General features: G+C 29.5%; 8 protein-coding genes across 8 annotated transcripts; 3 read left to right on the top strand and 5 right to left on the bottom strand.

Moving 5' to 3' along the window:
- Positions 1-4694: 4694 nt before the first annotated feature.
- LOC116774813 (uncharacterized) lies at positions 4695-14175 on the top strand. The gene is made up of 3 exons (XM_032667577.2): positions 4695-4986; positions 9107-9219; positions 13937-14175. The coding sequence occupies exons 1-3, from the start codon at positions 4701-4703 to the stop codon at positions 14117-14119; spliced, it is 582 nt and encodes a 193-aa protein (XP_032523468.2). The 5' UTR covers positions 4695-4700; the 3' UTR covers positions 14120-14175.
- An 11699-nt stretch (positions 14176-25874) lies between these two features.
- Positions 25875-27121, top strand: LOC116774749 (uncharacterized). Its single transcript, XM_032667494.2, has one exon. It carries the CDS (start codon positions 25926-25928, stop codon positions 26718-26720), a length of 795 nt encoding a protein of 264 aa, XP_032523385.1. The 5' UTR covers positions 25875-25925; the 3' UTR covers positions 26721-27121.
- A 4123-nt stretch (positions 27122-31244) lies between these two features.
- Positions 31245-34211, bottom strand: LOC116774755 (uncharacterized). Its single transcript, XM_032667501.2, has 3 exons — positions 34050-34211; positions 33399-33654; positions 31245-31880 (listed from the first exon to the last, which is right to left on the bottom strand). Exons 1-3 carry the CDS (start codon positions 34179-34181, stop codon positions 31561-31563), a joined length of 708 nt encoding a protein of 235 aa, XP_032523392.2. The 5' UTR covers positions 34182-34211; the 3' UTR covers positions 31245-31560.
- Positions 34212-43469: 9258 nt separating this feature from the next.
- Positions 43470-44646, top strand: LOC116774800 (uncharacterized). Its single transcript, XM_032667560.2, has 3 exons — positions 43470-43671; positions 43891-44146; positions 44236-44646. Exons 1-3 carry the CDS (start codon positions 43543-43545, stop codon positions 44592-44594), a joined length of 744 nt encoding a protein of 247 aa, XP_032523451.1. The 5' UTR covers positions 43470-43542; the 3' UTR covers positions 44595-44646.
- A 3734-nt stretch (positions 44647-48380) lies between these two features.
- Positions 48381-50183, bottom strand: LOC116774925 (uncharacterized). Its single transcript, XM_032667712.2, has 3 exons — positions 49983-50183; positions 49490-49748; positions 48381-48930 (listed from the first exon to the last, which is right to left on the bottom strand). The coding sequence occupies exons 1-3, from the start codon at positions 50115-50117 to the stop codon at positions 48590-48592; spliced, it is 735 nt and encodes a 244-aa protein (XP_032523603.1). The 5' UTR covers positions 50118-50183; the 3' UTR covers positions 48381-48589.
- Positions 50184-50468: 285 nt separating this feature from the next.
- On the bottom strand, positions 50469-52221 carry LOC116774926 (uncharacterized). Its single transcript, XM_032667713.2, has 3 exons — positions 52008-52221; positions 51417-51669; positions 50469-50918 (listed from the first exon to the last, which is right to left on the bottom strand). Exons 1-3 carry the CDS (start codon positions 52137-52139, stop codon positions 50584-50586), a joined length of 720 nt encoding a protein of 239 aa, XP_032523604.1. The 5' UTR covers positions 52140-52221; the 3' UTR covers positions 50469-50583.
- A 6135-nt stretch (positions 52222-58356) lies between these two features.
- Positions 58357-60103, bottom strand: LOC116774924 (uncharacterized). The gene is made up of 3 exons (XM_032667711.2): positions 59938-60103; positions 59363-59615; positions 58357-59227 (listed from the first exon to the last, which is right to left on the bottom strand). The coding sequence occupies exons 1-3, from the start codon at positions 60070-60072 to the stop codon at positions 58902-58904; spliced, it is 714 nt and encodes a 237-aa protein (XP_032523602.1). The 5' UTR covers positions 60073-60103; the 3' UTR covers positions 58357-58901.
- A 4539-nt stretch (positions 60104-64642) lies between these two features.
- On the bottom strand, positions 64643-67923 carry LOC116774751 (uncharacterized). Its single transcript, XM_032667497.2, has 3 exons — positions 67777-67923; positions 67379-67634; positions 64643-65512 (listed from the first exon to the last, which is right to left on the bottom strand). Exons 1-3 carry the CDS (start codon positions 67921-67923, stop codon positions 65190-65192), a joined length of 726 nt encoding a protein of 241 aa, XP_032523388.1. The 3' UTR covers positions 64643-65189.
- Positions 67924-72089: the final 4166 nt, after the last annotated feature.

Raw genomic sequence — 72089 nt, 5'->3', positions numbered from 1 at the left:
ATCTACACGATCCCAACGTTTCAGTCCCTTTAGAGCAGACGAAATGAAACAGACACACTGACATAGTTTTTATAATTTCATACATGGAGGTATAAAATTATAACAAACACAGTTCATTTAAAAGTGCACTCATGGAAATCTCCGATGCCATCATTTGGATAATGTAAATTGCTAATTTAATCTTTCAAATCGATCTTTTCATCCTCACCCGTTACTTTCTAGACCAAACTGTTTTTGCTCAAATCATATTTTTAGCAATTTGCACAAAATCGTTTTATTTTTTTAAATTTTCATCAAAATTTGTTAGATACTTTTCAGTTTAAGTGCAGTATTTAATATAATACAAGTATGTATAAGTATAGTATAGAATTATAATTTATACATAGATATATGTATTTATGTGTTTATGTCCATAAAACTTATTTTTCAACATTTCCTATTTAAATTTTAATTCATACTAGTTCACTTCTATTTTATACGCCTTTACTTGTTAAATATTATAAAGATTTTTTTTTTTCGATTATTTTTCCAATATCATATTAAGACCATACTGTATATGAGGACATAATAAAAATGTTTTAAATTAATAGTCGAGCTTCTTGATCACCTGTCTTCTTTTCTTTTATTAAAAAACTGAAAACCTTTAGGAATCCGAATCATCAGTCAAAAAACTTATAAACTGTATCAAAATCAGTTCAACTACAACTTCTGTAAACACATATATATTATATATACATATATATTTAGGACCAAAAACATTGATTTAATATACTTTAACAACTTTCCATTTTTTTTAATGCTGTGGCTTCATTCACACTGGAGTCGTGGAACATTGCCTACTTTGACGAATCTTGACTACCGTATGGAGGGAACACGAAGGAGTTTGTCGAATGAAAAGTTTGCATTTTATAACTTTAAATTTTCTTTTACGTGTAAAAATTCGGCAGATATTTTAAATGTCATAATTTTATTAAATTTATTATAAAGAAAAATTTAAGGAGAGCGTTTATCATTTAAAGAGTTATTATATTGAGAAAGTTTTGTAATCCAAATACAAATATATAAATGGCTGAATAAAACTATTTAAATTATTTTATTCCACTTAAATTGAAATCTTTTCGACTTTTAACATAATTAGTCTCAAATGTATAACAAGAAGCCTTACATTTCCTCCTTGTAATGTAATATGTTATGACAATTTCATAAAATGCTGAAACATAATTCTTATATTTAGTTGGACTCATATACTTATATGATCTATAAACACAATAAAAGAGATAAAAAGATTAGAAATGTGCAAGTAAAAAAGAGACAGCTATGTTTTCTCGTTGCAGTGAAAGTATAGAAAGTCGTTGATTATTTTTACTTTTTGAGTTATTTTATTTTGTAACCATTTTCAATCTATTCGTAATGATTTTTTTCATCATTCGAAAGTTATATAAACTATGATAATACATATCGAGACATCGATCGTTATACAATTTTATTATTAATAAAACTATACTTAAGTCAATATTAACGTTTTACTATGAGTGTTTATATTCAGTCATGTTATCCGTAATTATCTATTACAATCGCAAATTTAAACAATGTATTGTTTCAATACAAATAGTTTTATTTCGTCTGTATTCTCGTCTCTATGTAAGTGTCTATGTTAGTTTATGAATATAAACTTCCCTGTCAGGTCTTTTTTAAATGATTTATAGCAATTGTTTTATCTCAGTGTTGGGTATATTATCTTTCTAAATTTTCTTCATCTCTGAGTCTTAAAGGCTTATTTTTAATATTTGTCAATACTAGGTGGTAGTACTAGTAGTACTATGTTTTCATAGGTGTTAGAGCCTACCTTTGGTCAAATAACTACAGCTCAGACCGGGGAAGTACCACACTCTCCCAGAAGATCGCCGTGAAGCAGCCTTTAGTGGCTGCGTTTCGTCCGATGAGTGAGAGAGCCGGTTGCTCTTTCCCCGTTCCCACTCTTGCCTGCCATTTCCTTATTCCCGTCCGTCTCTTTTCCCCAACAATCAAGGTTGGCAAATCATCCGCAACATCTATGTTGCAGATTTCCATGGGCGACGGTCAGTACTGGCCATCAGGTAGGCCGTCTGCTCGATTACCACATCTCACATAAAAAAAATAATAAAGAAATACATAACAAGATATTAATCTTGAAGTATCCATATCACTAAACTTCAAGAAAGAGAACATCTGTTTCGAGGTCGTATCTAGTTGTCCTCGAGTATTTTGTCAAACCTTGAAACTTTATGAATACCGAGATTATGTCCAGTAATAAATGTGTATTTGAAAATTGCTGATATAATTTGGAGGCTACAAGAATATTAACAACAAATTTCTTTGTCTAAAATATAATGACAATATTCACATTCTTTCGCAGGAATTTAGTTCTTTTAAATCAATGTTAGTACTTAAAAATTAGCTACAAAAAGTGTTTGAAATTGAAACTTGTTGTCGACTTTCAGATCTTGTGATGATAGACAAACATTTTGTGATGAAAGTTTGTTTAAAGACAAACTGCAACATTAACTTACTCGCATAAGCACTATTCTTTTGACAAGAAACGCTTATTCTTTAATTTGGCAAGAAAACTTTAAGCATTATATAATTAACGATGATTCTTAAATCAACAAGGCTATTGGTTGAGACTTTAATAGACTAAATTAGATAGGTTTATTGTTGTATGCATGTGTTATTAATAAAGCCTTTTAATAAATTTATTCTAAGCATTCTCAGAGAATATATCATAAGGTTTTTCTTGACAACTTGAAATCTCCGATGCATATTTTCTAAAGTGAAATATATAGGTGTCTCTCAGAATATGACTATCAAAGCCGCTTAATTCTCCCAATTTAATATATGTTCAAGGTCGGCTACCCATCCGCAACAGACCTTATGTTGCAGATGTCTCTGGGCGACGGTGACTACCTTCCATTAGGTAGGAAGATTGCTCCCTTGCGACCTCTGTAATAATAAATAATATACATCCATCTACGACTGTACTTACTTAAATGTATGTAGTTCGGCTGGTACATTTCCATTTATTGCAGCATAAAAAACTGAGTTAAGTTAAATGTTTTTAGATTTAGACATAGGAAAACGCCTCTTATCACTTGATGACGCTTACTTACTCCTTAGCGTACTAGTTTTTGAAGCTTGTATTTATTGAGACACTTATCTAGTTGTCAACCACAATATTTAATTAGTTGTTAAGGAGTTTCCGTCACTTAAAAATGTATCTGGTGTTTGTATATAAAGGCTCGGCTAATGTGCCAATGTTTTCTCATAGTAAGAATTCTTTTTGGTGTCACATCTCTTAATTTCATCAAAAGAAATGGTTATTAACTATCAACCCAGTCGATCGGAGACTACTTGATCAATACCTGGGGAACCAGATTGATTTGGATCTATTTAATGCCTTATTTGAAGTATGTGGCATGGTAGACGAAAGCTCCCCCCGTATATAGTATAGGGGGAGCTGTATAAAAGCAAAATAGTTTAATTAACAAATGTACTGGGATACGCAATGTTGTAAATCGTAGCTTCAAATCCTGTTCCAATCGGGACGATTGATTAAATCTTTCACATCCGTTTAAATTGAAATTAAATAGAATCTAAAAATTTATTATTTAATAAAAACATAGTAATGAAACGGTGACTTTAAACTATTTTATGAAAACAATTAATTTTCGATAAAAATTTAACTTTCTATTAACGAGCCCTTCATTTCTAAGGTCTCACCTTGTCTCACTCTCACCTGATTATAAGTAAAAAGATAAATACGTGGTGTAGCCGGTGGAAACGTAACGAAGCTTCAACTATTCTAGATATGACGAATATTTTTATAAATAATTGTGTATAATTAATTAATTAAATAATAATAACGATTCAAATATTTCTTACGAATCTAATTTGAATCATTAACTGTATGTGATTTACATTTGTACCATCACAACTCCTTTTTGATAATTATAAAAATACGTTTTTGTTATTTCTTGCTTAAATTTATGTATTTTTCACAATTGTTATTTTTTGATTTTGTTATTATAAAATTTATATTAAGTAATCATATTTATTATAAAACTTATTTAAAAACCAGTACTGTTAATGAAAGTAATTTAAAAGGACAATCGAATACTTAAATGTAAGATAGGTGGCTATTTTCTAGTGTCATTCTTTTTCGTCACATCCAGAAGCTTTATATCAAAATCTGGAATAAACTATCGTTTTGGTTTTATTTGTACCGCTTTTTATTCTTTGTATTTGAGTGAGAATCATTCTGCAACAATTTCACGAATTAAAATTATAATAAAATAATTTATTTATATACATATTAATTTATACAATGACTTACACACGCACACACACACACACACACACGCGGATATTCACAGTTATAATTTTTTTTCTTTCTTTAAAATTGCAAGTGTAATTATAGGAAAGTTTAACAATGTATGGAGAAAACACTACTGACACTTAGTCTACAATGTACTTGTTGATGACATTTAATTATAATATGAATCAGACTGTAAAATCTACCTATCGTTGAATCGCGCCACAATATTTTTTTTTTATATCATTTGTCGTTTCGCGCCGAGCACTTGTTCATTTTTTTGAAAGCTATCACTATAAAAGAGTTTCATTATTCATTTTTAAACTTAATTCTCGAACGTTGATCAAGCAAAATGTATCGGTTATTCGTAGCGTTATCTTTAGTATCTGTGGTGTTTGGTTCCTTCCTAGACGGGGACATTCAATTGACAGAAGGTGTGAAGTTAGTCGGTGTTCCAGTAACAAATAGTTTAGATGAAGGACGATCTTTGGGTGATTCACCGTTTTACAGAATGGCAAAGTTTCTGCAAGGTCACGAGCTTTACGTTAAGCTGCCAAGTTTGATAGAAAAAGATAAATTGACCAGAATTATGTCAGAATCATTAAAAGCTATTGATGAATCATCCAAGAATACAACTGGTAAGTTCGGTAACAGGTCATTGACCTAGATCATAGTTTTGTTTTCAATTTCAAAACATTTCATTCACATTGCATTTAAGATATTTATAATAAATTATCATAAATAATTAATAACTCGCTTACCCAATATGGAAATGTGTGTTTAAAATAAGCGAAAAATATTTGTGACGGTAACAGAAAAAAAATATTCTAAGCATAAATGCTTTTCGATACTCACAATAACAACGAAATATTGCAATCAAATGACGTACCAGAATTTTATAATAAAGTAATTATCTATAACAATACATTTTAGACGGTTTTTTTCCTAAATACTATAATATTATAAATGATGTAGATTTATATATTTCAGTAATAAATTTGTAATGACATTAGACATTGGATATATTATTGCATAAAAATCTTAGACGTAACCACAGTATTAAGATAGCTTCAGATTGTATATAGCGAGTACGTCTTAAGTTTAGCGTCAATGATCTTTGGTCAAAGCAAATTATAAATTCTGGTTATAGACCTATACAATTCAAGGATAAAGGATAAAAAATGAAAGAAAGAGATAAAAGATGAAGATGAGATGATTTGGATATATTAAAAAAAACTGTCATGGCTCGTCATACCTGTTCTCAGATTGTTTATATTATTGATAGTAATGACATGACCCTGGTATATATTGATATTTATCCGAGTACAATAAAGTAAAAAATGTGTCATAATTTAAAAAGAACTTTAGATCTAAACCTTAGTATAGGCCAGCATCTATGTACCGTACTGGCCTATCGGCGAGAATCTATGTCCTGCACTGTACTGTACTGTACAGTACTGTACTGTACTATACTGTACTGTACTGTACTGTACTGTACTATACTGTACTGTACTGTACTGTACTGTACTATACTGTACTGTACTGTATTGGAGCAAGATAATCAACAATGTATATATTAAATTCAAAAAGTCTTTTGCAAGGCGTTAGCTAAAGCTCTTAAAACTAAATTACTTTTGCTACATTTAACGTCAATAAAAACGTTAATATCTCTTATTTAAATAAAAGGCAATTATCTCAAAGGTTGAATGATCAGTTAAAGTAATTTTAGCGGTCTCAGACGATGTAGATTCTTCCAGAAACTTCTAAATTTTTCTTCCTCTTCTCATCCTTTTTTTCTCTTATTCGCCATTTTATTATTTAAACTTTTTGTATAATGTTATGTTCGCTAGTGATTGTTCATTGTTCATTTTTATGTCGATCGCACAAATCTTTTTATGTTCAAATAAACAATGAAACAAGCAATTAATTGGGATGGTAAAATATATTTTGCATCGAGTGCTGCGTAAATTTATCTCTAAATTTTTGCCCACTTAAGTATTAAAACAAAACGGATTATCCCTAACTTTTATGTAAATAAAATCAGATTTTCCATATATTTCTCCGGATATATTTGACGCTATGACATTTTGCAAACAAAAAATACAATTAACGAACATGATTAAAACTAGATAAGTTTATTTCCATACATTTAGATCTTAATCTATAGCCTATTAGGTTAGGTGAAATAACCATTTTCAAAAAAAAAAATCTGTTTAAATTACCTTGGAATACTAGAAATTTTCAACCAAGACTTTTTTAAAGGCTGCCTTTAAGGTGGGATAATTTTATATTATCATACAAAAACCAGGTACTTATGTATATTTAATAGTGAATCTAGAAAAATCTTGTTACTCATAGTTTTCATTACCAAAAAGTAAAAAAAATGATTTAACCATGGCTTAAAGTTTAACTAGATAATTATTAACTTAAAATCTTACCTGAAACTATTATTATTGTTAAACTAAAACTACTGATTGCATTCATAAAATAATATTGAAAACATATAATGAAATAAAACTCTTTATGAATTTAATATGATGAAGTAATATACTATATACCTTTTTAATATGACGCTATCTAAATTCCAATGTGTCCGTAGATACAACCTGATAACATAGTAATATATATATATACATATAAATTCACTATGCCAAATAATTATTACTTCTTCATTTAATAGAGTGTATTTTCACTACTTTTCATTTTATTTTAGCAATGTAGACACAAAACTACCGTATTGAAGTAACACTATTAATAAGGCATCTTAATATTTAAATTGTATTTTTACTTTTGATATTAAATCGGTTACATATTTTTTACAGTATATTTTTTATAAACAACAAATAAGGATTAGTCCAATATTTCTAAAAAAGTAGGCCGTAATAAAAAAAATGTCCAACATCCTTTATCTATTTGCCACAATTAATTTAAATAAAAATTATTATACTAAGGACATTCATATTATTCCATTCAATAGGAATAATTCAAGAAATAAATAAATATATTACAATCTTCGCTTTTCAACTCACAACAATTTTATCCTATATATTATATAATGTTACATATAATATAATGTTATATACGACTTATATTGCAATGAATATTTTTTTTTAAATTAAACACAATTTGCCAGATATTAACCGCATATTCAACCCGTATTATTCCTAACTTGTTATAAGATCCTTGGTCCAGAGAGCCCCAGGAGCTTGAACACAATAAGACATTAAAAAGACTACATAGGAAATCCATTTGCTGAAAGGCGTCTAGTGTCTGCAATATTGCTGTTTCCATTACAAAGTTGGCAGATGCTTTGATTTTATTTCAACCTCAATATAAAAGTCCATATCGGTTAACAGAACCTAATGACAGTACATATATGTCAGATTCAGTTGAGATACATCAAATATGGAATTAATATTCTGGTGATCTTTTTTTACGACGTATAAAAAATATTTATAACTCATTGAAAGTTTAAATCAATTGCGATTGTTTTTTTTTTAACAGATAAGGTATTAAAAGATAACCCAGCTAAAAAACAGATGTAAAATTATTTAAGCGCAAAAATGAAATCTACAAACATGTTCCATCCTTTTATATAATGTACCTTTTTTTTTTTTTTTCGGGGAGAAATCCTCTTACAGACTGCTCACTGCCCTGGCTCGACAGTGAGTTTTGTGTGGGGATCGCCCAGCGCCTGGTGGTATTGGCACTGGGAATACCCACTAAAACTCCCCGGCTTCCCTTCCTGCCCGTATTTAGGGTGATTTGGGACCTTTATGCAATAACAATTAAACATTTAACTACTGGACTAATAAACTGATTTCTCCTCCATGGTTTCTTTAAGCATGGCATTGAAGCTATCTAGATATTTTAAACATGTTTCTGAAAAATATTTACATTCAGAAAAAAAACGATTAACTAATAATTTTAATTACACAGCATGATATATTTTTTTCTTAACGTGGAAGTAAATGTATCAGAAAATTTTTGACCGTTTTAAAAACTTAAAAACAGTTTAAATAAATATTGTTAAAACTACGAAGAAAACTTCGATATAATTTCTACCAGCTTTTTATATTTATATAAGTGTTATATTCCCAAAATTAAAGCAAGCAATTAATTACATACAAGAAGTTCGTCTACTTCATAAAAAAACCGATTTCCTGAACTGCACCAGAATGGTTCATTAACTGTCCACAGATCATCGAGCCTGAGTCTATTTATCAAATAAAACCTTGTTTACAATAATGTGTCTTTCGAAATTAGAATTATCTCTTGAGTTAAGCTCGTGTAAATTAACCTTTATTTGTTTGTACTACTGAAGGAATTTTATTGTCTTAGGTAACGGCTAAAATCAACAGTGTCATAAATTTTTATGTTATTCACGTAAAATATTATCAAAATCGGACCGCAAAAGAAAATTACACTCCAATTTTTCTTCTATAGAAAAATAACATTGTAATCGGAATAGCAACAGAGTAAATTTCACCTAACCAAAATAGAGGAGCGTGGTTTTTTGTTCAGTTCGACAACGACACAAACAAGAGTTTTCACGAGAGGAAAAGTTTGTGAAACGTCTCATTTAACGTATTTGTTTGATTTGATTAATGTCGTTGTTTTACATAAAAGGAAATTAAGAATGTTTTTTACGGCTGGGACTATTGCATAGTTGTGATTTATAATTTAATTAATAATAAATAACGGACTTCATTATATAGTAAAAATATTTGTATTGAGTTTTTAAATGATTTATTTTAGTAACTGGTCGAGGCAAAGGTGATGGAGGGGGTTCGTTGGCCCTACTTGGCATGATGTTCGCAAAGACCATGGGAGCAGCTGGTATAGGAGGGTTGGCGTTACTTACCATGAAGGTATTCATTATCAATATATACATATTATAAAACAAAGTTCCTCGCCGCATCTGTCGGTCTGTCTGTTCGCGATAAACGGAAAAACTACTGCACCGATTTTCAAACAGTTATCACCACTCGATAGCCTGATTATCGAGGAAGGTTTTAGTATATAATTTGTTAAGTTTTTGTATTTACTTGTGTGTAAATTACGAAATTTGTTGAAGGTGTGGGGAAAACATGAGCCGTCTGAGAGCTTTTAACGAAAACGCTGCCTAAAGTGTTTGAAATGTAACAAAATAATATATTGTGGAAGTATATAGGTCTACAGAAAAGTCCGCGGTGGCATATATCTATACCTTAAGGATAACATACTATATCCATTTTACAACTTGTAAAAATTAAAGCGATAATTTGAAAGCTATTTACAAAATCTTATCAAAATAAATTACTTTGTTTTCAATCCTACATCAGTATCTGTAAATTACTTTTTAAATCGTTTAAATCAGACGTATCATTTGAAAGTTATCATAATATAAGTTTAATAATTCTCTAAATTAAATAGGCTTTTTATATTTTTTGTTAAGAACCCCCGCGAAGCCAGGGCTGGTACCTAGTATATGGATAAACTGTTCTATAATATTCAGTAAGACTTTGAAAATAGAACTTGGAACATGCGTCGAAGGCAGCCCTAGTAGTTTCGTTTCAAATTTAGGCAGGTAGAGGAAGAGCTTGGACAGAGGAGGTGAGCGTTTTACGCTCGTTAGATAGGGGCTCTTTAAACCTACACCTGCGTCGCAAGACCCAGGCACTGATGAAGCTCCTCTCCCTGCAACGCAATGGATCCGGCACCCGCACGGTGAATCCATGGAATGCTGAGAGGTTTCGTCTCTTTTCCCATATAAACTCCATATATTTTGTAAACATATAACCTCTTATACATAACATCTTCATGATTCGCGTACAATTTAAAGTATTATCTTTTATAAATCATGATTATTAATTTTAATAAATAGTAATTTGAGTCTGAATTTACCTAAATTGTTAAAATTGCCATACTTATATAAATGTTTAATGCACGGATGTCAGTTGGATTTACTTTTATTTCAATAATCGAGTAATGACTAACTAACTAATGCATAGTTATATTACAAACATTTATAATCAATTTAATAATATCACAAATTCAAATGAGCAATTCCTTCATTTGGCTCTTAATCTGACCTTACAACGTTCTAATGAACGTCGGCTTTGTTATTTTTAAACACACCGATTATTACAAGAGTTTAAAATAAAATTATTACCAACTTATGTTCACTAAACCGCAGAATTACTTTCCGTGCCACAGATGAAAAGAACCCGCCGGTATTATACATTATTTAACATTTGACGTGTCTGACACAAAAAGCAGTAAGTAAAAGTCTACAATATGAGACCATAGCTTAAAAATAGATACAACTAGCATAAAACAAATAACGCGAGCATGTTTTACGACAAATAGAAAGCCCCTAATTATTCAATTAATACAATGTAATCTAAATTCAATAATTAGATATCGGATTCGTAATTGGAAAGAGTGAATGCTTGTTGAAACCTCCTTGCTCGTTCTCCGTGACGGAATAGCTGATGGTAATTCAAACGATTTCAAATGTAAATTTTTGTTGGACTCTATTTTATTTCCTGCGGGGAAACGTGGAGATAACACTGGTAGTTTCAATACGTAACTAGAGTTTTTTTTTTTAATTTTAAGATTTTTTTTTTTTTAATTTTGGATTTTGTATTCAAATTTACATATAGTGCCAACCTTAGAAAATGTAGATTGTATTAAGAATAACGATGAAATTTTACTAAAATCTACATTCATTTTTTTATTATTGTACTATGGTACATTTATTTTATTGATTACTAGTGAAGATATCTTTGGTATGTCATCAACGTCTGTAGAAGGTTCTCAATGACTACCATTGTATTGTATTAAAGGTCCCTGATTGAGACAAATACTAGTTAAACAACGCAAATAAATTATGTACAAACTTATTTTAGAAATTTGCATTCCTTATTAACTAACTTTAACTTGTGCAGTCCGTCTCAACAACTGACAGACGGCTGCCAAACTACTGACAGTTATTTGAAACGTGCTCCAAAAAGGTACATTAACTAGAGTCTTCTTTAAAAAAAAAAAATTAACAAAACGCATTTACACAATTCAAAAAAACTCCTTCGTGTTTCCTCCACACGGTACTCAATATTATGATTCGCGAAACGATTAAAAATATTGACATAAGCAAAATATTCCGTGATTCCAAAGCAAATGAAGCCGTAGCTAAAGAAAAAAATACCTACATTAAAACCGTTAAAATAGTTGGTCGTTAAGTCTTCTTAAATTTTCAAAGTATTCCAGCAATTTCATAACCTCTAATTGAAATCTAAGACTTTCGCGGGTATTCATTTAAACAAAACTAATATTTTTCGGATTACACTACGCGTTTTTTGTTATTTTAAAAATGTAGTTTCTTAAAATGATAAAAACGTGTAGATTTAAAATAAAAAAAATAAATAAAGTACGCGTAGTATAATTCGTAAAATATTATTTATAACTATTGTTATATAAGAACCTTCTAGAAAATATAAGACAAAATTTAAGAAAGATCAATTAACTGGGCGTTCTGCGATGTATTTCAGACTTTTCCCTTGTTATCTTTTGGTATTGAAAACTAAATGATTGTCAACACAGAATCGCAGACATAATTATAGAAGAATTATAAAAAGATAGCATTTAAATTATATAAATATTCCTTATACAAAATAAGTTTATTTGGCGAAACAAGATGGATGCAAAAATGTAAATAAGTCAGGTGCGAGTTTAAAATAAAAACCATAGGTTCCGTACTGAATAGCAAGTGGCCGTTTGGTAGCATTTCTAATATCATAATTGGACAATTATATTAACACTATATAGCTTAAACAAAAGCCAAATATGTTTTTAAAATTAAATCTATGTTCATGTAATATATGAATTAAAATTTAAATAAATAATATTAAATTTTAATGAAACTAGTATTTTTCGGATGAACTACGCGTGATTTATTTTTGTAAAAAACTACATACTCCCGACGTTTCGGTTACTTTTCAGCAACCGTGATCACGGGCAGACGAAATGTGAATGTCTGTCAGTTGGTCCTTGTTATTTATCACCTACCGCCATCGATTTCTTAATTTTCTGGCGTACCGCTCACGCGTAGTTTAGCCGAAAAATACTAGTTTCATTTAAATGAATAAAACTCGCGAAAATATTAAATTGATGTTCTTCAATACCTTCAATACCAAAAGCTTACATTCTCGTAATATGTACGAAGAATTATTGATTGAGAAACGAAAAGGTTCCGTATGTAGCGTTAGGGCAGTTTCAAATTTGTTTTTCAATGTTCAGCGTTACTTCCACTAATGTCCTACAAAATGTCTGCAGCTAATATTTATAGTTTTCAAAAACAAGTCGATACTTAAATGTTGTTAACAATGTTACAATGGTTCAATATTACAATTAATTATAATCAGTCATAAAAATTCAAACTTTTATAGTACATTATTGTAATTAGTACAGAACGGATCGCGCCACTTGTAACAGTAACTTCCAGTTGTGTAAATCCTGCTCGGGTATATGAAATTTTCATTGTAATTTCTATTCCAATTTCAACTCAAGGTATTTTTTTGTAAATCAAACGACTACCATTTTTTTCGATTTTACAAAATATCATCATCATGATATGATATATATATTAATTTTCCATATTTTTTTTCTCCTTTATCACCTTTTTTGTGTTTTTATAGACGCTGGATTCAATGAAGCGTAAACAATAATAAAAGTATTACAAACGCTGAACATTATTATGTCCTAAACATGACAACATATACCTAGATAAATATTGTCAACTTTTTCCTTAAAGTTATGGCATAAACATATTCTTTATAAAACACAACAAAGCATAACATTAAGGACCACAAAGATAAATAAAACTAATATCTTTCGGATTACTACGCGTATTTTATTATTTTAAAAACTACGTACTCTCTACGTTTAGGTTACTTTGCAGCAACCGTGATAATAGGCAGACGAGATGTGGATTCACATGTGTAATCACACAAGTAATCCGAAAAAAGTTAGTTTTATTTGAATGAATACCCGCTAAGGTCCTAGATCTCATTAGCGCAAAGGTAAAAATAGTTACCCAGTTTCCCATATAATTTCAAAAACAAGACATCAGCAATGAAGGAGTACGTTTTGAAGCACTTAAACATTTCAAATTTAGTTTTTTGTATCGTGAAGTCGTTACTGGTTCGGAACTTTTCCAGGAGAAGTTTAACCAAAGCTAAACTTCTTGAACATGGCTCTTCTACAACTTCCATTAGTTCTATCGCTACCATAACTGGTTTACAAAGAATCTCTCCTTTCTTACTAAGACAAACTTTCGGTTTAAGATGCAATCTATACAAGGTATAAGTAATCTGGAACTTACTAGAAACAATAAGAAATCGACTTTAAGAAGGTTAAGCGAAATCCAATTTCATTGAATGAACTTTAATCTAGAAATATAACATTATATATCTATATTTATAACATTGAATAACATATTTACGTTATAAAAATTGCAGTTTATATGTAGTCAATATATTTATACACCGCCTTAGAAATTGGAAATCAACTACCTCAGTTAACAACTATGCTATTTTCTTTTCACAGGCGCTAGCTGCGTCCGCGCTCGCCCTTATGCTGTCAGCAATTGTAGGAGTTAAGAAACTGACATCACACGACGATCACGATGATCACCAAGTGATATACGCTGGTCATCACGGTCATCATCGACGGAGACGGGATCTCATCACACCGCTGCCGTACCAAGGCTGGAGGGATTACCGACATTAGAAGTCTAGAAATTAATTTATTATGTAAATAAATATTTATTCATCCTATATATTAATAATTTTTAAATATTTCCAATTCTGGAAAATAGCATCAATAAATGGTTTAAAAATAAATATTTTTTATTGTTCCAGTTCATTTTTATTTTTCTATGTTCATAAAGAACCACAACTCTATAGAAATTATATAATCACCTATTCATCTTTTCTGGAGACATGATAAATAGATATTTATCAAAAAGTAGTAGTCAAGAATTAAAAAATATATTGAAATGATAAGAAAATAAATAAAACTCAACACTTGAACACTATTCCTTTATACTACAAATACGAAACACACCCACTGTCTCTATTCTATTGTATTCTGTCTGTCTGATTCTATTTTATCAACTAAAATGCTGAACCGTTTTTGATTCAATAAATTATAAGAAACTAGACAGCATAATCAATAAGGGCAAGTTGTTTAGCATTAAGGATATCAAGAGTTGAGCAAATTTCTTTCGACCGAAAATACAGAAAATAAAGTTTTTTCAAATTTCATCTTTTAATTGATTCAAAGAAATTAATATTTATGTAACCTTTTGATAATAAAATTTTATCTTCGCTTTAATATGAATTCAATATATGTAGGTTGTTTTTAAATTCACCGTTCTCTATTTCTTTTTCTCCAGCAAAAGCAGTTATTCCACGAAATTATTATAGCGGTAAATTATAATGTGAAAGCAAATCATCAAATAACAACTATACGTAGAGTAAAATTAACCACCGTGTTTTAAAACAGTATTATCTGTCCAGTAAAGAATATGAATACTATATTTTTCTAATATAATCTGTGGATGAAAATATTAGAGCTTGTTCAGAATAGAAAACGTCTGGAAAAAAATGACGTTTAGAAATTATACACTTAAATTTTTTTATGTGAATGGCGTCTAACGAGCAGACGGCCTACTTGATTGGCAGTCAGCGACGCCCATGGACATCCGCAACATCTATGTTGCGGATGCGTTGCCAACCTTAGCTGTTGAGGAAAAGGGAGGGTTGGGATAAGGAAATTGCAAGAACGGCTGGGAATAGGAAAAGGGCAACCGGCTCTCCCACTCATCGGATGAAACGCAGTCATTAATGACTACTTCACGCCGATCTTCTGTGAGAAGGTGGTACTTCCCCGGCCGAGCCAGCCCGTGTTCGAGCTGTAATTATTATTGACCACAGATAGGCTCTACCACCTACTTAAAAGTACTGTTAATTAATAGTTTAAAAAAATCAATTACAATATCTGAGTTTATTTTAAAGTAGGAACTCAAAAAAAAGTATTGAGAAAATACCTCAATTACGTATTTCAAAGTGACTTGTAAAATTTTGCATCTAATTAACAGTCGTAATATGTCATTACTAAGTTCTGACAATATTTTGACGGTTTGAACAAACAGGTTATATTTGTTAAATAGAATCGTCATGTCCTCAGACAGATTCATTTTAATCCGCCTGAATACACAGAACCTGTAAATAAATGAAAATATAAAATATTTTTTCAGCTAACAACATGACAAAAGGATGTTAATATACTGAAAAACAAATGGATTTACTTAAAAAAAAAACTGTCGGAATGAATAAACAATTCCGTCTAAATAACAATAAAGGACTGTAGCTCTGTGATATTTAAAAAAAATACTCTTTGTGTTTTGTTTTGTATTGAATTAAATAAAATACTTCTATTTTCCAAATGATATATTCAAAATACAAAGAATCATAACTACTCATGACCAGGCAAGTATGTGTAAGCAAGAAAACAAAAGAAATTAGTTGCTGATGGATTTTTCTCTATTGAGAACAACTGTTTTTGTAAGTTTCTAACTAGCGCTCTCTGTGAAAGACTACCGAAAACACAAAGATCGTGATTTCAAATATGTCGTAAGCTACCTATATGAATAAACTACAAAATATTTTCTACAGATGGCGCTGTTTTCAATTCGTGAGAATTTAAAATACATTAAATATTTTTTACTTCAAAATCAAGTAAATGCCATAATTAGTTTAACTTATATCTTAATTTCAGTGGTTATGTTGACTTCAAGCACTCTTTACTTGTCACAATAAATAATTTTTGTTTAAGTGGACGAAAAACTTCAAAGCTGACGTTTTTTAGTATGACACTAAAAAATTATAAAGCGCATGTGTGTTTCTTATTATTTATTTATGACTATGTGAACGAACGAACGAAAAATGATGTGAAGTATTAAAAATAGGTCAAACAAGACGGCATACATCCAAACAACATTAGGAATAGATTTAAAACCTCTTTAGATTACTTTTTTTTTATTCTAAGTTCAAAAATTATTACTAAAAGCCGAAAAGGCAGAACATCTGTTACTGGAATAAGGAATATATTCTTCTGTCCTCGAAGTTCCTCATATATATATAAATATCAAAGAAAAATATAGATTTGGAGTCGTAGTTTTATACCTAACATATTATTGTAAGGATTGTAATATATTTTATAGAATTGTGTTTAAAAAATCCACTCCAAATATAAAAATCATTAAAATGACGATAAAAATTACTACTTAATTTAAAAACTGATATATAAACTAAACTTTAAAAGACGTTTTCTATTAAACGATTTCATTCATTTTCACAATAAAAAATGCATTTGCATTGTAGACTTTGTAAAGACAGGAATTAAATAAAAACTAGCGAATACTTCGCTAGAGTTTCCAACAAGACCAATTGCGAGTAAAGTAGGGTTTGAAAAAAAATATGCTGAATTCATAAAATATATATTTTTAATTCTTTACGTCTTTACGATTAACATATCGACTCATTATAAATATGTGAAACCATAATAAAACTTTTATTTTTGGATTGTTTTATCTTAGTTTATTCTCACCTAAATTATAAAGAGGCTTGCCTTTTATAAAACGAATTTTTTGCACCAATGATCGAAGATTTTTCTCAACAATGTTTTAGATATCATTGCTTTTATTATTTTTCTGATGTCGGTAGTAAATCCGGTTAGAAACTGAGCACGTACCATAATCTGAGGATATCCAAGTTCTGCCTTGTAAGTGTCCCTACTTTTCTTTAATTTTTTTTCAGGCTTTTCTTGAGCTTGCCAATAAATAGCTTAGGACCGTATTTCTAAATATATATTATTTTGCTTTAAACACTTTCACTGTGGTTGAATAGTTTTGTTAAGGTCTATTATAGGACAAATGTGATCAAATTCAGAATAAATTGATACAGTTGTAAATTTTCTATTTGTTAAAGATCCAATAAATTGGCAAACTTTAATAGAAGTCATGTTTCTTGAGAGTCCATTTAAATCCTTAGGACGTAGGATGTGCTTAAAACTTGTGAGCATCAGACCTCGAATATATCAGAGACACGAGATCAACAGTCGCTTTTGAATTTCTATTTTGTATCCAGATTTATATTCATTATATTCCTTTTTTATTTAAAACATCTTCTGTTCCGAGAACATACCTAATTAATTACGTATGATAATTAAATTCTAATAGTTTTCTTATAAAATTGCTATGTCACCTTGTTTTCTACCTATCTATTCAATTTGTATAAAAAATGTTTATAATGCTGGTGTTCATATTTAGTAAAAGGTTATCCATTATCGAAATCGTTGCCTGCTTCCATTTTTTCTGACTTATCACCTATACGAATTATTTGATTGAAATTCAACAGAAAGCGCATTGCCTTGTTATAAAACGTAATTCCATAAATATTTCTGTGATCCCTAACTTACGCAAAAAGAGATAATTCGTTACTAAAATCACTCAAGTTTTTCGTATGTCTTCAAGTAATTTTTTTTTTATATCAATAGGTAATTTTAAATGATTGATTTCTCATAAATCTCTAGAAATCAAAGATGTGACTCGTGATTATATTATTATTAAAGATCCAATCCAACTCATTATATGCTATAAAAGTCTACCTGGTATTGAATTTTACGTTATTCATGTAAAGCTGTGATATTTTAACATCAACTTTTTACGAACTAATGTAATGATAGTAAATTCAAACGGAATATTAATTTGAAAAAGTATTATCTTTCTGTATTACTATTTAAAACTAATGGCGACATCGAATAAATAATATATAAGGAGAATTTGAAAGTATATCCATTTTTATGAAGGTATTTATTGTGATATAAAAAAATTAATGATCCGGCCAAGAGCAGACAAAGTCGCAGACGGGAACTTTAACAATATCATATCACAATAACAAAGTGTACACACATAAGATCTGTGTTTCGAGGTAAACTGTCCTCCCACCGTACTTTCTACTGTGCTATCAAATGTGTTATGAAATACAATTGCACTTGCAAGGTGAAAGTCAGAAGTTTATTACTTTAATTAAACAAGTAATTATGTACGTATGAATTATTTATAATAAAATAACGAGGCGTCTTTTACACAAACATTAATATGATTTACATAATATTAATATTGTCGTAAATTAAAGAAATATTGTATATTTTGTAGATATATTATGAGATGTATAAATTCTGTAATTCTGTTCCGTTGGTATGGAATCCATCGCGTATTAATTAATTATGAAATTTTTCATATATTTAAAGTAAATATTAACTTCAAACAAAATATAATGAGAATATTTTTAGGACATTCTACTATCGACGGACTTTAAGGATTTATTGGAACGAATTGTTTAACTCGAGTGTAATGGCAAAGTGAATTTACTTATAAGAGAGACTGTATAGGAAAAAAATTAAAAAAATATCTTTGATAGGTGCTAATAGGTATCTTTTAATTGAAATAAGCGAATGAAATACATCTCAAAGGTTACTGAGATCCAAAACAACAGTAAAAAGACAATTTTATTGTGAATTTATCGCCGAAATCTTCCAAATGTTGTGAGACATTACTTTCTAACATAGTTATACTTAGGTTCTGGTGATGCTGTTTGGCTTATTGACGATAAGCTATAGAAAAGATAAGGTTTCTCTTACATTTGTTTATATAAAACCTTCAATAACAGCTTGATTAAAACAGTTAAACAGTTTAGCTCCAATCAAGATATTTTTTATTTAATTTAAATTATTTTACTGTTATTATATCTTATATTTAGCTATTTCTTTATTCAAATTTAAAATATCAAACTTTCTTATAAGAATTATTTTGAAAAAATTATAATTAGATACTATTAATAGTTCCTTTATAGAACGAATATTGAGATCTGACGATTATTCTTATTTATCCACAGTTTGTTATATAACCTGGAAAAGTTCAGTGAAATATATAATTGAATATATTGCAAGAAACGAAAATAACATATTAAAGTAATAATATAATAAATAAATATTTTATACTATTAATATAAATGATAATAAAGAATAATTAAAATCAATTATCAAAATAATTAAAATCAATTATCCAAAATAACATATGATTGTTTGACAAATCGTTCTCAAATATGTATACAATTTTATTAGACACGTATGTATTTTTAATATACTTTCGTTTTATAATTAAGAAGTTAGTAACAAAAAGATATATTTGTATTTTTCACAACTAATTTCTTTCACTAATAAGCAGATCACTAATAAGCTCCAAAGTAATCCAAAAGTCGAGAGTGTGTGGTTCAACATAAAAATAATAGATAATATAGTACAGATATCTTTTATAATATAGATATCTTTTAATAGTGTTATCGTCATTTTTAAAATGTGAACATAACTTTCATAGTGACTAAATACATAAGCTTTACGTTGTATAAATGCTAATCATGCATTATACAGACGTTAGTTTGATATCAGTAATAAAAAAACTAAAAAACACGCTTTTTATAGAAAACCGAACTAAAAAATAGAAAATAAATTTTAATAAATTTAAATTAAGAAAACAGTGTTAAAAATTTCAATAAATATAAATTAATAAAAGTGTGAATAAAAAAAAAAGTATTTTATTTTCAAAAAACCGTGGGGTGCATGGTGTCAATAGTTATAAATATTTTATTGACAGATATGAGTAGAGTGATTATCATTTCGATAATATCTTAAAAAGCACCCCACGCTTTTTTTAAAATAAAATATATATTCTTTTTATTCACACTATTAAAATTTATTTTCTATTTTTTAGTTCGGTTTTTTATAGAAAGCGTGTTTTTTAGTTTTTTTTAACTATTTTTTATTTATATACTATTATTTTTTTATTAAGTTTCTTACCTTATCGACTATGATGAAAATTATATAAATTAATATAACAGAAATCATATTTTGGAAATTGAAAAATAGAATAATATTATCAAATTAGTGTATTGTCATCGGTCCTCGATAAATCTACAAAGTTTGAACGAAATCTGGCCGTTTAAAGTGGGTCAAAATAGCGCCCAAAGAAGTCGGTTACAAACAAACATACAAACATACATGTGAAGCTAATAAAAAGAGGTTTAGCTGAACATGAGTAAGTTATGAAAAATACTCTCCAGCCTAATTTGAGTTATAAAAAAACATGAAAACAATCAACTAATCTTCGTGTTTAACTTAAGAAAATGTGTTGTATGTAAGAGTATATAAAAGATTATTCATCAAGATAATCAAGTTATACTAGCTAGTGTTACGAGGTTTTTTTATTGAGAATTTTAATTCATTCATGTTTTAATCGAGAAGAAAAATCGTGTATAATACAAATTTCCATTCCGCAAAAAAGCTCGTGAATACAATACGAAAGCACTTCCGTGCTTTATATGGAGGAGTACACAAATTGAGAGCCTTCTTGTTTGAATTCACATAGTTACTATTATATAGAGTAAATCGATGCCGGGCTGGCGTTGTCAGGTTATTGTGTCAATTACTATTGTTCAGTGAGAATCACGGTTAGAGGAAAAATAAGTCATGTGAGTAAAGGTCGCTGTGAACTCTTTGAATAATCACATAAGCAGCAAACATTTAAATAGGTTCAGTGAACTACCATCATAATATTATGAATAAAATGAATATACTATCAACAACGACAACTTGAAGGCACTATTATAATATAGCTAATCAAGATCCAACGTATTAAAAAAACAATGTACAAACAGGTTAGAAAATATATACAGGCGAATATGAAACATTAAATTATTTTGGAGCATTCATAAAATATGTATTTTCTTTTACTTTTTTATCTTAAAAAATGTTAATATTTCGCTAACTCATTATTCACACTTCATGAACACTCAGACCAAGCAAAATAATCCTTAATCTTAGTTACACATTTGACGGAAACTCGATAGTTTTAAGACCTTACTGAATAGAATGTATCCCAAGACTCAAGCTCAAGACAAATACAACGAAGTTATGAGAAAACATAAATAAAACTTTTACGTAAACTAATGAACATTTAACAAGACTAAATTTAGTTATAATACAAACGTCGACTGGCAGATGCGTGTCTGATTTAACAAGCCACATTTGATCCATCGAATAGCGTACCACTATTCGACCGGTAGTTAAAATTTACCAATTTCCAAAGTTGTTTCATACGGAAACTGTTATACTGTTCGTTAATCATAAAACGTGTAGTACGGATCACTGTACACATGGTTACAGGTTAATTTAAAGAGAGTCATCACAAACTTAGCAGTGCGTTGGAATCCACCGACCCGAGACTAAACGAAAGTAAGCGAAAGTCGGACCTCTCACTATGAACTTAAGCCCTTGGAATGTATTAATATCTAAGACACATAATATAATAGCATTAGATATGTAAAATAATATAATTTTTATAACAGAATCATCAAATATACGGATTTATTAATGTTTCCAAAACAAATTAATGGCGCTTTTGAACCGCGACGCATTTAAAACAGCCAATGTCATTAATAATTCATTCGCAAAATGGTATTTGAATAAGCAGACAGACGCTAGACGTTGTAAATATAAATTAATCTATTGATATATTTACCATTATAATAAATTAAATCAATAATAATTTATGCCTTTAAGTTGGATATGCTTATTGTTTATTATTATTTTTTGTTACAAAAACAACAGGACGTACTTTCATGAATCTATATGTAATTATACATTTGAATGACACGGATTAAGTGATAGGCTTATACTTTTTACGTATTTTGAGTTAGTTAATTTAACTGAAGCTATAGATTTAATATAAACAAGTACTTAATGAGATCTAAGATTTTCGCGAGTTTTATCCATTTAAATGAAACTAATATATACTACGCGAATTTTATTATTTTAAAAGTAGTATATCCGAAATATATTAGTTTCATTTATATGAACAAGTACTTACATCATAACTACAACTTTTTTTTTACTATTTATAATTTTTATACATTAATTCTAATGAATAGCGTTATTTTCAGCAGTTTTTTATTTTTATTTTAAATTGCTATATCACACATAATCACTTATATTGTATAAACGTGGACTTTCTCTTTTAAGTGCGAGGCACGTTTTGATTTCGTCGATTATTACATGACCCCCGTTACAAAGTCGTTAGATATTATTAAAATATACCTCAGTCATACACAAAATATTACTTTCTAGAAACTTCGAGAGCAATACCGTTCAGAGTTCCGTAAATAATGAAACTGGAATTGTTTATTATAAATAAAATAAAGGATTGTGAACATAATATTCACAAATAATATATCAACGAAATAATTTTTTATATATTTTTTGTTTATGAAAATCAGTGAAGCAAAAGAAAGGGAGTAATATGTTGAGAGAAAAACGCTATTTTATATATTTCACTGCGCTCTTACTATAAAACTACATATAATAAGTTTGCTAGTCGTTTGAGATATTCTTTCAATTAATATCCTATTTTATAGAAACTTGAATATCCTCACGAAATCGTATACAGCACTACAAAACACACTCCAGGATAAGTTCTAATGAACTGTTAAAAAAGCCTCCGTCTTATTTATTTCCCTAAATCTTCCTACGATCAGAACATTTAAATGGCAAGTCTTTGTGAATCAAAGTTGCACTTACATATGACATATTGACCCAAAGTTTCTTGTCATTATCGAGTCATCAAGACATATGTAATCATTAAACTGGGATTTACACACATCACACAAATGCACACGTTATATATGTACATAAACTCCTATAAACTTAATGTCATACTTATACCATATATGTTGAATTTTATACAATAATATCCTTGCTTTAAGCAACATATTTAACTAAAAAATTATTGATGGCTAAGACTCTGGGGATAAGTCATTAAAATAAAAACTAAGATTATCAGACATAGTCCGCCCGTGATGACGGTTGCTGCAAAGTAACCGAAACGTCGGGAGTATGTAGTTTTAAATTAATAAAGAAAAGCTAAAATATTTCCAGTCACAATGCATTTAGTACTTTTCGTTTGTATGTTTGTACCCAATCCGACGGTTATAGCCAAATTCAAAATTAATAACGCTATAGTATAAATCTATAGAGTTTGCTTACAAACCATTTTATTAACAGGATAAAGTATTTTAAACGATAGTCTTTAACCAAATCATTATTAATTGCATTAACAAGATAAAACTAAATATTTTTTTGGTTTCAATTTAAAGGGATCTGGAAATAATTTCAGTTGTGTGGAAGTAAGATTTAGGAAACTATTTGTTGGACGCTTGCTGAAACTTTACAATGTAAAGAGTGGTGCTTGTCACTTCCAACAATTCTCACAATGTTCACTGCAGTACATTATTAAACATTTTAGAGTGCTAATGAAGCAAGTATTATCTATCAGAAATTTTTCGCATATGAATCTTAACACCAACAAATTTTAGTTTAAACACGATAAGCATGAAATATATTTTTAATTTTCATAGTTTTATATTCTGAAGTGAAATAAATGAAAAAAAATAATCACTGAATCTTCAAGTCATCTTTAACGATGTGGCCATTGACCCTACACTTGAAAAGTGAAAGGCATTTCAAAGCTGTGGTTACATCTCAACTGTTTTGAAGCACTCGAAGATTTTTTGTATACAGCTAATTTAAGAATTATAATTTATTAAATTTAAAATATTTGTTTCACTTATGCATATTATCTTTAACATAATATTTACAAAAATAGTATAGTATAATATTCATTTAAAATATATGTATATATAATCTTACTCCGTTTGTGTATCCGTTGTAAGTATAGTATGTATGGGAACCATGACAAAAACGGCTATTCTATGTAGATTAATCACATAGCCAACTAGAGCCAACTAGAGCCAACTAGAGCAGAATCTAGGACGGTTTTACTAGTGGATGTTACACACAATATCATAAAAATATCATATCATATCATCACAAAGTTTATATATATATTATCAATATATTTTGACATTGAAATAGATAAATAAACTATTAACAAAATAATGAAACTTGTAAAGTATTATATGTTTTATAAAAATATATGTTTTTTTTTTATTTTAAAATAGATTTATTTATTAGAAAGTCGACGATCTAAAGATGGTTCACGTCCATTGAAGGTTATAATAAAGTATGTGCCGTGGGTAAAGCCTAGTTTCACATAGAACCCACTTTAATGACAAGGTAGATAATGCTCTTATATTAATATAATAAAAAAGACGCACAGTTTGTTTGCTTGTCTGTTGGTTGTTGATTCAGCTTAACATGACCGTATTATATTTGAGTCATAATAGGTTTTGCGGTTTCAAAACTTATCTAACCCAAAATCATTTGATGCGAAAATAATACTTAATGGAAACAATTATATCATACTTTTAAAAAATAATAATCTATAGATAATCCTATTTTTCATGTATATATTATTTCATGATGTGAACAGATAATCATAACTAATTTTGATGTAAATTTTTCTAAAATAGACTACGTGTACTGTCAAGATATGTACAATGGCGCGAGCAGATCGAGGGCCGATGCAGATTCTAAACCTTAAAAGTCATCTGGACAACAAAAGAAAATGATGCTATATTGGAAAGTAACCATCATAAAGCTTTGTACTCGCGTGTATCGAATTTAAAGTAACAAAGTCCAACATTTTTTAACGTTCTCAAGGAGAGGTTAAGACCGTGGTCTGAATTAAAGAGATGCATGTTTTAGAACACTTCAAAATTACTCTTACTTTCCTAAATTCAATCAATTCTACGAATCAATTATATTATACTTTCTACACATCAAAATATCTAAGAATTGCAGTAATAAAATTTTACTCGGATTAATTAAAAATGAACAATCGATGTCGTACAGTTAATAATAATTATTTTATATACTATACGTAATTAAAACTTTCTGTGTTATATTTAAATATTTATTACTGTTTAATTTTAATAAAAAAGTCAAACATTTTGTTCATTAACAATAGACTGTGTAAATTGTAGTGTAAATAAAACAGAACAAGTTTTGTTGCTTTGTTTTGTTTGCGCGTCGGTTAGACTTTTGTTTGTTTTACGCCTGTCATAACGAATACATAATGGCAATGTAATGTTGGTAACAATTTGTTAAAATAAAGAAGCAGCCAAGATTTTGCTCCACTTTTGATAATCACGTCGGTTTTGTTTCTTTTATAGTGTAAGCTGTTACAGTGTTCATATAATTTCATACAGCGCTTTCAGTAGTCGAATTACGTACTAAATTACACCACAGAAAATAACAATCTAAATTCAAGTTCGCGACCTTTACGGTGACCGCAGTAAGGCTTTCGCCGACGCAACATTATGAAACCTGGACGTTACTTTTACTCCTAGACTGAGAAAGTCCAACTATTTCGGTATTTAACGGGGCTCGAGGCGAGGGTGTGGATACTATTTAAACATAGCCGCATTGCGCCGGCGCACAGTCAGTTTCTAACGCTACAATGTTAAGGACGGTCGCCATCTTAGCCTTCGCAGCCTCATGCTTTGCTCTTCCCGCCCAAGACTCGGGACACTCAGACAACGAAATAGACGGATTGGGCGACTGTCTTAAAAAAGATTCGACATTATGTCTGAAATACAAATTCTTTTCATTCGTAGACAAAATGATCGGACAAAAAGAATCGTTCTCATTAACGGATGGAGTCACAGTGGTGAGAGCTAGTGATGTGCCGCCAGAGACCGGAGCCCCAAGAGCTTTAGATCCCGTTTCGAAAATGAAGAAATACTTAGAAACCCATTCATTGAGGGTTGAAGTTAAGGGTTCAGATGTGATAGATACGGTATCAAGTGTGGGTCGTGCCTTGGAAGACACAGTGTCATCATTCACCGAAGATGATAATGAATTATCAGAAGAAAGCAGAGGAAAAAAGAAAAAAGCCGCCAAAATTCTGGGACCTATTATAGCTGCGGTCATGTTAAAAATGATGGCTCTACTACCCTTAGCCATCGGCGCTATAGCTTTAATAGCAGGAAAGGCGTTACTAATCGGTAAACTAGCGTTAGTACTGTCAGCGATAATAGGTTTGAAGAAACTTCTATCACAACAGAAGCATGTCACATATGAAGTGGTGGCGCATCCGCATCACTCGACCAGTCATACGTCAAGTCATGATTATGCAGGTGCTAGCGGATACGGTGGAGACAGTGGAGGCTACAGCGGCGGAAGCGGACATAGCGGTGGTTGGGGACGATCAGTAGACGCTCAGAGCTTAGCCTACTCAGCGCAAAAGCAATAACTTTCCGCGACCCAGTTAGCTGGCCTCTTTTGCGGAATTTCTCCGTCCAACTATTTATTCACTTTGTGTACGAATGTGATGTGTCCGTCTGAAGTCTGACTGAAGAATAGATTATTTATTTTGAGTAAACCTTATAGGTGTTTTGTAACTATTTATATATAGTATGTATTTTATTTGCAAAGATATAAATAAGATAGATATAGCTCAATATATATGGTTTAATGTACCTGGCTTTAATATTATATAAGTAGTTGTATTCCTATTTAAGTTTTGTTGCCGTCGGTTATTCTATGGATACATTTCTCTGCTCAATTTCAGTATTCTTCCTTAAGTTATATTCCTTGTAAGGTTATTATATTTTTATTTATCATAAGTTATTCTGCTTTATAATTTTATGAAAACAAAGAGATTTATTTCATTAAATTATTAATATTTGATGAGTTTTTTTATTTTCCTTATTTTATTTATTTGTTAGATTTTCTATAATAAAAAAACTGTATTAAAGGTCTCGTCTAGAAGATAAAGTAAAATGATTATTTTCATAACAACGAATATTTCAAACAGATAAATTAAGTCCTATATAGTAATTATATAACATAAATCATTTATACAGAAAAAAAAAATAACAATAAAAAGATCTAAATATAAATAATAATAAAAAAGTCTTAATGAAACTCGCAAATAGCTTTAGTTCTCTGACCTCAAGGACCAAACCGAGACGGAAGATAATTTGCATTGAAGCAAACATCCACTGTTTTAAATTACCACAGATCTTTGGACTATTAGAGCGTAATTAAATGCTATTGTTCAGAACATAACATAATGGAACTTAGTCGTTAAAACTGAGAGGTCAAAATTCTTTAAATTAATCCGAAAGTCTAAATAAGAGGCTCGCATAAATTATTTGAGCCGTGAAGATTCTTATTACGACGAGATAATATCAGTAAAAGTACTTAAAATGGATTTACGTAGAGCATGCTTTATGTTGCAAAGCTTAGGTGCATTTTCTAGATTTATTAACAATGATAACTTAACGCTAAGTTGATTATATAAATATATATTAAAGTTATAATTGTATTTAACTAAAGTTTTTATTGCTCTTAATGATAATGATTTGTTTAATTTCTTTTCATTAAACTGTCGTAGAAATCATTCAGCGATGATATTTATCTGTCGGCTAGAACCTCTCTGGACCATCCGTACTTTCAAACACACATCTATGTTAGTGGGATACTTGAACCTTAATCAGTTGAAGATAGCTGCATCATAAACACTTGGAAATCGCAATCGCATACATGTATATGAAATCGGGGCCAGTTAAAAACGGATGTATCTAATCTCACCGGTCAAGAGAAAATTTATAAGGAAACTTTTCTTTTAAATTGTACGTGTATCAAGTTTTCCAATGAATAAAATATTTAAAAAAACAGCTGCTGATGTAATTTTTTTTTGGTACTGATTCAACACCATCCGAAATACGGATACAATAACTTATCAAATGCAGATAAAGCTTTGGTGGGAATTATTAACAACAGTAATTCTAAATCGTCAAAATCTAAATGGGACAAAGATTATGATAGAAAAGACTGAATACTTATAAACTTATTTATCATAATAACGAAACAAAACAATTTTGTTTAACATTAGAGAAAGAACGTTAAATGATCGCTAACTAAAATAAAACCAAGACACAGTTACGCCATCTCTTACCGTAACAAATAAAACTATGTCAACCACGGACGTAGTAACCTTGGCAAAGAAATGGAATAAGCTAACGACTGCCTCGTAGTCTTTTTATTATTCACCCAGCTGTACAAGACTGGCGTTATTATGCAAGTTTACTTTTGACTTTTTTGTTTGTTTTATTTTGCGTTTTGTAGTAAGTCATAAATATTAAAATGTAATTCCTATTTACCGTCAAATGTTTTGGATTATTCAAAATAAAACGTTGCACATGAACCAAATGTTTTAGCACTTCAGTACCTTTTTATATTTAAGTTTTTTTTTTAAATAATATGACTTGTAGGTAAGTTTTTTGTATTAAGATAAAAGCTTCCATTTTATTATCATAGATGGCTCTGACATTAAAATGTGTTTGTGTTTTAAGTTTTATTTCAATTAAAGTATAATATTATAAGTCTATTTACAAATTAAATACCATATTAATAAATAATATGTGTAATGTAATTTTAAATTCTGTAGTCGTATCTTATCTAAATAAACCACGTTTTATTTCAAAAATCTTTTCACTATAGATTGGGGACTTAAATAACAATATGAATATATAAAGGGAATTAAATGATGAACTTTACAACCTATTGCAAGTGGTTGCTCTTTAAATAAACAGGTTCATTGGGCGAATGAACGCGACATTTACTCGAACGATTACACCTTGAACTTCCAGATATGCATTCATTTATAAGCGCTAAAGACGTAAACAAACATGACCATGAACGTAGTTCAACATATCGCTATGAGATGGCGCTGTAGATAACAACTGTAAGGAGCTTTTTTCCCTAAAGGCTGTTTGAAGATAATAAATTAAGAAATTAAAATATATTTTTCTTAAATATTCTGTACATATATATTTATAATATCTTGTTGTATTTTTGATCAATGTTATAGTTCAATTCTACTTTGACGAAATGCAAATAATAATTAAACAAGTGCGAGTCGAACTCACCCATGAAGGGTTCCGTAGAAACAAGTAGATGACATAATATAAAAGTTATTGTAGTGCGTTGTAACTTTGATCGATGTGTTATAAAAAAATAACTTAGTTTTACACAGTATTTTTATGAATGACAAAGTTGTATATGTGTTTTTTGAAAATGAATTAGTTCTTAAAAACCATTAATGATATCTCGTTAAAACCAACTCTCGTTGAAAGTTTTCATTAAAATCTACAGCATATATTTTTTTTAGTTTTCTCACTCTCTTATTTTAAAAGTTAGAGGGGCGGGGGAACCTCATTTTTCCACTTTTGAAGCGCCTATCTTTCGAACAATTGATTTTGACGAAAAATGGTTTTAGGAACCGTAAAGTTTTTTTTAAAAAACCTTATCCTTAAACACCCATCACGTATATGTTAGCTGACAATATTTTTTTTTTGTATCATTTCTATGTATGGAGTGCCCCCCTTTAATTTTTTAAATTTAAAATTTTTTATTCAAAATTCAAATAGCGGTTAACAGAATACATCAACCTAGAAAGTTTTAACAATATAGGCCTAACAGTTTCGGAAATAAATGGCTGTGACATACGGACGGACACATAGACATGACGAATCTATAAGGATCCCGTTTTTTGCCATTTGGCTACGGAACCCTAAAAATGGTCTATTCGTCTAAACTATCGTTGCTTCAACGGTGGTTTTGACGAGATTTAAAAAATTTAAATGTGATCCATAATTTTTCTTTGATTTTTAGGTGTTTTGTTCATCACGTTCCGTTTAACTTTGATTTTAGGCATACATATTCATAACAAACCTAACCTTTTTACTAAATCTACTTCAAATATCCAGCTTTAATGTTATATTGTTTTAATTTGATGTTACGATGATAAATTTCCTTGTGAAATATGTATTGAAGATTTAATGTCAGATAACAACGCGGTCGGTTAAAAAGAGAAACTTTGGAAATTGCTACGTTGATAAATATAATTCAAGAACGATACACTTGAGTTTTTGTTCATCGACAAAGAAGTTCCCAGTCAATAATCTAGTTCACATGAGACGTGGAGTTTTCTGTGTAAACAACCGAGTTAATTATTTTTTTCTCTCTCTAATGAGACCGCTTACGATCGCATAAGTTTTCATGTAGTCTATATTGGGAATAAAACACAATATATATATATATATATATATATAGTTCTAACCGGATCTTTCCGAAACGATTTTGAAATGTGCTTTTTATAAATCATTACAGACAATGTGACAAAATTTCTACGTTAATTATATAAATGTTACGATCTTCATGAATAGTGCATTATCTATGCAAATTAAATCTAGTCTTACTAGATAAATGATGAAAGTATCTAAATTTTAATTTAAATGTTTTTATATAAAATGTGTATTTTGATAATTGTTTATCAGATATGTCCAAAATTAAAATTATACCTCATTTCATAATTTATGTACTTTCCAATCCACCAGGAACCGAATATAAATTAACAACGCGGAATTAAATCATTATTAAATTAAGAATTTCAGTTCTTTGAATAATCATATGAGAAAATTCATATTTTATTAAATAGGAAAGGAAATTTTATAGCTGTAATATAAATCTAATGAAACAAAATTTTATTTGAATGATTTTATTTAAACAAAACTCGTTTTTATGATATTAATATATGAGTGAAACGAAAACGTATTATGACTTACATCCGTATTTATTAATGGTGGGAAATCGAAAAGAATATGACAAAGAAGAGCATCACCTTAAAAATATATATGTAAGATAATTTAAAGTAAGAAAAAAATAATAATAAAATAAACATACACACAAATAAGAGATGTTATAAAAAATATTTTACATAAATAAAAATACATTAAGCATATTTACAAAAGCGACACATAATATATTGAGAGAAATGTAGAACGTATTATTTTATAATACACTATTTTAACATTATAGAAGAATCAAAAAAAAATGTTAAAGCCATTACAACTTAACAATATTTGTACTATATAAAAAACAGGTACATAAAAATACTCCGGTGACGCGAAGACCATAGCCGAGTATGAAGAAGAAATGTTTAAATAATTTAAATAAATTATTAAATTAAACAATAAATTAATGTTCTTTGAGGTCCGAGTAAGACTAAATTGAAAATCTTAGGTTTAGTCGGAGTAGGCGCTGTAAGCTAGATTCTGGGCATCTTGGGATCTCCCCCAGCCCCCGTGACCGCCACCGTGGCTGTAGTGCTCTTCGTGGTGAGGATGAGCGACGACTTCATAGCTCTCATGGTGGTCGTTTTTGGAAAGAAGTTTCTTGAGCAGGAGAAGAGCGGAGGCCAATAAAGCAGCCTTAGCGAGAAGCAGACCCTTGACAGCAGCAAAGGCAATGATTCCAAGGAAGAGAGGGATGAGAGATTGGATCTTAAGGTTCAGGAGAGCGAAGATTGGGATCAACTGCTTCAGCTTCTTCTTCTTGCCACGACCTGTTGAATAAATTCATATTGTTTTAATAATAGTATTTAAAATGAATAGAAATGATTTTATAATTAATTATGTTAAGTCCCAGTTCTAAAATATCAATATTGGTTGGTCGCTGAGAAAGCACTGCAAGAGACACAGTGTAATTTCTAAACCTGTTCATCCATAAACATATAGCGTTAGACCATTGTCCAAAATCTGATTGGAATTCAAAGCACAGATCAAACTAAAATACAAACAAGGGTCCCTTTCATTGTAATTCACTATGTTAGGTTCTGTTTGCATAACAACCTCATTTATCTAGAAAGTGCACCAGGTTGATAAATTTCGAAAGCTTCACCCACATCCATATTCCGTCGAAGAATCCGCCTGGAGCAAGACTTTTACTAGTGTCATTGCGGAAATCTAAAACGAGTTGCAGACATTCCTACAAAAGGTGGAAATTGCAAAAACTTGACTTTATACGCCCGCTTTCAAGACCTCGTTAATGGCAGAGAAATTCCTGCTAGTCTCGTTCACGGTTTTCATACCAAGATCAGGACGAGAGATTTCTAATTCCGTATCTATAATTATAAGTCTTGTGATTTTATAAAAGAAATTAATATGTTGATATCTATGACGAGTGACTTTCCATTTTAAACATCTCGAACTGGTACTCGTTCGCCCAGTTTTTAATTGCGTTTTGGCAAGAGAGAATGTGATTGGCAGAAATTATACGAGCATTTGTTTTATATAACTCCCATGTTATATCACAGACGTTGGTTTTGTATTAGTGCGCTGATGTACATATTGAGCACGTATCTATGTACAGCCTGAGGCCTTCTCACGATTTAACATACCATTGTACTTGTTTATACGATATCAAATTATAGGGTTATTGTATTTTTCACTTTCTCTAAATTGCTCTTCTTATTGATAAAATGATTTATCACATGCAACAAGAGTTTGTTTATAATTAACTTAAAATCGACCTATCTTATAAAATATTATTTTATTTTGTTGAAATAATTAGTAAATATTTTAGAATAAAAAAATATAATGCTATTTTTATCGTTTAATAACTAAGTTTAAATTGAAACGAAGATTGTTCTTTAAAAGCTTATTTTATAACTTCAATTAATTTATTATTTGGTGATATTGGGACTAATATAGAACTTACCAACAACGATGTACTTATAACTTAGTATTTTAAAGTTGCAAGTTATTTCAGAGGGTTATATTTTAAGGCTGCGTATGTATAGAACGGGAAGTTTGGCGAGCTTGTCGTACCGTTAAAGTATTTGCTAGGTTAGCTATTTCTATGCGAGAAAGCGCTGAGATTAACAGATATATGTACGACGTAATTTATTACATGCAAATTAGCAAGTTAGCGCTAGACGTGAATATTTTATATAATTAAAAGTCATCTCATATAATCAGCATTTAAAGAAAATGAAGTAGAAATTTTCTAAAAGTACTGTAATTTTTTGAAATGAATAAAAATATTAGTAGCAAATATTTTAGTCATATAATTTTTTACTAACCTTCTTCAAGGGATCTCTTAACATCATCGACGGTGTCTTTTGGGACCCTGAGTTGGATGACGTGGTTTTCCAGGAAGTCAGCTGCGGCATCCACTAGTCTAGATTCCACTTGGCTCTCTCTCGCTCGTGGTTCTTCAGATAATGGCTCGAAGGATCTTGCGGAACGCGAAGATCCTGTGCTTACTAATGTTACCCCATCGATCAAGTTGATTTCGCGAGCAGATGACAGATTTTCAGCGTATTTCAGTGCTTTTTCCTGTAACAATCGAATAAATATTTTGTGTTAAATTTTTGATATAAATTTTAAGTGATTGTTGAAGTATACCTTATGTATACGCAATAAGGTTTAATTTACATACAACAATAGCTTTAGTTACTATAATATTATCTTAGTCATGAACACTTGACCAACCGTTAAAACGACCTATTGCCGTACCGTAACTGGAAATTAATAGTAGAAGATCTATATAAGAAAAACTTATATATAATTTAATGTGTAAATTTAATGAATAAGTGTTAATTTTATTTGTTTTGTATGAAAATTAAAATAACATTCAATGTATACAGCAATAGTGGCTTTTAAACGAACAGTCCCGTTTCGTTTAAAATTATCAGAAGTAATCATCACAATTCACTAAACACTCAACACACCTTGAGACACAAAGAGACATCTTTCTCCGAACAACTCCTGACGACGCCGATAACAGATCCGACAACATCTTCATCCGTGGGCTTCGCTGCCACTACGGCCACACTAATTAACAGTAATACGAAAGACTTCATTGTCCTGTAGTGGCCCGAGAACTGATACTCCTGTGGGGCACTTTGCCGTTATATATATATGGTCCCCCCCATCCCCCCCACCCCCATCGTAACTAAATTATGTGTGAGTAGCTCAGGGAACGCATAGAACATACTGACGCGACTTTGAAAGTTCGTTGTATTTTCGAAAAAAAAAAAAAACAAAACTATTTACTATATAAATTATTTTCTTCACGTTAATTATACTCTAATTCATATAATTAATTAGATGGCACCATATAATTATTACGATTATAATTTAGAAAATTAGGAACACCCTTCACTGGTAGAGATTAACTTTCGTTTTTTACGGTTTTCGAGTTTCTTAACTATAATAAATGATATGATATATTATAAAATAAAATGTTTAATGGTTGTAATATGTATAATGTAAAGGAATATTATTTACGCTAAGCGGTAAATAGTGATTTTACAGTATTTATATAATTTAATGCGATGAGAAAACTTTTTGCTATCATCACTCACAACCATTAAGCTCTGTGACGGACTAATATTTATTACTTAATCATCAACGTAAGTATAAGTGTGAGTAAAGGAAAGACAAGCACTTAATGTTACTAAACAGCAGTTAAATCTAAACATATATATGTATATTTATATAAATAAGGTAAAATTTCATGATTATTGTTATCTCATCTTAACATTTAAAGACATAAAACAAACTGTTTGCAATACAGCTTAGTCGATATAGGCGAATGGCCCAGTACAAAATAATTATACTACTTGCAAGTGTTTATAAGAACTAAGCCACGCAACGTTACTATGATAAAGGTTTCGTCTGCGAAGTATGCCAAGTGTGCCTCATTTAGATTCCATTCATTGAAGCAGCAATGAAAGTCAAAAATCGTTTTATCGACGAACTAGTGGCCAGAAAAAAACCCATACAGAGATTATAAGATTGATTTGGCTTTGATTGAATGATTGACTACAAAATAAATACTAACATAAAAGATGTTTGAAAATTTTTTTTTCGTTAGAAAAAATTTTTTCGGATTAAGTAAAAGATAATTTTTGTTCAGCTCTTCTTTAACGACCGTTTATATGATTGTGAGTGTTCGTTTGTCTGTCGAGGAAAACTAAGGAGTTCTTTATGTTGTATGTCATATTGTATTTAAATAACTATACCAATCTCCAAACTTCAAAATCGCTAGCATTTATGTGCGGTCAAAAGAAAATATTTATGTACCTTATAAGAATACGAAATGTCTTTACCTAAAACCAGCAGAAAAAAACGCTTGTGTAACTTGGTAATGATTTAGTATGAAAGAGCAGTTTGGGAATCAAATTATAAATATGTTTTCTATTATTGCGTAAGATACACATTTTTCACGGCTCTATATTCTCGGCTCATGCAACTTCATGACGGACGTCCGTTTGATTGTCATGCATGGCATTTCCTGTTTTGTTTTTGAAGAGAAATTTTACAAGTTCAGTGACCATTTTGCAATATTTTCAAGTAATGCATGTCTATAATTTATTTTGTGAGTTTAACACATCCAGGACGATCGATTTTATTTATATCAAGTAAATTAAATGTTGCTTATATAGTATCGAGTAAATGTATTCATATTTTAACTACTAACGGGTTACTTTTATCAATTATGTCTTGGAAAATATAAAAAAATCGTATCGAAAATATAAAACGTTACACAAAATAAGACTTGAAGCGTAATAAATTTTTTTTGAGTATAGAAAGTGTGCAGTAAAAACATTTCTTCAATTAAAATAATTCACTTATCATGCCTTGGAACTGACGAAAAAATAACGCTCAACTATGCCAGATAGTGTAGAATTTTCTCCCGGTCTTATACAAGTACTTACATTCATGTACGAATACGTTTGTATAAATATATATCAATCGATTGCTCGACATATTGTGCTATTCGGGTCGCGACCACAGTGTATATGGGGTTTTAATGCTAAAATGCAATGGAAAGTGGACGAATACTACGTTACGGATACAATAGACGGCAAGAAAACGTATCGGCTATAACAATTCTGTGATTAAATTTATTATTCTCTATACCCGTTAAGAATAATTTCGTTAAACTAGGCTGTTCATAAAATGTCCAAGAGTATAGACGTTTCCGCTAAAAACAATATGAGCTGTTACACTCCAGCACGTGTTTAACGTTTATGATTATAACCGTAACATAAGAACGTGAAGCTTTTAAATTTGAACTTTGTATCTCAATACCATGTAGTTGTAGTTGAGCAATATTGTATAGTTTTTAAAATCGTTAATAGTTATGAAATAAAATTATCAAAACAATATAATTATTTGTATTAATTTAGAATTTTTTTATACAATATATATCTTAATGAATTGTTAGGAATTATTTGACATAAATGAAATTTACGACAGGCTTTATTTTGATAAAATACAATACGTATTTACTCATTTGTATTAATATTTGATTATTTCAATGACAGTCTGAATCTATACAATCAATAACTATTTGTTATTGATTGTATAGATTCTATCTTTAACAGAAGAGCCTAACATATGATTTATTTGACGAAATTAAAAAAAAAATAAATAAAGAAAATATTAGGTATTTCCATTCCACGAGTGTTTGGAGTAGATTATTTATATAAACTTATTATTCGACGATACCAAAAACACTTGTAATTTTAACATATATATGTCTAAGTTTTGTTTTATATAAAAATCATTTTTTTTTATAATATAATAAAATAAAAAGATACTAAATACTAAATAACATGATTGGGCTTCTCGCTTAAAACCCGCCAAGTTTTTGTCATGACGTTATGTATGTAGGTAATAAGAGGATTGAAATAAAACTTGGAGAAATTTTTAGTCATATATATAAATTGAATGATAATATACTTGAGACACGCGAACGAGCAACGGTTAAAATCTTGTTAGTATTAGAGCAGTTCCCAAAACATTACGCGATCACACAGCGGACTGAACTTATTTAAACCTGACTCAATATTTCTTATAATAAAAAAAAAATTATATTTTCTTATAGCGGTCATTTGGCAAAATTATTAATTTATATAAAATTTTAGATGAAACCATGTTTTTAAAAAGTTATAATTTGAAATGAAAATATGTTTAAGCAACTCGGATCACGGACACACGAGATGATAGTAACTATAGTAACAGGCACTCTAATTTGAAAGCATAAGTGATTTAAGAATAAATACATTTTAAATCCTATACACGTATAAAGTTCTTATACCTACAGAAATGGAGATAGCTAAAGAAAAAATTTTGTTTGACTCATTCAAAACCTACAAAGAAAAGATAAGAATGTGACAAGAAAATGATGATGAAAAAAAATTACATTCACGTTATGGAACTTTGATTTTAATGGGTTTAATATTTTATCCAACACATTAATCACAATTAGCCTACACACAATGTAACCACGATTTGATTGCGCATGGAAAAAATCTTGTTTTCACAACAAAAATAACGATTTATTTGATGTGTCGGACCTCTACATGAAAGTCGTTAAATCCGAATGAATCGAACACATGTTTACAAGGAAAGTTAATATTCTCAATCAAACCGACAAATAACATGATTATGGGAACCGCTCATGTTGTTAACTATGAAACAACAATTCAAACATTTTCTTTATTATATAGAATTATAAGTCTATTATTGTATTATAATATCATGTGTATTACTAAACTCTGAGCTAAGTACGAGTTTATCTTTAACTTGAAGTACTTCAGTTTAAAATATACTTTATTATGTATTTTTTCAATCTGTATAAATAAACCTCCAGTTTTAAATACATTATTTAATAGTACAGAACATTAGAATACAAACAAGAATTTTATGTACCGGTAAGCTTAAAACCCAATGAAAAAAATACAATACAAGAAAGATATTGGAACGGTAAAATTAAATATTAACGAATTATAAGAAAGAAGTTGATTTATTAAAGATTTAATTACTACCTTTATTACAATGATTTTTGTCAAACTTGTGTGAGAGTAGTTTTATTAAAGATGGTTGTTGTATGATAGAAGCTAATTTATCAAGTCACTGGCTCAAAACGGCATTTGTTTTATATATTTAAAGCATGAGCAGGTTACAAGCGTAAGCACGATTATATTAATATAGCAATCAATATTTTAGTGGCTCGATAATCAAAACTGCTAACATATGCAATACATATATATATATATAATACAATAGGCAGTCTGCCAATTATAACCGGAATGACAATCTTTGAATAATGTTTATACCCTTTTTTTATAATATACTATGCTATACCTTATAATAAAACTATTATCTTTTATTTGGCTATTTTTAGGGAGCTGAGTCTTTGATTAAAGTCAACTTGCACTTATTTAATGGTTTTTCTAAACTTAATCATTTTAAATAAGTTTCCCTTTAAATCAGTTAAAGGGAAATTTAATTTAAAGTAATTAAAACTTTAAGGTCAGTCCATTACTGTCCCAAGTCTAGACTGCACCTAGACTCATTCGAATATCGCTGACAGTAAGTAAGAACAAAAAATAAAGATTTTCCGTCACTTGAAATATGCTTTCAAATTCTGTGTGTTGGAAAGACTAGCGTATGTTTTCTTTGAAATCATTCTAAAAATTCCGAAAAACTCTGGTTCAGTGGCCAAAAATATTATATTTTGTGATTCCGTAGGAATAAATAGATAAGTTTAGGACCTATTACTTTTAAAGTTTAAGGGTTACGACTTTAGTTTTCTTATTCTCATTTATCGATAAATTATTTCGTGTTTAATCGTGTATATAAGGATCATCCTTGATAAATGTCCCGATCATTTTGGTTAATGAACACTTTTATATTGTTATTGCACGATTCAACATTGAAATGCATTCCAGGCTAATAATAGCAAAACATTTTTAATGCGACTTTGCTAATCTAAACCTACAGGAACTTTGATAGAATAACTTACCTTTAAAAAATAAATATAATCTAAAAAATATTGCTTCATATATACTTTTTTCTTTTCTTTCTAAGAATTATTTTAACATACATTTTTAAGAAAACATATTTAGAAAAGATTTATTTACTAGAATAAAGATTTATTTAATATAATAAATGTCTGTAGGTAAGGAAATAAGTCTTATTGCATAAATTTTCTTATTAATAAAAAAGGAAAATATTTCGAAAGAAGCTAAATACTAATATTCTGTATTGTTGATAAGATATCAAGTTTAAGTTCTAAAAATAAACGTCAGATGGCAGCAGTTTGTTTAAACAGAAATGAAATAATTTGAAAATACATGTTTTGCTATTCTGATGTGTATCCTAAATAGAATAACTTGTTATGCTTATAAATAATAATAAGGTGTCTAGATGTCGTGTCGCTAGTAAGAGTAGTTTGGAATCTTTTTGTCATTATTCCTATCTTCTTCATCTCTTCATCAGCAAGTTTTGGAATATCGCGACCACAACAATGATTTCAAAGAATTTTGAATGCACTTGCCTACAATCTTTATTCTACACCAGAAACAGTATAACAAGAAAACATGATTTTCATTTCTTCCTTAATTTAGTAGTTCTTATAATCTAAAACGTTTAAAATAAGGTCTCAAAAAATATACTCAAGAAATTTTTGCTTTACTTTGGTTATAAAAAAATCATTTAATTTTTGCCTTATGAGTTGTTAGCAATAAAAAAATTGTATAGCCCATTTTTAAATAATAAGTATTTTATATTTATTATAAAAAAAAATTTTTTTATTATTCATTTACACAGTAAAATTTTTATAATAAAGATATTATTGAAACAACAAGACATCTCCTTATGAACATGGCAATTCACCAAAGTCGAAATTACAGATTAAGAATGTTAAGAAAGAAATAAAAATTCTAGTACCGTGAGTGTTTAAACATATTATATATTTCATTATAGAGATTATACACATTAAATACATCTTCGTTTTAATGCAAGCACAGAATAATAGAAAGTGATGCAAATATTACTTACTTTGCCACGCCACACCTAACTCCGGAATTTCTGAACGCAACATTCAGTGACATTCCATATACAAAAAATTCATAATAAACCTAAGAAATAAAAATATATTTTTTTTAATAGCAACATTAATAAATGAATCGCTTTTAAAACATTTTTAAATGATTGCAATTCCACTGCTAGCTGCTACCTTTTGTGATTCATTGGCCAAGGCACGCATAAATTAAATTAGGTATATTATTAGATAAAAAAACAATTAAAAATGTTAAGTATAATACAAATTATATTTTAGTTTAGCTTGAATGCTCAAAACAAAATTTTTGCACGTGCAAGACATTTTTGTTACAGTCTCGTTAAATATTCTCCTTACGTAGGTATGGCATGCGGTGCGTAAACGAAACGTCTGCCGTTCAAAAATTCAATTGCTTTGAGTAACTCTAAGGCAGCAATATTTTTTATTAGGTTCTTTTTTTTTACTATTTGATACGTAGATTTTTTTAATATAAACGTAATTAATTAAATAATGTCATATAGGTTTTAATTAAAATTGATTGACTGTTTGTCACGTTTTGCATATATGCCGCGATATGTGTAAATAAAATAAAATCGTAGTTTTATTGAAAACGTATGCAATAATCGTATTAAAACAATATTCTTTTAAACGATGAAATAGAACCTCAAAATAATACTTTAATTTAGAGAAATTACAGACATACAAAAATATAGTGTTTGAAAAACGAAAGATTTAAAATCAAAGCAATACATTTTTTTTTACTTTTGGGGGTGTATTTTCTTTGTAATAGATATGTCGCTTTGTTTCCTCGCGTCTCCTTTTGAAGTTATTTTTATTTGATCGACTTAGTTAACTATTTAACGTTAACGAGTTTAATGAGATCGCGTTTCATTTAAAAATTGAGATTTGTCTTTGTTCATTAACCTCATGTTTTTAAATATTTATCAGAAGTTTAAATGAGAATAAATATTTCTTAAAAGATTTCAAATCTCGTTCAAATTCTCGTTAGAAATTTATATTTTTAATATCCTTATTCGAAGTCGTGTGCTTCATCAGACTGTGTTTTCACTTATACTGGAAAGACGAACAATTTAACGAGATTGTAAAAAGTTATGTCTTTTACGGCTGTTACTATTATGTTACGGTACTTATTTTTTATATATCATAAGTATTATGTTCTATAAAATTAATTATTCTTACGACTTTATACATTTAAATAATATATTTTATACATTTCATTCTTGTATTGCCATATTAAAATATCTGTTCATTATTTTTTTTCGTAATATTTTTGTAATAATAGCTCGAACGCGGAGTTTTCAAAAATTCAAACAACAAACGATACGTCTGCAGATTCTTTCGTATCTTAAAATATTCATATAATAACGTAGCAGTACCGTTACACCGATGAAATATATATTTTGTCATATAATTAGTTTTGAAAGCGAATATTAAAGAATCAAACCAGCAGTCAATCGAAAGTAAAAATTAAGAAAATGAAAGTTCGGTCTCGTTTAGCGAGTATATATTACATGGAAGAGTATTAAAAATCGGACGTGTCGTGAGATGTCGTTTAGATTCAATGATTTTGAATGTGGACAATATTTTTAAAATTTTATTGATTTATATTTTATATTATTTTTTATTCTATCGTAATTATTTTTATTAAAACCTACGTACTATAGTACAACAGTTTCAGTTATGAAAATGTATAATTGAGTCTGGAAATTATGTCTTTTCCTAATAACACTATTATTATTTTATCACCAAAACACCAAAACTATCAGTTTTTTTATTCATTATTATTATTACACAAAGTATACCTAGTTTTATCTTTAAGTGACGTTTTTTATACGTTAATTCGCAATTCTGACTCTCGTTAGTAAAACACCTCTTATACAAAAATTTAAGTAATTTTTATAATCAAAACTATTATATAAGTACATACATAGACACACATACACACACACACACACACACATATATATATAATAAACTTTTGAGCCTCCTAAGAGTAAAAAGTGGCACAGTTTTGACCGTATCAAAATCGTGTCGTGATATCTAAAGCTCTCTAACAGACAATCTGAATTTTCCATATCGAATAGCTCACACGTGTTTTACGTACACATGTAAAATACAAATCATATATCAAATGTACCGAGTAATCGATTTAATAACAGACAGCTTTCACTGCTTATTTATATCAGACTAAAAAAATTATAAATATGAGCTTATTTTTGTTTTCTCGTTAAGATGATGAACCAAAGTTATTGATGATAACGAAGCTGTATTCTGCGCGTGCTTGTCAAACATTATTATAGTATAAGTATTGCAGTAACTAAGTAACAGATTCTCAATAACATATTTAAAGTACCCACGAAGCTTGATCGAACAAACGGATTACACTATTTTGGTTTTGTACCATAGTACTCAGTTCGAAGATGATAAACAAATCTTTGAAAATTAATGGAAAAATGCTAAAATTAAATAAAATAAAAAAATATAATATATTTTATTTTTAAGGATTTTCACTCAAACTAATAAAATTCAATCATTAAATTGACTAAGCAAAAACGAATTGAACACTTCTTACACGCTTTTGGTATCACAAATTGTATTGTTAACAACATTTTTATAAAAATAACGTTGCAATTCTTACTTATAAAATTTCCCAAAACCAAATTTTTCAAATTCTCTAAGGTTACGAAAGATTTCTGAAATTAAAACTGAACAGTAATAATTTAGAATTTCATATAATTGTATCTAATAATGAGTATGATGCTGACACTTAATGATTGCGTATTCCAAAGGGTTTGTATATAGTCATTGCATTACAAGTTCTAGTATTGTTAAGTTAAGGTCAAAGCTGTGGCTTAGAACACCAGCTCTAACAGATTATACCGAGTTAGAACGTGAAAGTGATTTCTATAGATCAGATTTCATATTACATATTAATATAATTTAATAAAACGAATACCAATTTCTGTTATAGAAAGTCTTAAATTATTATTTTAATAATCAAATCACAGCGTAAGCCTAATGAAAAATATAAATAAATATTAATAATTGAAAACGCTTTCACCATATTCATATCTGACATAACTTCTCGTTTTCGAACGCAAAGAAAACGCCCAAAAATCAACAAATATGTACAAAGTAAACTCATTTGCATAAACATTAGGGTCCGAGATGAATTCGATATATTTTTAACCTAGATGAGAGTTTTGTATCACACTGATAGATAACCGAGTAGAGGGAGGGAGAATGATAAAACTGTAAGGCAGCGTGCGGACCACAGCAAACCTATTCGAATCGCGAAATAAGACCAACAAATTAAAAAAATATACAAAAAAAAAATTAATAAAATGAAGGTGGCCGTCTTTGTACTTCTTGCTCTCGGAGCCCTCGCTCGTGCTGATGACAGTGACAATACTCTGGAAACAGCAATCAATTTCGTCAAGGACTGCAGAGGCGATTACATTTTGTGTGTTAAGGTCCATAATTTTATTATTATAGTGAAAGTGAAGTGAGAATGGAAGGTGGCAGTGACCGGTTGAGTTTCAAGCGGCTTTAAAACAGGATAATTTCATATAATTTCATCCCGACAGGTGGATTTAAATTACAACCGCAACCGTTAGCGTACCTTTCTTTGATACAGCCGCTACATTAATTTTATTTTATCGTGTAATAAAGGTAATAATTTTGTCTTACAGGAGAAATTATTGAGGATCGTTGACAATTTGAGGGCTGCCCGCAGCGTTGCGATCGCTGAAGGTGTTGTTTTGAAAGGAGAGCCAGATGTGAGAGCTGGAAAAAAACTTGACACCTTACCTGTGGACCCTACTGCCAGAGATGCTGAAGTTAACTACAGACTTGTGGATGGAGTCGTCAGCCTTTTCGAAACTCACGCTCTCGAGGTTAAAATGAACCAAGCCGATAAAGAGGAAATGCAGCGATCTCTCGAAGAAGGTCAGAAAATTGTGGAAAATTGTTTTTAGATATTAGTCACAATTGAAATAAATGTATTTTTGACATATCCACAATAAAATCTTTTTCAGGCCGTGGAAAGAAGAAGGGAGGAAGTGGTCTTGGTGCCATAATTGGGCTGCTAGGTGCTAAGGTGCTCCTTGGAAAACTTTTCATAGTGAAGCTTATCGCCCTTAAGGCTTTAGCCACCGCTAAGATTGCCCTCGTACTTGCCGTCATTTTATTCGTCGCTTGGTGCCTGAAACAGGAACACACCAAAACAACCTATGAAGTCGTGCCCCACCACCATGAGAGCCACCCTGTTCACATCGATCACTTGTCCCACGATGTCAGTCATGGGCATGGATTTTCGGGCTACGGATCTGACTGGAACAAAAACATTGACGACGCCCAGAATTTGGCTTACGGCGCCTACGCCCCTCACAAGTAAATCATCAGAGAGTATGGTGACTTAGTGAATGTACAAAGATTATTTATTTATTTATTTATTTATTTAACTTATGATAATAAATTATTCCCAATAAATGTTTTGTTTATAAAAGTTGTTTTCATTTAAGTGAAATGTTTGAGTAAAATATGTTATTACACTAGAAAACAGTTTCACCGTGAGAAAGCATGTTTTCCGTGTATCATGTTACAAAATATAAATAAGAAAGTAAGTTGTATCAACCCAATTCGATAATAACCATGGAACGAGTTTAAAATTTGGTGCTATCACAAATTAATTTAAAATGTTTACATTCCAAAGACATTTTTTTTTTAATTTTATAGCATTTAACAATGTCTAGAATTGTTAGAAAGCAAATGCTTATGGCACACCAATATGTCAACCTTAAAATATGAATGTAGCATATTAATAAAAAAAAATAGTATTCATCCTTGCATAATAAAAATTCAGTCTCGTTGACCATTAGACAGCTAGATCTGGTTTGAATTGAGTGAAAGTTTCTGACCGGGTAATACATAAATAAGTTTGATTTTTTAATATATACTATTATATATCTTATACTTATATGTCAAAATGATTAGATTTATCAAACTCTTGTCTCACACGAAAGTCTGTGATATATTGAAATAAATTGTTAATTTAGGCCATGACATCTACAAATAGATTGCCATATACTAAGTTAACTTGTGTTAATTTTTTGCTCAGTTCAAATATTTCCTATGAACTTTAAATATTATGAAGAAATTCAACCAAGTTTTATACTTATTTTGTTCCCTAATTGAATAAGATTAAGGTTATATCTATGGATAAGTTGTCAGATATTTCTGTTAGCTTTATTCCCATAAACTTATGTAAATTTTCAAAACAAGTTACACTCTCTCTTTGTTTATTTTATGTATGTTCTACATTTTTATACCAGCCGATTATTAGACGGTCAAGAACTTCGCATACCGGAAAGAAAACCCGTTTAAACTTGTCTGTTCAGATGTTTTAACCATAAAAATAAAAATACCCATCACAGAGGAGTACACGAAAATCGAGTTGAAATAATATTAGCTTAGATATATAGGTATAACGTGTTTTTGCTGTTTACTTATAAGCATAATGAATTCTTGAATTTTCAGGTCATCCCTTCCGATAACTATTTTATGCTATTTAATTTTTTTCAGATTTCTCCTACAGAATTTAATTTAATTTTACTACAGCTGGGGCAGAGTGCATCTCAAATAACGTTACTGGTGATGTCAATGATAGCACTAAATAAGACTGAATGAAAAGTGAACAGAAGTTCTTTAAAAAAAAAAAGTATTATAATTTCACAGCTAATAAAGATATATTTTTTTTAATAAAGATATTTTTAACTAATTAATTATTTAATGACAGCTAAAATTAATCTTTTACCTTTATGTTTCATTAAATATTAAATGAAAAATATAATCACTCGAAGTGTGACAACTATAATTTAATAAAATTTTTTTTTGCTTATTCGTTATTATTGTGGGTTTTATAAATAGTTTAACTGTGTGAGATTAAAAGTGACAGTTAGTAAAAACGGTTAAAAAAATATGTTTATCGTTAAACTGGTTTGTTTAGCTTCGTTAAAGGCTGTGCTTTCTAAGGCTATGGCGTTGTTTTGTAAACGTATATCTACATCAAGTGGTTAGTTTGGCTGTGTAGGATTTTGTTATTCCATTTTTTACGTACCACTACGTCTTTTAGTTAAATTAAGTAGGTAAATAATGACTGACTGAATTTTTTTTTAATTTTTAATTGATTTCTGAAATTATGTTAATATTATAATTTATACTATTCTTACATGACATTGTAACAAATAAGTTGTGATGAGAGTTATTATTTGTGATTTAATTACAAAAATGATTGTTTATTGTATAAGAAAAAATATATATTTTTATTGTATACTATATAACATAGGACTAATAACAGGAAATGAAACTTAAAAAAATAGTATTTTAAGTTTAGGTAATACCTAACTCTGAAAAGAGTCAATGTTGATTAGAAGTAAAATCTTATAAAGATTAGACCTTTACATGGCATCCGCAATATTATTTTTAATACTATCCAGCTACAACAAAGATTTGCTACAGATTTTATGCCAGGCGTTTTTATTAAAAAGTTTCAAGTATTCGTTTGTTAGTATTAATGCCAACAAGACTTGCGTTCTATTGACCCAATAACAATAATTTAAGTTTATTAAAATTCCTTTGCCCTGTTCTAAAAGATTTCTGTATGACCAAATAAACAAAAATCATTATTCCCTCAATAATATTATAATCATACTGACAGTATTCAATTTCTTTCGTATATCAGTTATCATGTATGGGACATAACTCAATCACAATGAGGCGGACGTCAAACAGCTTTGACAGAGATCCAATCGTGTGATAAAAGAAAAAGGCAGAACATAATCCATCTGGTTTCGTAGACTCGCCTTAACCGCATCAGTCAATAACGATTTCCGTCTCATCTTAATGGTTTTCTGTTAAATTATGTGAGAGAAAAAGAGATTTAATTCTTTTAATTAAGTTCAGATTGCTTTTTGTGTGGAGTACAAACATTCAGATATAGATTCTAGTATATATTAAAGATATAAAAAAGTAAAACGAAAAAAAGATAGATTAGATCAGAATTTAATAACTTAGTCAAAAGTAATTATTTAATAGAATTGTGAAAAATAATTAAATTTTTATTTATGTAATGTTTTTTGCCTTTACATAATTAAAAATGCTTTATGTGGTTTTGTCCTGAACTAAAGATTGCTGTTATATCCTCGGATTGATTTTAAGGAACATCCCTACGTTTTGGATGAAAAAAAAGAATTTAACGTGCTTTAGAGTTAAGAGCAAACATTGCTCTTAATTCTAACATGTTCAACCTAGTTTTTATTCAAACATATTTTTAATTTAAATATTTTTATTAGTAACAACATTAGTTATAATATTAAAAAAAAACTTTTGTTGATTAGTTATGTGTATAAAGTATAAAAATACATGTGGTTTAAGGCATTCATACAAAATTATTAACTTTATTACTTATAATGTCAAAAAAAGCCGTAAAAGAATGATTACTTCCCAAATAACGATAAAACTGAATGTTTTTACTTCGATAATATACATATATTTTTTTGATTTTTTTTTTGATTTTTATTCACCAATAAAATACTATTTTGGTGAATCACAGTAGTGATTATTAGTAAATAAGCCTGTTTTATTGTATATTTTCGTGTTCTCAAAATATTCCTCTATAACATTCATCTACGGGTAGGTACATAAAGAATTTTTTGTTGTAAACTACTGAAACCATTTGAGTTTTCGTACTGTTTCTATTACAAAACCGTTTTGCGATTAATAAATAAATCTATTTAACTAAACCAACAATTTTTTTTTTTATTTAATTATAGAAACATGTTTAAAATTATTATAAATATCATTTGAATATTTAGGGGAGCAAAATAAATACAAAAAGTTTTTTTTTATGCATTTTTATTGTAAGACTATTAAATGTTTCAAATTATGCGGGCATTCATAAATAATTTAAGCACTCACGACACTCAAGAAATAATAACAAAAAATAACAAAAAAATAACAAAAACAAGAGATCATAACGGTATCGATATATAGAGTTTGAATAATATAAAATACAATACATAGAAAATATATAGACAGTTTGAAAATATAATCTGAATTGTATATATAAAGAAATTTACTATTTATAAATATACTATTAATAAATACATATATTTACCATACATAAACATTTAACTACATATAAATAACGTAACAGGTAAAAAAATATAAAATAATATCACATATATACATATAAAAATATCAGAAAAGTAAATAAAATAATTAAGAAATAAATAATAGGCAAAAACAAACAAAACACGAGACGTCGTATACACTCACACTAATAAATTATCATTCATAATAAATAGAGATTTTTCATTAACTTAAAACTAATTACTGTTGGTATGCGGAGTAAGCCAAGCTATTGGCTTCGTTCCTTGACCGGGACCAGCCTCCTTCCCATCCGGCAGATGGATGACCATGTTCTTCATGAGCTACCCATCCGTGCTCTTCTTGAGCATGCTTTTTGGCTAGAAGGGCCTTGACTATAGCAATCACCTTCGCAATGAAGGCTATCTTAGCCAAAAGGGCAATTTTGAAGACAGATGCAGCGATAACTAAGAGGGCTATTACAACGAGAGCGATAGCTTTGGCTTTAGCTAAGATTGCGAGAGGGATCAGAAGTTTGAGTTTCTTTTTCAGTTGCTTCTTCTTCTTGCCACGGCCTTCTTCAGCTATAATTAATAATAATAATATATAATAAAATAATAAATCTTCTCCCTTCATGCATAGTTTTCTTTTGATAATCGGACATTGCATTAGCTTACTTGTTAATAATAATTAATGGTTGCTGTATAATAATTTTGTTTATAAGAATGCAGAAACGTAAAGATTACTTGTGATTTATCATCTGTGTGAACGTGATGGATTTAAAATCGGGACCGCATACAAAATGCCACTTCGGAACAAGAATATAAAATAATAATTAGCGGGAAGTCTTTGAAACAAAAAAAAATATGGAGAGATTTTAAAATTCGAAAACCAGTATCTTTGACATACTTTACAACGTTTCCATGTTGCATTTCACTCTTACGTAATAAAATTATATTTAACAGTGTTTGAAGAATATGTACTTTTAATGCTACTTTTATATATTAGTTTAGTTTTATGTTTTAGACATGACAAAAAAAGGCCATTACTAATAACTTTAATGTTAAAGCTTGTTACTAGTTGGCCATATCCTTAACAAAAAAGATATTAAGTTTTATGAGAAAACTGTAATATTTTTCGTACCTTCATTGAAGGACCTAGATTCATCATCCTCGTCGTCGTCTGAGCCAGCAAAGCTAAATTCCAATTCGCTTTTTTGAAGCAGATCAGATGTGCTGTCCCAAAGACGTTCAGTCAGCTGTTTGTTTCTAGCTTCTGGGTCGCTTGAAAGAGCTTCAAAACTCCTGGCTTCTTTAGGTCCATTGTTGTAAAGAGTAACACCGTCAATGATATTCAATTTACGGACGGTACCAAGTCGCTCTGCAGCCTTGAGTGCGTGTTCCTGCCAATGAAATATTATTTAATAAATAACAAAATTTTTAAGGCAATCAATTGTAATCTATAAATTATTACATTATAAAATTTTTATAAGTTAAGTTTCTATTAAATTTTATGACAGTAATTCTAATCTATTGAGTAATTTAATATTTTCTTAATGTTTATTCGTTAACATTTCATTTATTATATCACCATCACTCATTGCACTTTGGGTAGTAATTTATCAATAATTAATTACCTTTAAGCACACATTCAAATCACTGTTCATGCAATTCACAAAATTTTGAGCAACCAAACGAAACACTGAATCTTCTTGAGACACTGGAACTGAGCTCACTACAGCCACTGCACTCAAAAATATAATAAACTTCATTTTTCTTTTATTCTTGTACCACGTACTCAAGCGAAGCAAATTCGACTGTGTTGATTTCTGGATTGGTAACAGTTTTTTATCTAAAATGTCCCCACTCTCGATTTCCTCGTATTAACATTTTAAAGTAATCGATGCCTTGTAGAGCCGCAGAAGACATTATGCCATAGTGTGTGACATAGTTATTTTTTCATTAATATTAATTTTGTAGGATAGAGCACTGGTATCTTCTTTCATTTGAGAGTTTTATGCCAAAGGTAACCAGGCCATTATAAAACTAATTTAAACTATAGTAATCACATATGATATAAAAACATCTAAATTTATTAGGGAGTAAATAAAATGATAGGATTATTTTATGGTTTTATTACTGTCATAAATTAAATAAATAAGACTGAGGTACTCGGCAACACACACATTCAATAATAAATATTTCACACACATTTTTTCAACTCATATGAAGTCAAATTTAAGATAATTGACCAGCATAAGCCATGTTCTGGGCATCATTGACTTTCCTACTCCAACCCTGAGCTGGTTCGTAGGAGTAGCCAGGGTGTTCTTCAGGATGATGTGGAGCATAATTTATAGCTCCGCCCGATGAACCAGAATTGTTCTTGGCCAAAAGTTTCCTTATCAGAGTAAAAGCATTCATAGCGAATGCAATCTTTCCTAGAAAGACGGCCTTGATTGCCACAAAAGCGATAACTCCAAGGAACAAGGGAATAAGAGCAGCGAGTTTCAACTTCAGGAGAAGAAGGAGAGGAAGGATCTTCTTGATCTTCTTCTTCTTCTTGCCACGACCTATAAAATAACATCATTATGTTTATTAATTTATGCAATATACATAATCCCTATTTACCTCCACTTATAAAACATTTTATGTTAAATGTATTTTGTTTAGTATTTGAACAAATATATAACTATATATTGTATAAGCAAAGAACTTTGAAGTGCATAACTAGTAACCTAAGACCCTTTAGATGTCAAACAATGTATATAGGTATAGGAGAAAGCTAGCATTGTTTTACAAGTGTTACGTTTTAAGGTACGTTGTAGAGGAATATTCACTTCACGGATGTAGTGTGCTAGGTGAATATCGTTTTCTAAGTCTAATTTACTATTGATATTCAAATATTCACATAGGCTTACCAGTCTAAAGGTTTGCGAAAGTATTTTACAAGAAAAAATCAAAACTTAGGTCCCTAAAATTTAAGGTGCAATTAAACAATTGAGTTTTTAAGAAGCTTGTTAAAGAAATATTAAGCTCAGGTATTTATGTAATAAAATGTTTTTTATTACCTTCCTCGTCCAAGTCCCTGGCTTCACCGGAATCTTCAGACAGACGTAACTGAAGTACATGATTATCGAGGAAGTCTCCAACATTGGTGGCTATTCTCTCCTCAATTTGAACTTCTCTAGTCTTGGGGTCTTCGGAAAGTTGTTCAAAACTGCGTGCAGATCGAGCTGATCCGGTATTGATAAGGGACATGCCTTCAAATATATTCAAATCCTTGCTGATAGACAGTTTTTCGGTGAATTTCAATGCCTTTTCCTATAACAAATATGAGAAGATCTTTTGAAACATAAGCAATATTATTATAGCTTAATTTAAGCCACGAAAAATTTATTTAACTCTAATAACACAATATTGTAACATATATGGAGGCTCTATTATGTTGAAACTTTGTTTTTCTGTATCCTGTATTTTATAACAAACGGATCTATACCGAAACAAGAAAATTTGATATATGTATGTTTTTTTATATTTAGAGAGAATGCTGTTCTAAATGTATGTAATATTTTATTTGTAGCCGTAATTTAAATTTATATCACTTGATGTAACCTATAGTTATCACGAACACTTCACTTAAAACACTCATCACTATTCACCTTCAAGCATAGCGAAGTATCCTTGTCTATGCATTCCGAAACAGCACCAAGCAAATTTTCTTCTATACCGCGTTCCACTGGATTACAATACACTGTTGCCACGAAGGCAAGAAAAACTATATTTTTCCACATTTTGGTATGATTTTTTTTACCAAGCAAGATACTTGAAGTGCAGATGCTTGGTTCGATATGATGTCTTCCCAAAATTGTGATGGAATATATCCTTAGGCCCCCACTACAGGTTTGGCAAAATGACGTAAAGAGTGTGTACTGTTTGACGCCGACGCTTACGCTAAATGATGGCGTCGTAAGCACCGTACATAAGGATAAGTAGAAAAATAAATATTGAATGTTAGAAAGCGAAGTTTGTCCACATACAGACATACACACATATATGTTAGTGCAAATGAAATGAAAGAAAAAGTGTGATTGTTTGAATTTTCGTATACACGTACTAAACATCATAAAGAATTTTCATGCGAAATTGTATCGTTTCAACACCATATAAAGGCCTGAATGGCTTGCATCAATTAATCCAGCATTGCCAACCGCAAGTGCTGTACCCAAGACATTAAGAACAATGTGCTAAATCATTTTATGATAATTTGTAATATCTCCTCAAATAATCAAGTACATTCCGTTGTAAACGTAAAATAATGTAGGGTCATATTTAAAAATAATTTTTAATATATATTTTTTAATTATTGAAAATAGAAAAAAAAAATAAAGTGAAATTTGTTTGTTCACTCTTGAATGAAACTCGTCTAATTTGACTTGTAGCTATTTTTTAATTCGTAAAATTTGAGGTCACGATAGACTGAGACAAAACCGGTAAGGACAGCAGTAGTCCGGAAACTTTCTGTCTCCAAATAATTTTAACCTATGTTATGTTACACCTGTATTGAGTAAAGATTAAGTTAAAAAGTAAGCAAGACAAGCTTTTCCAATTCGTCAATTACGAGTAAAAAATATTTTGACAACATGACTTTATATTCGTAAAGTTTTCATCACTATAGTGACATCTACAATGGTAATACTTTAAATTTTAATTATATCTAAAGTATATTTTAAGTTATCTTATAAGAATTTGAGGCCTACACAATGAGATTAGTAAAAATTTTCATAAATTTTAGCGACACACATACTGTCGGAAACATTTATTGGACGACATAAATTACGGACACAGTCTTATGAAAAATGTGATTTAAAAAGAATTTATTTTTTAATTTCTATTAAAGGGATTATCATTTTTTTACATTTGAGCATCCTTATTAAAGTACTTTTAATATTTAAACTGCAGTTAAGGGTTTAACTAAATCCATTATTATTGAGATAGTTATATAAAATTGATATATATAATGATAGATTTTACTTCCGAATCTATTAAAACGAGTTAATTTATGTGAAACGAAAGTGGTCATTCGGGATATCGGATATTTCCTTGGTTTAAAACATAGCTTTAAATTACGCGAATGATGTAAGATTACCAGAAATACTTTGAAGTTGATTGAATGAACGTAAAATGCCTTCGTTGTTTTAATAATAAATCATTAATTATTACCATAAAGTTATTTATTTTTAATACAATGTAAAGATCAACAAATTTTCTAGGTTGAAAACAACTAAGAGATTGAATTCACTGGAATGTATAATAAAAGTTATCGAGATATTTACAAATTCTTAGATATTTTTGCGACTTTCACTTTTAATTATGTTATCTGAAGTACCTTAATTTAGGTGATTTAAGATCATCTCACGACCATCAATGTATTTAATATAGACAAAAATTTTACTTATTTTTTGATAATAATAAATTCATCTCATAAAGTGCTTAACGGATTTAAAAATTATGGTAAATTATGGAAGTAAGGAATTAATTAAAACATTTTTTTTTTTTTAGTAAAGGTGGCTTAGCTTTGTCTAACTATTGTATTCAAAATAGGTGATCAATATAATGTTTTTGTATAATTAATTGTTTTTTTTTACTAATTAACTTATTATTTGTTAAACATCTCATCGTCAAAACCTGAAGCGATAGAATATAAGTTCAACCTATGATATAATCAATTAGTAGTGAAATTTGTATATCGAATATAAAACTCGAAAATTATATTCTATGAATGAAAAAGTAAATTTTATTATAACAATCTACAAGCGGTGAGGTGCACATGACAAAAAACACAACGAACTGAGTCAAGTTCATAGACAAACCGTGGCAATGAATTATTATAAAACGATTAAGTAATGCCATAAGTGTATATTGCAATCGTAACGAGTGCTGCATTAAGTGAAAGTGCCGCGTGATTCTCACTCAATTCAACTTTCGGGGTCAGACATTTTGGGAATGACGCAATCCGTCTCACGATGGGAAAGATTTATAACATTCAGTTAAAGGACTTCGTTCGATTTATAGTAGAAGAGAGATAACTTGTTTGTCGTTTTATTCGATTAATTTAATCAAATTTATTTGATATTATGTCAGTGATACAGCAAATTGAATAGGGGTGAAACAATAGTCAAAAACCTTACTTCACTGGACCTATTTAAAACGATAAAGCCAAGAGAATAGAAGACTGTGATTTGCCAACGTATTTGGAGCACATCAATTATAATAAACTATTAATATACCGTTCCACACAAAGACACCGTCTGTCATACTTGTTAGAAAAATTTAGAAAATAATTAAGAAAGAAGGTTACCGTCCTCATTCGTTTTAACCTTAGCTTTCTATTTAAAGGGACTTTTAAAAGTTATCTGACAAGTAGATAACACATTCGACGCTTACGTGTGAGATATCACATAGAAAAGTATTGTGAGCATTTTTGTTTCTTGTTTTATATATCGATACATGAAAAAAAGAGAGTGAATACGCTAAAATTAATATTTACAGTTAGGAGTTTATTCATTATTATAGTTTATGTAACCTAAATATAGTATATTTTGCTGCATTAAAACATGCGACTATTTGAATTAAGTCTCCAAAGTGTTCTTAATAAGTAAATCCGCGATTCACAACCAGTCATTCATACTTCAGCTTCAAAGTGAGTGTCCGTTCTGTTACGTACAAACGATGCCTACACGAGACAGCTTGTCTCATTTGTAAAGAAACTTTATTTAACGATAAATAATTATAATTTGTTTTTTTTTTATTTTTATTAAGTAATGTTCTAAATATGTCAGTATTTAATACTAGATATGATATGAAAATATGATACATTTAAACAAGAGTGAACAAACTATTTTTAAAAATATTTAAAATATAATATTGTTATTCTATTCCATTTGTATTTTATATTAAATAAAAATTTCTATAAAATCATAACAAAAAAATAAGGTTGATTTGAATGTATAATTTCAGGCGGAACTACAGAATATTATGTTAATGGACAGTGTTAAGAATTATAAATGTTAGCATCACGCCTTTACTACGTAATGTAAGGTTTCGTAAAGACATTCCATTGAGAAGAAAGTGCGTGATGAGTCAACTTGGCTACAAGTCCGACCTTGAAGGCAACGGGAAATGTGAAACCACACTTGACGATTTCAAAAAATATCAGGTTGTTATACTGCATTTTTTTGTTATACATTTTTAAGTTTAAACCTTTTAATGATAATGAGATCTAAGACTTTCGCCAGTTTTATTCGTTTAAATGAAACTAATATATTTCGGACATACTACGCGGATTTTATTATTTTAAAACTACATAATCCCGACGTTTCTGATTCCATTTCCTTTTTAATGATTTTTAGAGATAGGATTCTTAACTAATTTTTGTTTTTCAATAGGCTTTTGTAAATAGTAATTACCGTTATAGCTTGATTAGCAAGGTGTAGGTGACGCAAAACCTGTAGGTTCATATTCTTTTGTAGGTTGATATTTTATTATTTTAGATTATATTTGAATTTAAAACGAGGAACGTCAGATTGTTAGTGACATACTTATTAAAAATAGGAATTCTAATCATACATACTGTCTGTAATTGTTACGTATGAGTAATATTTTTCTTAACTTTATTAAATAGCAATCGGTGTTTTAAAACTCATGTAGTGTGGTTAAACTGAAACGCAATGGGTGCGGCCTTAAGAACTTTCGAGTTGCCTCTTTAGCGGTACCTTAGTGGACCACACACTGTAAATAAGTTCCAAATCATTATAATCCTTATTGTCATTAAATAAATGATAATTTACGCTGCTCTACATCATAGTTTATAGTCGGAAGTTGAGTGCAGAAAGCAGATAGAATAGAAGCGGAATAGAAGCAGATTTGAGTCAAATATTCTATAGGAAATTTTGCTAATTATGTTTAAAACAAACATTAATTTTTTTTATTCAATTACTATTTGTAGAGATCCTAGAGCTTTAATGGTATAGAACTCAAGCTTATATGGGCTCATTGGATGAGAGTTAGTGGAGGAACCCTATCTAATATGCTTTATTATTTTATAAGCCTTCCTCACACTGCAATGTAAAAAATTGTAGGTGACAAAATGAATTCATCGCCTGAAGAATGTGGATTGAATAAAAGATAACCTTCGTTGATGTACCTCTATCTTATATGGGATTAAAATTAAATGTTAATAGAAAATTATTTTTTGTAGTAATATCATCAAAGTAGACTTTTATTTGGGTCCCTTCGTCTTTTCTCTTTGGCTTAATGTTAGGTCTATATCATTAAAATAAGAAAATAAACATCATGATCACTCTAAAAGTCAGACAAAATTAAGGCAATTACATGAAAAAAGATATGCACAAAATTAAATTGAAAACTGCAATTTAATAACCTTCTCCTTTTTCTAACAAAAAATATGAAATATCTTTAAAAATAATCAGTCACTATACAATACTAACATTGTTAGTAAAATGTATATCTATTTAACAAGCTTGTATTTAAGGACTATGAATAGCCAATATAACTACTATGTTAAACCTCAACTTAGCATACCACATCTCTCAAAAGCCTCTTTGTATACGCGTGAAACTTCGCATAAAATATAAGGTTTCTATGCTAAAGATGTTGGTTTGTTGATTGACAATAAAGACGTTCGTTTGATATGAAACTATATATATATATATATTTATAGTTATCTTTAGTACCTTTAAGCGAACTAGAGTATTAGTATTTATAAATAGTGTATTTTTGAAACACCAAAAACGCCTCCTTGAGTTTCAATTCGTGTTATCCATTGAAAGAAAGTTTTGTTATTTAACATCGATGTTTAACAAACGTTACGTAATGCAACATTTTGTAACTTTTACTGAAATAAATTATATGAAATAAAATTTGAATACCAACTGACGAAGCGTACGTGAAAATTATTGTAATGTAAGATATTATTTAAATGAGAAATAAATGAATAATATATCGTTTGCGTATTTTCGAGTTTCGAAAACTTACCTCCGTGTGAACAATAATGATAATGTTACGTGTATTATGTGTGTCAAAACATGTTTCTTTAAATTTAATTCTGATTTTTAATGGAAAAATCGATACCATCGTATTAAGTTATCGATTAACTTTGAACGTTGTAATTTTAAACGTCGACTTTCGTTCATATCAGTACCAATATCCAGTTACAGTCAATATTGTGTAAGTCATACGAATTTCTTTTTAAAAATGAAAGTTTTAGTATAGTCGGACTTATCAAAACTATGTATACAATTATGAACCTACTTTCAATCAGTGAGGAGTGAAAGTTGTGCGAACTTATTATCGTATTTGCCTACCGAACAGAAACGAGTTTGCTTCGGCACGTAGACTATTCGCTATTTTCTGTTGATTAATGTAAATGACTTAAAAGGTCCTGTTTTGTATAAGGTCAAGAGAAAATTTACTCAACCCATAAATTTCTTTTGATCATTCCGGAAATATCAAATTTAGTCATCAGTTTGTAATACATATGTAATATAAATTAAAAAAATGTTTGTTGTGTCCTTTCAATACTAAATACGTTTAGTAAATTGCACTCGACAATATAGAGTTTACTATACGGGATTCTTAATAATTTATTAGATTTTTGCTAGAAAGTAAAAGAAAGGAGAAGCTTACAGACAGATGCCGTAAAAATTTTCACACACTTCAATTATATTAAGCATAATGTACAACCTCCGAGAGATTTTTCATCTCACGCTACAATGGAGACATTAACAACTCTACATTGCAGCTCATATCATTCTCACACTGTATATTCACTTGTTTTTAGGACATTATTTTCTTTTCTGATCCCGATTTTTTTTTTTTAAATTTTATTTTATAAAAATTACACTTATTTTTTTTAGTATATCGGAACCAGATATATATTAACATTTATAACTCCAAACATTTAAAGAGGTGTGAAATTAAAATCATATGTATTGTAAACGACGCTTTATTTTTACATGAATCGATCGTGAAACTTCAAAACTAAGAATGTTTGAAGCCAAAAATAAATATCGGTGATAAATATGACTCGTTTGACTCGCACTCACAACTTGATAATTATATACAAAGACAAAATGATAATATAAACTTAAAAAACAAAAAATAAAAGTATCTTTGGAACAAAAAACTAAAATATTTGGTAATAAACACCAGTTTCCATTACATATTCTATGATAAGAATATTGACAGAATTACGAATATACATATTATACATTAAAAATAAATATATACATTATAATATACATGTAAATATCGATACTTATACGTAATTATACTACGATATAAGAATATATACAAAAATGAAAAAATAAAAAAATGATAATCAGCCGTGAACTTAAAGTGTTAATGAAAAAGGAAGAAAATACACGCATTCACGATATAAACGGTGGTCGCCAGAGAGAATAAATATGAACCTTAGCTGGTAATCAATAAATTAGTTAATTTATTATCCTAAATACTTCAGCAAGAAGTTCTGATTACGCCTGCTTGACATGGGCGCCGTAAGCCATGTTCTGGGCATCCTGGGATCTTCCCCAGCCTCCACCACCTTGGCTTTCCCAGCCATGTTCTTCATGAGCTGGTTCCGCCCATCCGCCACCGCCGCTCTTAGACTTTGATTCAAGGAGTTTTTTCAGAGCTCCGAAAGCGGCTGCGATGAAAGCGATCTTTCCTAGGAGATAAGCCTTGAAGACTGCGAAAGCAATGATACCAAGGAACAGAGGAATGAGGGCAGTCAACTTCAGCTTGATGAGAGCGAGGATTGGGAGGAGCTTCTTTAGCTTCTTCTTCTTCTTGCCACGGCCTGAAAAGAATGTTAAAGATAAAATATGTCTTTTCCTTATTTTATTTTTAAATAACACGCAATATAATTAGTAAGTTCCATCCATTTTATATTATAAAATTGAATTGATTATTTAAAAGACCTATAAAGGCTCACCTTCTTCGTCAACAGAATTGTCTTCAGTGAAGGCTTTAGGCATCCTGAGTTGCAGAGCGTGGTTGTCCAGGAAATCCACTACATTGTCCATAATTCTCTCCTCAACTAGCAGTTCTCTTGCTTTTGGTTCTTCGGGCAAGGGTTCGTAACTCCTAGCAGATCTTGGTGACCCAGTTCTCGAGAAAGAGATGCCATCAACCACGCTGAAGTCCTTCGCCACTGCCAAGTTCTCAGTAAACTTCATAGCCTTTTCCTGCAAAATAATGTATTTGTAAAATGTGTTGAATAAGTTAAATGAATTTACAGCCCCTGAATTTTAAATAATCTATAAACCTCGTTTTATATAACATATTTCAAATATGTTGGTTCTATACCAAATTTAAATTAAAAATGAACTGTATAATCAGTGTACTAAAGTATCTATTTCAATTAAACAAAATAGATATTTTAAAGACTAGAAAGATGTTAAGTTCTGTAAATGTTTAGAACCCATAATTTTATCAATTATATCGTAGATGTATTCCGGTCACATCTCACTATGTAATCACAACTTCACTTCACTTCACTTCACACACCTTCAAACACAACATGGTGTCGGTTTCCACGCAATCCCGTAACGTTGAGATGAATTTCTCCATGACCCCATCCTCCTTAGCCATCGGCAGAGCCGCAGCCGCCGCAACAAACAATACCACGCAGTACACCTTCATCTTTACAAGCGAACGTTCAATTGTCAATGGTAGCTGTAAACGGACAGTTTTATTTTGTTTCTCCCCTCCTTTTTTCATATGTCACTCTATGATGAAATAAAGCTTTGCTTCGTTTGAGTGTATGACAGGTAATTCATGAATAAAGTATGCTATGCTCACAATGTTCGGCCGTTTAAATTACCGCTAATCCTAGATTTATTAAATTCTTTTCATTCTTTATATACTATTGTAAACATAGCGAGTAATGGTGGATAGTAAATTATTTTAGAGATTTTCATTATAAACCAATCCTTACTGGTTTTATTATTGTTATAAAAGGGTTAAATTTATGATTTTGATTTGATCACTTTTCACTTATTTCTGAATGTTTATCAATTATTCTTATCATGTAAAAAAATTAAAATCAATGAAAATTTCATGTCTTTTAGACTCTCAAATATTTACATATTAAATAAATTATTGTTCCTACATCAGAATCCTCGTTATATTTAACGCTATTAACAGTTTGAATTACGCCAGATGTATATATTTTTTTACACATTTAATTACAGTTTTAATAATACTGGCGATGGAATTAGGTAACGAAGAGTTTGAGAAAGTGGCTTTTTCTTTTATGAACCGAACACCTTTTGTAATTGTGAATACGAAAGGTCATAGGTTCAATACTGTCATTTTATTTTGATGGTCATGCAATACACGCAAGTTTCTTGTATATGTATCAAGGGGAAATTCAGTTAGTGTGTCATAATGTTATAAATGAAAATTTAAAAAGAGAATAACTCTTAACAATTAAATTTTTACTTAAATGTTATTTATGGCGTGAAAACAAATAGAATTTTATATAATTGCTTTCTCTAAACAAAAGTTTACAAATGCGTCGGTATGACTAAACAAAATCCTGTTAAAATGAAACGACAAACATGTTTCTAAGACAAATACTACTTTGGTGACTAGGTTAAAAATAAAATATATGTACTGTTCATATTAATTCCGTTTGTTTAGGAAAATATAATAACACTCGGCATTTCTTGTAAAACATAAAAATGTTGACAAAAATGATGTTACTTACTTAAAAACACGTCATTATTTCCCTAACTATGTATAACTCGTATGATAGAAATATCAAGGAAGTGTTACACCATCTGGTGTCACCAATTCATCTGAATTTAATTGTTTAAAGCTTATGTGTAAAGATATAATAGATTATAAATGTTGTACTTATATTTACAGTGGGTACAGAAACGCGTAAAGCAATAGAACTTTTTTCAATTAATAAAACAAGTGATCTTTCATTGATAATATCCTAGATGGGCCGTAGATAACTTGTCCTTATTTATAATAATTTCTAATAAATTCTGTTTATGTATTAGAAATTTGTGAGAATATAAATTTTTTCGAAAACGATTTTTATTCTATGCATAATTTTTAAATTAAAGGCGATTAAAATAAATAAATTCTTAATTAAAATTCCGTAACAATTTTTTTTTTTCAATATGTGTTATTAATTGATTTTTTAATATCTTCATTGCTTTTATCACAAGCATATGTTTTAATTTATAAAAATCATATATTTTAAGAAATAATAAATTTTCACATAAAAATGGTACACACTTTTATAACAGTAAGCAACTGTATGATTTCCTGCTCTCATCACCCTGTGAACAGATACATAAATTGTTAGATATGAGAAAAGAAATCTTATTACTCTTGGTGAAACTCGACTTAACAATTAAATTGTTTAATAACAAATCTCAGCTTAGTAAGACATTCATAGTCTTATAAAATTTCGTCATATTATACATATTAATAAGTAACTAAGATAGATCTCAAGTTATAATTCTTTATGCGGTATTATCTACAAAGTATATAATGAGATCTAAGACTTTCGCGAGTATTGTATAATCCGAAAAACATGAGTTTCATGCAAAGGATATTCTGCGTCCAATTTATGATAGGCCTTATGAAATTGTTGATTTCTTCCGGTCAAAAATATCGATAACTTTCCAATCGCGATAATAATTCGGCTATTCGACATTCATATTACTTATACAGGATGTGTTAAATGGCTATTTGAAGGCATAACGTATTTAGCGAAAGTGTAGTAGAAACATCAAACGTATAGAACATGAATTTAAACTGCTCAATTATGTAATTCTCGTATTCTTGACCACCGGAGTTGAGCAGACTCGAGACAGATCGAGACTCAGTTGTTTAAGATACACATACTATATGAGACGGATCAAGACTCAGATATTTAAGATAGTCATACTATCTATTGATACAAAATACAGAAATTAGTTATTCGCAAACAAATTTTTATCAATAAAAAAAAGAATAAATAATTTACTTAATTTATTTTGGAGCTAATCAGCGTATATAACATGTTATCTCATGATTAAAAGAAATAGGTTCTTATTTTTATTTAATATCATTGATATTACATACTACGTAAATACTTACGTACGTCATAAATTTTTCTCGAAAGTCTGTTTTGTAGTTTATCTACAAAAGCTTATCTAACAGTGAATTACTTTTGTTTTCACTTGTAATGTATAATCTCTCTTTGTTTAGATAAACATCGCTTTAAATCTGCATGACGCTGAGAAACCATATAGTTGAAGTAGAAATAAATACAAAAAGATCTTAATGCCGTTAATAGTTTAAAGATACCGTTTATTTTATTATTTATTTATTAAAACAATTTTTACTCTTTTTATATTGAACATATCTTAAGAACATTGGCTATCAGCTATATATTTAAGAGTTCAAAGAGATATGCCGAAATTTAATGAAGCCAATTTGCATTGTACATCCATAGCAATACAGTTCATTATATTTTGACATAATCATCTTAAATGACTTTTGACCGCTTTATTCAATGTTAAAAAGCAACAATAGTATGAAGCAGCTTTATGTATTGAGACAACTTAAACAATAACGGACTGTAGAGAGAGTTATTTCATCCATACGAGGGTAGACTGACTTAAAAAAAACATTTAAGGCCTTATTTCCTTTCTCATAAAGTTGTAAACAGTGTGTCACTTAAATTTCTAGCATGGAAGTAGGAAGAATCGCCTCTGGCCCCTCTTAGAATATGTAAGCAAGATTTTCACAAATTAGTGATGTACAATACGTATAGAAAATTCACCATCAGTTTCAGCTTTCAATCGAATAATTAAAGTTAAATGAGAAAACCTTCGTCCAATTAACTATTTTGGTCATTGGTAGAGAAACTAAGTACACATGCAATTTATATTCTCTATTATTATTATTATTATTTAGAAATACTTTACATTGTTACTAAATTTGAGCAACACAATATAACCATACAAACAAAACTAACGAATGTCATATAATAGTACGAACTATTTGGCCGTTGAATGACAAAATCTCTGCGCATGAACACCTAATTCCGGTTACGAACGTGATAAACAAACAAAGAAAGTTCCGTGAGCAAGTCGACGCAAACACGTGTTGTAGTCCGTCTATGAAGACTTTTCAAATAATTTTTGCATATCACTTTATATTTTTACTGTTAAATATAACTGATATCCACTTATTAATCTTTATAATTCAGAACTTTATTACTTATGTAATTTAAATGGCTGTTAAATTCATCAACTAATATGATTAATATTATATTAGTTTGAAAGAGATTTAAGTCATTAAAATTGTATTTTGTACCGTAAATAAATCTAGGGGTCAGTCAAAATTATTATAATCTATACCGTATTAAAATTTTGTTTCATATACATTGATATCTCAATAAGTATAATATATGTACATATGTGTATACTGAGAATCTGTTTAGATTTAATTCAAGCAATGTAAAAGTAAATATTGTAAACAAATTAAAAAAAAAATATAAGATGAATATACTTTATTTTTAATATAATTTATTTGTGTTTTATATATTTTTTTTCTACCAATAAAAAATCTATGCGGCCGCAATTACTATATTAAATGTGAAAAAAATGAAAAGTATCGTAACGGTACGAGGCAAGAATTTGATATGAAATTGTATTATCACTTTCTTACGCATATTTTATTTTGATAAGTACGAATTCAAATTTTTAAAACTAAAATATTATAAGAAATTCTTTACGAGCGTCGTGACTTCAAGAATCAGCTCAGATGTTAATAATTCACCAAAATTTAATGAGAATCGATTTGATAAAATGTTATTTTTTAATTATTTAATTAAGATTTGTGTAAATCAAAAACGTCACAAAAAGAACATTCAAAAACAAAATCAACATAAAGGGTAAGAGATATAAAATACTCGACTATTTGCTCACCAGGTATTTTATTTCCAAGATTTCCGCTAATATCACTATTAAATCTTTAATATGTGGGTTAAAATTATATTTTGAAGTGCAAAAAAATAAAAACAAATTTTATTTAAGTTCTTTATTTGTACGAGTCGTTGTCCAGACAATATAATAAATTTAATAAATATTTATAGTACGTGAAAGTGAAAATATAATGATAATAATATAAATGAACTATAATAAAATATATGAATAATAAATATATATACATAAGAGTGATTTCATTCGAATATACATAAGATAAATATATAAATAAGTTCGCAGTGAAATATATGTAAAAGTAAAAATGTAATACATTTATATACAATATTTACAAAATATACAAAATAAAAACTACGTGAACAGAAACAATAATAAACAGAAGTAAAATAATATTAAAATGTATATAATAAAACTATAAAAGTATTATATGAGAATAGATCTTAGAGAAAGGACTAGGACTAGATCACATGGAGTAAAAAACTTAGCACAGACAGTGACGAGTATCGTAAAATATTTGTTCATAACAAAATACACAAATACGGATACCGTATAGGGTGTGAAATATATACTAATATAGTACAACAGGAAGGATCATACAAACGCAGAACAAACTTTATGGAAAACAAAACAACAACTTTCATTACCATCCCTCACAAAGGGATTATGGACAATAAATATACAATAAATATCCTTATACCTACAAATAAATAACCATCGTATGTTATCTATGATCGTTCTATCGTTCGCATAAATATGAAAGAGTTTGGTTACAAAGATTGCGCCTTGTGGAACCCTTAGAATTCATTAGTCTGACTTGTTGTGTCCTGAATAGGCGAGGTTTTGGGCTTCGTCGATTGACCTGCCCCAGCCGTGTCCACTGCTAGCGTAATGCTCTTCATGGTGTGGGTGGGCGACTACTTCATAGCTAGTCTCGTGGTGTTTGCTGGCGAGTAATTTCTTGAGGGCAATAATACCAGCAACCAGGAGGGAAATCTTAGCTAAGAGTACTGCTTTAGCTGCAGCGAAGGCAATTATTCCAAGGAATAAAGGAATGAGGGCCATGATTTTCAGTTTTGCGATGGCCAAAAGAGGGAGGAGCTGCTTTATCTTCTTCTTCTTACCACGAGCTGTAAATAGAATAATGTTTTTAAATAATGCAAATGCTTATCGACATGCTTTTTTATGAACCAAAGATCTAAAAATAAACAAATTGTATAAAATATAAACGCATAGAGTGCTAATAATTACTTAAACTTTCTTTTTATATTTACATTGAAAGTGAGCCCGTTATTTACTTTTTGTTATTAGAGGCCCACATAAGTCGGTTCTCATATCGTTTGTATAATCTAAATGAGAACAAATTAAAAAATAATCTCTATTGCTTGTTATCAACAGTTAAATATTTATATTAAATTATATAACATTATTAAGTAACTAAAAGTTGACTAGTAAAAACCATATAAAATTTTTAATTACAATTAGACTATTCAAATATAATAATTTATAAATGATTTTAAAACTGATCAACTAAAAAACAAAAAAAAAATCATAGTACTTTTTTCCATTTTACAAACAAAAAAGACATTGCAAGAAGAACCATTATAGTTTTACCTTTAGCCAGTCAATCATCTTTTAACGATATAGTCAGTTACATATTAAGATCAATTACTCAGATATCAAACTACAAATCAATTCACAATAAAGTTGTAAGTATAACATAGTAATTGGCAAAACAGAGTGGCAGATCAACTTTCTTCAAAGTCTGGGAGTGGTTCTCATGCGCCGATTTCTCGATGACTTGTAAGGAAACTGGTTTTCTCATGAAAGCTTGAAAGGACATTGAACGGAAATGTCTAATAAACGTAGGAGGAAGGATGATCTGACCACTTTCTCGGCCCAAGGCCTTTTACGACTACGTAAATTTATTCAGATCAATGAATGGAATGATACAAATTTACGATACTAAAGATTTTTTTTTCTGTATGCGTTAGGCTCAGAAAATTGACGAGTCATTCCATTTCGCTCCACTAACTTATAAACTTGGTTTGAATTACTTATAAGTAATAATTATATATAATGACATGTCTACACGCAACTTGAGCGTATGATTACAATATTTTCCAGTAAGCTCTATTGGTACCGCAACTGGTAATGGGTACACTTGTTAGTCACATGAATGGACTTTCAATGTTAAACTTGTACCTCACCTGTATTTTCTAATACATTCTTTATTATTGGGTCACGAATGTATTACGCACATGTTTTGATGTTTGTGTGAAGTCGGTACACTTTTATTTTGGTAATCCTTGATATCATTTGTTTTTAATATAATTTAGATTGATTTAAAAGAAAAAAATTACGATATTTGCCTTTTAAGTTTTTTATATAATTAAAGTCATCGTTAAAATTAAGAATATTCTTTTACACGAATAGTTACGAATAAGTACGACTAAAAATAATTATAAGAATTATCTTTAATTTATTGAAGCACTAATTGGCTATAAATATAAAACAACGGTAATTAATGAAGTTTTCATTTGCTATAAAAAACACGCCTTACATAAAACAAAACTATGTGATATATTTGTAAACTAGTTCCGTAATATAAGATATATAATTATTACAATAAAAAGTGATCATTATCTCGCCATCTTATTATTTTTGCTCTATTTCCCTAACATTGAAATAGATTTAACCGCAAATTATCAATTCATCTACGTCCACTTAGTTTCGGACAGTGGCCTACTTGCTTCTTTCTTTTGTATTCTTTCTTTTATTTGTACATTTGTTTCGTAACTCATTCTTTTATTTCATAATGATTGTGTAACTTGAATGCAGTTAAAATTAATTGAATGACATTAATATTAATAATTTTAATATATTTTTTTGAAACTTAAATATTATTTAACGTAATTCTTTCAATGTATCGTCTGTTGTATTCAATTATTCTATTTAAAATTATAGAATATATAATTGAAATATGATTTACATACCTTCTTCAAGAGACCTCTTCATTCCCTCGATGGCTGATGAGGGCATACGGAACTGGATGACATGATTCTCCAAGAAGTCAGCAGCTGAGTCTACGAGTCTCGACTCCACTTGGGATTCTCTAGCTTTAGGTTCTTCAGCCAACGGCTCAAAAGACCTAGCAGATCTCGGTGAACCAGTGCCAAGCAAAGTGATGCCATCAGCTAAATCCATCTCCCTCGCAGAGGACAGACTCTCGACATATCTTAACGCCTTTTCCTGCAAAAAATAAATTAATCAGAAATTATTTAGTCTGAGCTGTCACCGACATGTACTTAACTCTAGCTTTAATCCAATAAATCTCACAGTACTGGCATTACAAAAACACAAACAATCCAAATGTTCACTTCACTTAACACACCTTTAGACACAACGAAACATCCTCTTCGACGCATTCTTTGACGACGCCGATGACGCTGTTAGCCAGGCTAGGATCAGAAACTTCTTTATCCAGGGCTGGCATCGCCCGGACGAAGGCCACTAACAGGACAAATGCGAAACGTCTCATGTTGATTCAACACCCCTACGCTAGCAAACAAAGTGTGGCTTCACAGTAAAGACGGACAGTTTTAAGCCTCTCACCCCACTACTAACGGACGCAAGAAAAGTGAACTTAAAGCGGCTGATTAAAACGGGCACAGATGAAATTGTTTTATATTAATACGGTATACTTGATGTGTTTTGGACTTGAATTCGAGACCGCATGTACGTGGGATGACAAATATGAAAAAAAAAATGACTTTAAATAATCTTGATACTGGATAAAACATTTTCAAGAATGAGTTTCAAATAGTGTGTTTTAAATACATATGTGATATATATAAGGAAGATCAAATAGTTCGAACTGATTACAATTACTATTGTTTGTGTTAAGTGAATAACATATTTTTTCGAACAATCAAGTTTTATAATTGTAATATAAATAATATTTTAAAGGCAATGTTTGTCTTGGTTCAATTTTAAACAGAGAGTTTTTTTCTCACGAATAAGAACAATAACTAATTCAGGGGGCCACTGATCGGTGGATCTGAACTTTCCATCTTTAAAAAATATCTTTATATAAATACCGTTATTTATAAAACAGTAAAGAATAAAACAGCTGTAACCTACCTATTCCATACTAACACTAAAGTTAAAAAATATAAATATATTGTTTTGTGACTGTCTATTTAGTTGTTTTTGTCAAAATTTTAATTAATCAGCTATAACATAATGCTGGGATATTATTCTTATTAGTTATATTTATTCCGAGTTTAATTTAAAGTGAGACGATACGATATATTAAAATTTAATTCAAATTTCGGGGAAAGTTTCATCTCGTTATGACAATTTACGACGTTGATAGAAATATCTAATTAATAATATTGATAAAATATTTTTATGAAGTTTCTAAATTTTATATACGTACGCATATATAACATATAAAGTATCAAAATCATCTGGTCGTAGTGCATAGTGTGGGAAATAGCTAATTGATGCGAGGAGGAAACTCAACGCGCTAAAGCTGTTTAGATTTCTAAAGTCGGATGTTACCTTTTTGGTTCTACAATACTTTAAGGTATATTCTCGCTCATGTAGATAATAAAAAAAAAAATACACACAAAACACTATTAACTACACACACGCGAACACAATTAAGTATAATCATTTAGTAGGAACTTTATCGATTTAAACATTTTATAAAACGAAATAGATAATGAACTCGGTTCAATAAAAAGAAAGTTCATTTCGGAATTATATAGATCCGTTTCTTTTGTGATCTATTTAAGTCAAAGACGAAGATGATTCGTTCATGAAACAAATATGCCAAATTAAATGAAACTAAGAAATGCTTTGTTGACTGTTGTTCCAACCTCTATACACAGATCTTTTCGCATGATTTTCATTTTAAACTATATAAGTATCATGTTTTTATTAATTAAGTGTTAAAAATGTTTATAAAAATAAAATATTTCGATGTTAATTATATCAGCCTTTTGATTTTTAGGCTGCAAGTAATGAAAACGGATCATTTGCATGTCCAGACAACGAAGCATAACATAAATGTTCTCAGAGTCCACAAAGCATATAAAATATATATTAAATATAGTTACTTCAATATACTCTATAGACAGAGTTAAATTAAAATGATTACATCACGAAAATAGTTCAAGTTTTATACATAGAAAACAGTTACTCCCAAGAAAGGTCTCCTTTATAGCAATAGTAACGACTGATGTCATTGTACGTAAATTTCTATGAGCATTATTTAATAGTTACTTAAACAACAAAACTTTTGTACAGTTCCATTGAATAGAATACATGTGTTTGTTCATTTGTTTTTGATTTATAGTAAAACATATTTTTCTGAATATATTTCTTATCCACACGGTTTTTATAGAATCCTAGTAGTATTAACGTTAGCACCAAAAGTTAATAAAGCGTTTATAGTTAAACAGACAACTAACTGTGATACTTTCTTCTAATAAAACAGTTTGTAACACTTATTGGTCCCTAAGTAAGGATATGAATGAAAAATTTATGCAAATACAAAATTCCACTTTGATGACACAAAACCTCAAACGCGGAAATAAAGGTCATCGTTGCGAGGCGAGGCACGTGTTTGCAAAAATGCGTCCAGTGAAAGTGATTTAGAGGGTTGTCTGAGGCGCTTCTAGCGTTATAATTAACAGCTTGCATAATAATTTTTATATTTATTTGGCTAATAATTTTCTTGTCCTATATTCATGTTTTTTTTAACCAAACTCCAACAATTTTAGAAATTACTTAGATATTTGGACGAAGACCTCGCACGTTATTCATTCTGACAGTCTTAGAATTTTGAAATATCTGTAATGATGGAGAATAGATGTATTGATGTCAGTTATTTTGCTTTGAAACAACTTGACATCAAACTTGAGAAAACAAAGTAATAATTTTCCTTACATCAATCGCTAATACGTTACGAGAACAATTCTTTATTTTCATTTTTGTTTGAAAAACCTGTAACTATTAATGTGTTCACAGTCCTGCTAGGTCTAAAGTTAGCGCCTTATATGATGTAGTATTATAAGCCATAACATGCGGATGTTCCACCGAAGCTATATAAATATTTTTAGCAATATCAAAAGGGTGAAGCAAAGTAACTAAAGGCCTATAAGATGTCAACAAGGCGATACTTTATTTAGCAAAAAAAGAAAAGTCTTAAGTAAATTCAGACTATATTAAAACTACCTAGAATTTTATATTAATTAATGTCAAGAGGACACCGTTATTGTCATATACACTATGTCAACAAATTCCACATATAAATGTGAAAGTTTGTTTGTTTTTGTGTGTTTATCATTCAGTCACGAAAAGACTTCTAAATCCTTAAAAAACTGATATACTAAGGCATTCATCTTCAAACATAAAACACAATTTAACTTTGAATGTTTCTTGCTCGACGTCTATCGCCTTTTCTTTTCTAAAGCCCTTTTTTGTTAGCCTGCGCCAGTAGAGAAACTCACAGGAATTTCTGACCGGTATTCAAAGGTCGACCATCTTAACTTTTTTCTATATCCCAATTTTGTCGGTAGTAGTCCGTTTTCACATATAATAGTTAGCCTTTTTTATACTCTGAATTCAAGGCCTTCGGGCTTTATCTACAGATTGTATAATTTTTAGCATCATCACTATCTGTGTTTATTTCTTAAAAATATTTTTATTCAATCAAAATTCTATCATTTGACATCTTTTAGAATTATAAAATTTTATTTACACTCCTAGCCTATTGCTATTATCGAATACGCTAAATAGGACGCAATTTTCCTCTTGACTTTTTCTCTTTATATTCATATTAAAGGTCTTTTTAATGTGAATGTGTATTTTTATTACCTTAAGTGTTTTTGGCATAGGCATTAAAATTTTCAATGCAGACCAAAGAGCTTCTAAAGCATACTAAGGTTGAGATGTAAGATTTTCGCGAGTATTCATACTAAGGTTGTTAAGACGGAAGAAATTGGTTTCCATCACACTTGATTGAATTATCCATATAAAGCAGTCCAATAAATACATTATATTAACGCCGGAAATATATTAATTTTTAAATATTTCACTACAATGCAATTTTAAATAAATCGATATAATCATAAACGTAAAATTTACTCACTGCATGCATACTCATCATATTAATATTTAATATTTGGGAGTGCCGAGGGAGAAAGCTTAATGGTCAAATTATAGTGTATAGGTCAAAGCAGGCAGAGACATCAGGGCCATTATTTAAGTTAGTTATGTATAATTTTATGACAAGGTACATTCATATAACAACAATTACTTGCTACAGCACGTACTAACTATGATATATTTAGTGGTTTTTTATCATAAAAATGGCCATAGAACTGATATCAATTATCACTAAACATGACCAAGAAACTATTGATATAAAAACGTAGTAAATTCTATCGTATTCAAGTAAGTAATATTATAATTTTCAAGTCAACAGTTCGAAGGAAATTCCACCTTATCTTCATAAAATTCGTAAGGTGGGTAGGGTTTTGCGTTGAAAAGAAGAGAAGCTTTAGTTTCCATTCGTTCTTGATTTTCTAGACATCATTAGGGCGACGACTATAATAATGAAGGAGTCACATTTTCAGAACTGTTTTTTAACCGCTTTACAATGTTATAATATAGTGAAGATTAAAATGTGAATGT

The sequence above is a fragment of the Danaus plexippus genome, chromosome 23, assembly GCF_018135715.1.
Source record: "Danaus plexippus chromosome 23, MEX_DaPlex, whole genome shotgun sequence".
NCBI classification, from domain to species: Eukaryota; Metazoa; Arthropoda; class Insecta; order Lepidoptera; family Nymphalidae; genus Danaus; species Danaus plexippus.
The sequence above is the reverse complement of the archived record's forward strand: the minus strand, read 5'-3'. Positions and strand labels throughout refer to the sequence as shown.

Bases quoted from the DNA above. Each gene is read 5' to 3' on its own strand.
- LOC116774813 (XM_032667577.2), top strand. From the start codon at position 4,701: ATGTATCGGTTATTCGTAGCGTTATCTTTAGTATCTGTGGTGTTTGGT. The intron at 4,987-9,106 runs GTAAGTTCGGTA...GATTTATTTTAG, and splicing joins ATCATCCAAGAATACAACTG to TAACTGGTCGAGGCAAAGGT. The intron at 9,220-13,936 runs GTATTCATTATC...TTCTTTTCACAG, and splicing joins TGGCGTTACTTACCATGAAG to GCGCTAGCTGCGTCCGCGCT.
- LOC116774749 (XM_032667494.2), top strand. From the start codon at position 25,926: ATGTTAAGGACGGTCGCCATCTTAGCCTTCGCAGCCTCATGCTTTGCT.
- LOC116774755 (XM_032667501.2), bottom strand. From the start codon at position 34,181: ATGAAGTCTTTCGTATTACTGTTAATTAGTGTGGCCGTAGTGGCAGCG. The intron at 33,655-34,049 runs GTGTGTTGAGTG...CGATTGTTACAG, and splicing joins ATGTCTCTTTGTGTCTCAAG to GAAAAAGCACTGAAATACGC. The intron at 31,881-33,398 runs GTTAGTAAAAAA...TTTATTCAACAG, and splicing joins TAAGAGATCCCTTGAAGAAG to GTCGTGGCAAGAAGAAGAAG.
- LOC116774800 (XM_032667560.2), top strand. From the start codon at position 43,543: ATGAAGGTGGCCGTCTTTGTACTTCTTGCTCTCGGAGCCCTCGCTCGT. The intron at 43,672-43,890 runs GTCCATAATTTT...TTTGTCTTACAG, and splicing joins ATTACATTTTGTGTGTTAAG to GAGAAATTATTGAGGATCGT. The intron at 44,147-44,235 runs GTCAGAAAATTG...AATCTTTTTCAG, and splicing joins GCAGCGATCTCTCGAAGAAG to GCCGTGGAAAGAAGAAGGGA.
- LOC116774925 (XM_032667712.2), bottom strand. From the start codon at position 50,117: ATGAAGTTTATTATATTTTTGAGTGCAGTGGCTGTAGTGAGCTCAGTT. The intron at 49,749-49,982 runs GTAATTAATTAT...TTTCATTGGCAG, and splicing joins ATTTGAATGTGTGCTTAAAG to GAACACGCACTCAAGGCTGC. The intron at 48,931-49,489 runs GTACGAAAAATA...TATTAATTATAG, and splicing joins ATCTAGGTCCTTCAATGAAG to CTGAAGAAGGCCGTGGCAAG.
- LOC116774926 (XM_032667713.2), bottom strand. From the start codon at position 52,139: ATGTGGAAAAATATAGTTTTTCTTGCCTTCGTGGCAACAGTGTATTGT. The intron at 51,670-52,007 runs GTGAATAGTGAT...TATTTGTTATAG, and splicing joins ATACTTCGCTATGCTTGAAG to GAAAAGGCATTGAAATTCAC. The intron at 50,919-51,416 runs GTAATAAAAAAC...GTTATTTTATAG, and splicing joins CAGGGACTTGGACGAGGAAG to GTCGTGGCAAGAAGAAGAAG.
- LOC116774924 (XM_032667711.2), bottom strand. From the start codon at position 60,072: ATGAAGGTGTACTGCGTGGTATTGTTTGTTGCGGCGGCTGCGGCTCTG. The intron at 59,616-59,937 runs GTGTGTGAAGTG...ATTATTTTGCAG, and splicing joins ACACCATGTTGTGTTTGAAG to GAAAAGGCTATGAAGTTTAC. The intron at 59,228-59,362 runs GTGAGCCTTTAT...CATTCTTTTCAG, and splicing joins CAATTCTGTTGACGAAGAAG to GCCGTGGCAAGAAGAAGAAG.
- LOC116774751 (XM_032667497.2), bottom strand. From the start codon at position 67,923: ATGAGACGTTTCGCATTTGTCCTGTTAGTGGCCTTCGTCCGGGCGATG. The intron at 67,635-67,776 runs GTGTGTTAAGTG...TATTTTTTGCAG, and splicing joins ATGTTTCGTTGTGTCTAAAG to GAAAAGGCGTTAAGATATGT. The intron at 65,513-67,378 runs GTATGTAAATCA...TTCTATTTACAG, and splicing joins GAAGAGGTCTCTTGAAGAAG to CTCGTGGTAAGAAGAAGAAG.